Source organism: Eleutherodactylus coqui, chromosome 4, assembly GCF_035609145.1.
Source record: "Eleutherodactylus coqui strain aEleCoq1 chromosome 4, aEleCoq1.hap1, whole genome shotgun sequence".
Lineage (NCBI taxonomy): Eukaryota > Metazoa > Chordata > Amphibia > Anura > Eleutherodactylidae > Eleutherodactylus > Eleutherodactylus coqui.
The window spans coordinates 18,725,900-18,797,988 of record NC_089840.1 but is presented as its reverse complement, the minus strand read 5'-3'; the positions used below and the strand labels follow the sequence as shown (position 1 = coordinate 18,797,988).

The 72,089-nt window shown below is 46.9% G+C and overlaps 1 pseudogene; it reads left to right on the top strand.

Annotated features, from left to right (window-relative positions):
- The first annotated feature begins 19,735 nt into the window (after positions 1-19,735).
- LOC136626444 (high mobility group protein B2 pseudogene) lies at positions 19,736-32,818 on the top strand (annotated as a pseudogene).
- Positions 32,819-72,089: the final 39,271 nt, after the last annotated feature.

Sequence of the window (72,089 nt, the reverse complement as noted above, 5' to 3'; positions counted from 1 at the left end):
CAAAGGTGGACGAAAGTTCCCTGTTCGCAGAGACATCTCCAGCAAAGATCCGGATACTGGGGGTAAATTCTGGCTAGTCCCACTGATGTCCTGTACCATCGGGTCAGGATCTTGTAATTAGGCTCCTGAAATCTACTGGACACGTTTAGATTGTGTGTTAGGGTATACGCCTTCTCCTACGCCTCGGCTGTTAATTCTATCCCTAACTCTTTTTCCCAATTCGTTTCCAGAGATCTGTTTCCACCTGCTGTGTCTGATTCTAGTAGTAGTTTGTACATTGAGGAGATAGTTATTGGGGGGGGCAGGGTTTGATATGCATATCTTTTCGAAGGCCGTGATTGTCCCTCCTAATTGTTGTAGACTGCCTATAGATCTGATATAGTGGCAAATCTGCAGGTACTAGTACCACGCTCCGGTCGGGGGGGGGGGGGGTCTCTTCCTTCTAGCATCTCTTGTAGGGTCTTCAACCTCGTGTCTGTCATAATGTCCCTAATTCTGGGGACCAGCTCCATTGACCTGGTTAGTAGTGTGGTGCCTCTTGGAAAGTCCGGGAGTAAGTGGACTCGGGGACGTGATCTGTCCCGACTTTACAGCAGGACCAATCCAAGCGCCGAGCAGATTTTCTATAAAGGGGGACAGTCCCATATCTCTATATCTATCCCTTCCTGGGATCCAGATGCAGCCCTGACCTCTGTATGGTGTTAACTCCTGCTCTGTCTCTACCCATCTTTTGCGGGTCCTACTGTGAAGCATGTTAAGCACGCACTTAGTCAGGGAGGCTCTGTGGTACAAAGCAAAGTTAGGAACTCCCATTCCTCCATTTGCTTTAGGGCTCTCCAGTTCTGTCTGGGTCTGTGGTTGCCCCAGATGAATCTCATTACTAAGAGTCGAATTTGTAAAAGGAATGCGCCGGTTAGTTTTATAGGGACTGTTTGGAAGATGTACAGGAACCTGGGGAGGGAATTCATTTTAATCGTGTTTATCCTCCCAAACCATGACAATGGAAGGGTTTTCCATCTAGTTAAGTCTTTTTCAAGGGCTGTGAGCAGTGGGGTATAATTTTTTTCGCTGTGATAACCGTCCCCAGGTACCTGATGCCATCTCCTCTCCAGGTAAAAGGGAACGCCATTTGCAGTGATTACATATCTTTCTCTGGTAGTTTAATATTTCTGATTTACTGAGATTGACTTTGAAGTTTGACACTCTGCTAAACGTCTCCAATTCCTTCATTATACATGGGAGAGCTACTCTAGGATTACAGACGTAGATTAGTAATTCATCCGCATATAAGGCAACTTTATGCTCTGTCTGGCCCATCTTGACCCCCTGTATATTACTGTTAGCTACCAGTATGTAGAGAAAGGGAGACAGGGGACAACCCTATCTAGTGCCATTGTTGATCTTTATTGGCTGGGATGATTCTCCATTAACCCGCACCCTGGCCACCGGGCCACTATATAGAGCCATTATTTTACTCAGGAAACGCGGACCCAAGCCCACCATCTGCAGGGTAGCCTCAAGAAACCTCCAATTCACCCTATCAAATGCTTTTTCTGCATCTACGGATAGCAGGCAGAGCGGATCCCCTGAGCGTCGTGCCCTTGACACAATGGCCAGCGTTCTGATCGTATTGTCCCCTGCCTCCCTTCCGGGGACGAATCCCACCTGATCTCTGTCCATTAACGAGGGTATTAGTGGTCTCAGATGGGCCGCTAGTATACCTGAATAGATTTTGGTTTCGACATTCAATAGTGAAATAGGCCTATAACTGCCACATGCCGAGGGATCCTTTCCGGACTGTTATAGTGGCCTGAAGGGCCTGAGGGGGGTATGGGCGCTCATGTGAGATGGCGTTTAAGGCGTCTAGCATTATAGGGGCCAGTGCTTCCCCACATACTTTGAAGAAACATGGAGTGAAGCCATCCGACCCAGGACTTTTACCCGCCCTGAGGGCCTGGATTATATCAGATATCTCTGTCAGGGAGAAGTCCTCTTCCAGGGCCCACCGATCAGCTACAGGGATGCGTTTAGGGCTATTTTGTCGCAGATAAGCGCCCTGTGCTGCGTCTGCTTCCTCCAGTGTCCCTGTGTAATCCTTCTGTAGATTATAGAGGCTGTGGTAGTAGGAGTGGAAACAGTCTAGGATCTCTGTTAGTGTGAATTTGTACCCCCTTTTCGTGACTTGATGGAGAAGACATATGCTGATGGGGACCTTGGGTTAAGGGCCCTTGTCAGCCCCCTGCTGCATTTGTTCCCGTACTCATAAAAGCTCCCCTTCGCTCTGTCTCTCTGACATAGTGAGGCTTGGTCTAGAAGGTGCAAGATCTGGCCACGAATCTCAGAAATATCTGCCGTTCTCTGGTCAGAGGGTGAAACTTTATTGGATGACTCTAGGAGACCCAGTTTAGAGACCAGTCCCTCCAAGGCCCTGCTTCTACCTTTTTTTAGACGTGTCCCGTGGGAGATGAAGATACCCCTTAGAACACACTTAAGCACTTCCCATTTAATCGGGGCCGGGGTTTCATCTGTCATATGATTAACCTTGAACTGTTCTATTGCCTGTTGGATCTCCTGCATACAAGCCCCATCATTTAGTAGATTGTCGTTTAGCCTCCAGCTTTTATTTGTATTATTTCTCTGACCCCATTCTAATGATCCCCAGACCGGAGCATGGTCCGACCATAAGAAGGTCTCGATAGAGCACTTAGGATTTCTATCTAGGAGTCTGTGTGAAATAAGTAATCTAATCGGTGGTAACTATTATGTACTGGGCAATGGTAGCTATAGTCCCTTTCCTGGGGGTGAAGTACCCGCCACATGTCCACTAACCATAAGCTAGTCAGTTCCTTTATTAGTCTTCGTGTTGCTGTGTGTGAGATATTGGACTTACCCCCCGATGAGTCGAGACCAGGATTCATACCCAAGTTGAAATCGCCCCCCAGAATTATGGCAGAGTCATCCGCGAAGGACGCCAGGGCCCCCAGTATCCGGATCCCGAAGCGGACCTGTGTCTGATTAGGGAAATAAATGTTAGCGATAGTAAGTACTTCCGTGCCCAGTTGAATTTTCACAAACAAATAGCGTCCTTCGGCATCAACCTCTGACGATAGAAATTTGTGTGGGAATTGCTTGTGAATGGCAATAGATGTGCTTCCGACTTTTTTCTGTGGATGTGGGCCATGGTACCAGGTTGCCTAATGGCGGTGCCTGCAGCTAGGGATATTTCCTATTTGAAAATGAGTCTCCTGGAATAGAGCAATCATTACATGTTGTCTGTGTAGGTGATCTAATATCTGTCCCCTGTTGGCTGGCTTGTTTAGGCCCCTCACATTGAAGGTGCCAAATGTGAGGTTAGCCATCATCTGGTAGCTATGGGGGTTTTTCTAGACATTGGACGGACGTGGATTGAAGAGTAAAAGATAAAAGGAAAGTAGGAAAAAAAATGAGATATGAGGGAAAAATGAGAGTGATAGACGGTGTAAAACGACCGTGTCGTGGTGAAACTGAGACTCTAGCGAATCGCCAGATGTCGCACTCCTTTGGGCGACTTATCACCCAATAGGGAGAGTGGAAGCACATCAAGGGTACAGAGGCTCCCTCCCACTGCACCCACCCAAAAATAACATGTAACTAGATGACCTCGCTGAGGTCTCCAGTGATAATAACAATAATAGTAACAGTAAACCCCGTGCACCAGCAGCCCGGCAAAATTGGGGAACTTCAAGGCAATAGGTCCCCACAAGGCTGAACCTCCTTTGTGGATAAGCAGTAGAGGACCATTATGTCCTCGGGAGAGGCCCGCCCCCCCCCCCGACTATGGCGGATGGAGGGGGTCGGCTAGGAACAGACCCCGCCAAGCAGTATGCGCAGGCATCTGACAAAAGTACTGCTCTCCTTGACCCCCGCTCCTCGGGGCGCACACCACCTGCCCGTTAAGGCCTAAGAGTCACTCTTTAGATGGCGTGATCCCTTCCTTTGCGGTTCTCTCGCTGTCTCCGTGGTTGGGCTGTCTACCATTGCTCTCTGGTGGTTTGCGCAAGCAAGCTGGGGGGGCATAGGCCAATCTGGGAGCGCTATTAAAGGCAGTTCAAATGTTCCCAAAAATTTGGGCAGGTCTCCCAGGGAGCGAAAAACGGCAGATCTGCCGTTTTTCCTGGCTGACAGCGAGAACGGGAATCCCCATCGGTATTGAATTCCTTCTTCTTTGAGAGCTGACAGGAGGGGTTGCAGGGCCTTTCGTAGTTGCAATGTGTGGCGGGCCAAGTCCTGCAATATGGTGATGGTTTTCCCTCATGTATCAGGAGGTCTGGTTGCTCTCTAGCTTTGCGTATTATAGCATCCTTGTCACGGAAAAAGTGGATCCTGCATATAATGTCCCGGGGGCGGTTGGGATTGACTGCTCTAGGGCCCAGCGCTCTATGGATCCTGTCTATTTCAACAGAGCGCTCATGTGGTCTGTCCAATTAACGCATAAAAAGCGATTGTGCCCACGGTTCTAGTTGGTCCCCTTCCACTTCCTCAGGGAGGCCTCTGATACGCAAATTATTTCTCCTGTTTCTATTTTCTAGATGCCTAGTAAGATTAGCGATCTGATCCGCCTGAGCTTGTATGGCTTGTTTGTGTGACTCCAAAATGGCTGCCGTTTCACTTTGAACTTCCTCCACTTGATGCAGCCTGTGGCCAATCTGGTGTACCTTAGTGTGGATAGACTCCAGGACTTGTTTTTTAGAGGCTTCAAACTTAGTGAACAGGGCACCTAATTCTTCTCTAGTGGGTATAGCCATTATGTGGGTCTTCCACGTATCATCCCCTGTATCATATGGGGACACGGTTGGCAGCATCCGCCTTGTCTTTTTAGAGGTCTCAGCATAATCCGGGGGAGATTGTGAAATGTCCCAGGGAGAACTACTACCCCCAGCATGTTTTTGCCCCTGTTGCTTAGTAGAGGGGGGGGATGTGTGAGGCTGCTGTGCTGCAGGGCTGCTGCCCATAGTACTCACTGGAGCCCTGGCATGGGCGCTGAAAAGGTCCTTTGGGCTGCTGCTGCCGCTGTAGTTGGAGGTGGAGGGTCTCTGTGGCGAGGATCCCTCTTCTTCTGTAGTGTCTCCGGTCATTGCAGCGGCACCAGCTGCAATGGTGTGAGAGCCGCTGGAGTCTCCCGCACGTGGTTCTCCGGCGCCATCTTTGGTCTGCTGGAGGCTGAGGGTGGTGTATGAAAGAAGCGCTCCATCGGCCCGTAGCTGCCTTCCTCCGCTGTAGCCTCAGACCTTTCGGTCCTGCGCCTTCCCATCTCCGTGGCCGGTGGTTTTTGGAGTGTTCCGCTGGATTCTGTCGGTGCTCGGGGTCTTTTAGCAGGTAGGTGCATCGGGAGCTCTCAGAGCGGCGTCCTAATCCTCCATTATCACAGCGATCATAAGTGCTGTGCTGCAAGTCCCTCAGAGGGACCCAAATGGTGTAAGAAAAGGATTAAAAAAATGAATAAAAAATAAAAATGTAAAAAAAAACCCCTTTTTTATGCTTTTTCTTATATTAGCATAAAAAAGGTTAAAAAAATTAAAACCCCACATATTTGGTATTGTCGCGTCCGTAACGACGCGTACAATACGTTGCACATGCCTTTGACTGTGCACGGAAAAAAAGCGTATAAAAAAACGCTAAAAAACTGAGGCAAAATGCTAATTTTTAGCATTTTGCCTCCCTAAGGCCTTAGTCAGACGGGCGTTTTTAGCCGCGATTTGCGCATGCGCATGCGTCCGGCGATTTTTTAAAACCATTGCTTTGCAATGGTATCGGACACATGAGCGCTTTTTATGCGCTCGTCCGATAAATTATAGAACAAAAAATCGCAGATCGCACCTATCTGCGATCTGCGATTCCTGTTCTCTTCTGTATATGCGCTCAATGGGGCCGGTGGCAGCAGCGCCGACCCCATTGAGAACATATAGAAGACAAATCATTCTTCTCTGCCACAGCTGTAACAGCTGTGGGAGAGAAGAACGATGTTTGCCCATTGAATTCAATGGAGCGGCAATACAGCCGCTCCATTGAAAGCAATGGGCTGCCGGCGTGCGCGGGGTGAATTGTCGGGAAGGGGTTAAATATATAAACCCTTCCCTGCAATTCATCCTAAAATGTGTTAAAATAAAAAAAAATTGTATACTCACCTTTCCGCTGCAGCCGGAGTCCAGCCGCGGCCGCTGTCAGTTCTCCTGAACTGCTTCTCGGCACTATTCAGCCGGCGGGGCTTTAAAATCCCCGCCTGCTGAGTGATCTGCCTCTGATTGGTCACAGCCTGACCAATCAGAGGCCGGTTTCACTCACACACCCGTTCATGAATTCATGAATGGGTGAGTGACTGCTGCCTCTCAGCGCTGAGCCAATCAGGGGCAGGTCTGACTCACATCCATTCATGAATTCATGAATGGGTGTGAGTGAGGCATGCCTCTGATTGGCTCAGCGCTGAGCCAATCAGGGGGCAGGTCTGACTCACACCCCCTTCACACCCACTGCAGGACGGCCGTGCGGAGCTCCGGCTGCCGGGAGAAGGTGAGTATACAATTTTTTTTTATTTTAACACATTTTAGGATGAATTGCCTGGAAGGGCTTATATATTTAAGCCCTTCCCGACACTTCATCCCGGGCTCGCCCGCAGCGCATTGCTTTCAATGGAGATGGCTGTATTGCCGGCTCCATTGAATGCAATGCGCTGGACAGCTCCGGCCCGTTTCTAATGAAACGCGGCTAGGAGCAGATTTTCGGGCGATTTGCGGGCGACTTGCGCGCACCGGTCACGCGATTTGCGGATGCGCATCCGTCATGCGATCCGCAAATCGCGCGAAAAATCGCCCGTCTGACTAAGGCCTAAAAACGCAATAAAAGTGATAAAAAAGCCGTATGTACCCCAAAATGGTACCAATAAAAACTACAGCTCGTCTCGCAAAAAATAAGCCCTCACAGAGCTCCTTGCATAAAAAAATTAAAAAGTTGCAGGGCTTTGAATGCAGCGATTTAGAAGAAAAAAAAATATTTCCAAAAAAGGGTTTTTATTGCAGAAAAGTGGAAAAACCTAAAATAAATGGAAGAATTTTGGTATCGTTGTAACCGTACCGACCCGCAGAAAAAATGGATTGTGTCATTTATGCTGCATGATTAACGCTGTAAAAAAAAAAAAAATCTATGGCAGAATTAATGCGTTTTCTCTCCCTGCTATCATAAAAAAAATAAAAGTTTTATAATATAGTCAAATGTACCCAAAAGTGGCACCCATTAAAACTACAGTTTGCCACGCAAAAAACAAGCCCTTATATGGCCGCGTAGACGAAAAAAATAAAAAAAATATGACTTTTGAAAAATGGAAAAGAAAATCCGCCAAAAATCGTTGCGTCCTTAAGCCCAAAATAGGCCGTGTCATTAAGGGGTTAAAAACACAGTAACGCAAGACAGTAAGGGTCTAGTAAGTTAGCAGTTAAACTTTGTCCGTCCAATAACTCAATGCCAGCTATGGATAACTAAAGCCTTGGAATGATGTTACTTGGTGTACAACACAAAATTACCATAATCCCTTTAAGAACAATATCAATAACGTTTTGCAAAGATCAGTTCCATCTCCAAGAAATGCAGAGTGCGGAATATAATGCGCTGTCTCTCTTTAAAAGATGAACACTCCTGATCTCTCTTTAAACCTCGCTCGATACCCCTGTCAACATTTGACTCAGTCTGGGAATGGAAGTTCGAGCGCTGGATCCTTAGCAGCGGTCCAATTTCTCCTTGTGGTTTCTGTCTCTCTCTGCAGCAGGCCTACTGACAATTTGTAGCCTTTTGTTGGTGGGGACGGCCTCACTTACAGTTCTGTTTCGTGAGAGTCACTGTTACTACCAATCCAAGATTGTCCTGGATCAGGAGTACGACCCTACCATGGCTTTTCTCGGTCCCGTGTCATGATTCAGTTGGCTGACCAAGTTAGGACAGCTAACAGTTGAAAAAGTCAACTGCATAAATTAAAATCAAAAAGCAGATTTGTACGTTTCAGTAGGGCGAAGTTCACTTTTTTCCTAGGGTTCCATTTTTCTGCTTTGTTATGGGAATAGGAAAACTGAATTTCCTGGATGAATGGATCCGACTCATAACAGATCCAAACTGTGCCGTGCAGACCCTATTGATTATAATGGGGTCCGTTCAGTTCTTGCACATTTTTACCAGATTGAAAAGTCCTGCATGCGCGACTTTCGTCCAGCATTTCATACCGGATCTGCGCCAGAGGCTCTGAACACAGATGTGAATAGAGACTAATACTTTTCTGGCTAGTTGTATCCATTAATGTAAGATGGCATAATGACTGGAGTCTGGCATATAATCTATACTCTCTGCTGATTCATTAAGGCAAGGTTCGTCATCGCAGTGAAGTTGGGTGCCGTCCATGTGCAGGGAGGTCTGCTTTGACACTCTTGTTCCTGAATACATTGTTCTAAGGAGACTCTGAAAAAGCTGCAATTTAGGCTTCAAATATATTTGAATTTGTTTGGTGTAACAGCTACAATTAGATGTGACAGGCAGTATTTCTGTAGTCCTGGTAGATGGGAGGACGGTCGGAGTCACCTCACTATATAATCAACTGTTATTACAATCAATAGACTCAGACCTTACATAAAAGGGGCTGCATCGGCACACTGGGGAGCAAACTTTAGGTTCCTGCTAGAAAGTAATTATCCACCATATAAACACATTTTATACTCTTGTTCCCCTGGGTGTAACGACACAAGAACTAGACTTCACCTGTAGCAGCTGCCTTTCCGACAGTTCTAAGACACCCCCAGGGCTTACAGTAGGGCTTATGTAACAACTGGATAATCGAATGAGCAATAATATGATTCACGTATTAACACTAGTAGGTAACAGAAATGCAAGAACAGTAACCCACCAAGAGATGGCAGGAATGGAATGGTGATCAGATGATGGCACAAACAGATGATTGTGATGGTAGTCACATGTTGCAGTAGATGAGTGATGAATGATTGTGACCGGATACTAACGCACTTACAATATCTGACCCTAACTCTATGTTTCCATATGTGTTCTCCCTGACAATGACTCTAACATCAGACACCACTGTAACTCTCAGTTATCCCTAAAGGAAACCCTATATAAAATCACTGATTCTGAGAAACAATGAATGAGCACTAAGACTCTGAGCCAAGAAAATCAAACTGAGCAGAACTGACGTGAGAAGAAAGAAGACTGAAGAAACTGGAAGAGTAACAACAAAGGCTGGGAAGCAAGAACTAGACTAGAAATAACTGAAGGGACAACACTGCATCCAGATACTAGAATTAAATGCACATAGGTTGCGCTATAACCAGCAACAAGTTGCAGAAGCCAAGAATGTTGAAAGAGAGGCTAACCAGTCAGGCATTCCATTACAAATGAGGCTGGGCTGCATCAGTATGGTCAGCTGACCCACTGTAATGGATCAGCTGTGGGACAGTTACATAGCAACAAAAATGTGCATGGATTTTAGGGTACGCCCTATATATATATAATACAAAGTGCCATAGTCTCCACTCATTGTGTGGACATGTATGTAATCTCAGCGTGTATGTCTATATGGTAATACAGATTTTGCAGAGCTCCTCTGCAGTATGTGAACCCTCTTTTAGGCCTCATGAAAAGGCCATATTATAACTCTGCACAAGTGTATGGAGAACTAATATGTCACACATAGATATTTTTTGTAGGCCACTACTATACCTCTGTATGCCTCCGATATCACATTGGGGAACAAATCATGGTATTAGATGCTGTATTATGGACATATACTTCAATAATATGATACTGTGCAGAAACACCATGCAGTACATTGATTGGCTATGGCTCAGTAATACAGAACCTCAGTGACTAGAGTCATATACTATTATATAGACACCAATATGCAATGTGCTAGGGCAGTGGCTTGTGGATGGAACCTTAGTCTGAAGACTTTTGGGCTTGTTTAGATGATAAGGACTACTGCTAATTTTCAAATAACAAAAAGAAGGACAACTGCAGCAACTGTTAAAGGCGAGTGACTTTAATGTTAAAGGGGTTATCCGGTTACCAAACAGCATCCCTTTAATAGGGATGACTGAAGAAATATTATAAACCGAGATAGCTGACGTCACGAGAAGTCAGGTGACCTCTGCAACCAATCACAGGTTGCAGTGTCATGTACACGAACTCCTGGCATCATGGCACTCAGAATGTGAGCACCAATACCAGGAGAACAAGCAGTGATGCTACAGCCTCTGATTGGCTGCAGTGGTCACTTAACTTCTGGCGAAGGTAGCTGTCGCAACAATCATCGGGCCCAGTGGTGGAGGGGTAAGTGCTGCTCAGTTTATTATTTTACGACAGGCAGCTCTATTAATGGGATGTTGTCCGAAAACTGGACAACCCCTTTAACCCACACCTTTTGTACTCCCAAATAGTAATAGTGCCTGTTAGTGACCCCGTTACAGTAATAGTGCAACTTAGGGACCGCCCTCACAGTAATTGTGCTCCTTAGTAACTGTTTTACAGTATAGATACCCCTGGCTTTACCCTTCTGCTACGGCGCCTCCCCCTCCCCTCCCTGCACCTCTTACTTACCTATCTTCTTAGTCAGTTTGGTGGTGGTGGCTGGTGGCTGCCATCTGAGTTGAGGGGCATGCCGGGCCAGGGGTTGCGTCATCCTGTTCTGGTGGTGACTAAATCAGGAGCAGATTGACCCTTTCCAATCCAATTTGTATTCTGGTTTTTCTAGGGGGCTTACTCTTTTTCTGCCGTTATACAACGGCGCTATCTGCTGGCTAAAGCCAGTACTGCATGAGGTGACACATTGGATAGGCTCCGACAGCAGAGAGGCTGGCAATATACAGTAAGAGAACCCCGACGGATGTCTTCCAACATCAGAGCTGTACAGCCTTAAATTATAATGTCTTTAGAAGTCAGACAGTGAAGTGGAAAGGGTTAATTTTGTCCAGTGGACCTAATGGTGCTCCTGAGTTCCTTGCTATTAAAATATAACTTTGTTTCATATTTATTAAAGCCACAGCTCACACGCCTATGTATATATATATATTAGTAAATGTCCATCTGACTATATCCTAATGATATAGACCACTACTGCAGGTCAGTCTATACTAGGCACAACTACTGCTGTTTAAAACATTGTCCACAAAGACTCCCTGACATGTTTCATCATTATTGTCAGAGGGTTGGGCTTTTAGGGCTATTAGGTCCATTAGACATAATTAATTTGTAAATAGTTTGGTACCAGTTTTCCTAAGAGGGGCAGGACCACACTGTGGATTACAGGTTTGAAAATGAATGGTGGAACAGGCAGCTGGTGGCTCTGTGCTCCACCATTGTATTCAACTGTATCTGTGTCCTGAGGACTACTGAAATTGGGACTTATGCATGTCTCCCAGGACAGTATGCAAATAAGGGAGATGGAACAATACCTCTGCAGCGCCATCTATTGGATAGCAGCATTCCTTCAAATCAATGCTTAACTCTTTATACAGGTCTGTAGAACAATGATTTGGGAATTGAAAACCAAGGCAGAATCCATACACAGACAGCCGTTTCGGAGTTTTTGCCCCTCATTCAATAGGTGGCGCTGCAGAGATATTGTTCCATCTACCTTATTTGCATATTACCCAGAGAACATTCATGGGCTTATAAGTCTCCTTACTCATCTTCTTGGTGCTATCCCTAAGGAGTGATGTTACCCCTCCCATCCCAGGACAGTGGGACAGTGCCTGAAATTCATGATTGTCCTGCAGTATCTGGCATAGTTAGGCAGCTCAGTACCCTTCAATGAAAGTGAAGTCGGCTATGGCACTACCGCCCCCTTTCCTGATGACGACGTCCAGCTCCGCTGCACTTACAGCTGATCACCAAGGATCCCGAGTGGCAGGTCTTCAGTGATTAACTATTGATGACCTATCTGGAGGAGGACAAGCCATTAAAGGAGATGTCCCGCGCCGAAACGGGGTTTTTTTTTTTTAAACCCCCCCCCCGTTCGGCGCGAGACAACCCCGATGCAGGGGTTAAAAAAACCACCCGCACAGCGCTTACCTGAATCCCGGCGGTCCGGTGACTTCAATACTTACCGCTGAAGATGGCCGCCGGGATCCTCTATCTTCGTGGACCGCAGCTCTTCTGTGCGGTCCACTGCCGATTCCAGCCTCCTGATTGGCTGGAATCGGCACGTGACGGGGCGGAGCTACACGGAGCTACACGGAGCCCCATAGAGAACAGCAGAAGACCCGGACTGCGCAAGCGCGGCTAATTTGGCCATCGGAGGCCAAAAATTAGTCGGCACCATGGAGACGAGGACGCTAGCAACGGAGCAGGTAAGTAAAAAACTTTTTATAACTTCTGTATGGCTCATAATTAATGCACAATGTATATTACAAAGTGCATTATTATGGCCATACAGAAGTGTATAACCCCACTTGCTGCCTCGGGACATCTCCTTTAATAATTTTTGCCCAGGAAACCCCTTTAATATTTGTTTCTGTGTAATTATTAGATTTGCCATATAATCACAAATAGCAGTTGAGACTGACACAGATAAAATCTTGGAACATCAAAGAAGTCATTGCATGATCTACATTTTATCTAGCCTGAGAGAAAAATGAACTTGATAGTTACCCAACCTAATATGGGTGTAGCAATCCACCTGAAAAACCGTATCTTACCCAATAGTGATGGAGCAGTGCCCAGGTTAGAGTTAATAAAGCACTGCCAAACTTCCTCTTCATAAAGGAAATGCTGTGCCATAGTATATTGAAGGGCCAAGTTCACACTTTCAGGTGGTGGTGTGTGGTAGGAAACTGCTCCATTACTGTAGTGCTAGGAAAAAGGCTTATTACATGCTGCTTTTCCTTGCTGCTTCCCCTCCCCTCCACCACCATTGAAGCATTAAAGTCAGAGGGTGGCAGCTATTACAGAAATGTCTAGGTCTAGGCATAAAAAAGCATCATTAATCATAATCACAACTTTTGTTTCTTGTCATGCTAAAGATTACATTCCATTGCTAACACTTGCTGGGATTTCCTGCTGTGAGAGTGTTACAGAATGCTACTGCTGTTTCGTCAACTCCTGTCTTCTACTGTGTTGTTGGGGCAGTTGTTATGTAACTGTCTCACAGCTGATCCATTAGAGTTGGTTTGCTGACCACAGTGCTACAGCACAGGCTCATTTGGAGAAGAGTTACTGATTAGTTAGCCTCTCATTTTATATTCCTGGCTTCTGCAATGTGGCGCTGGTTATAGTGCATGCTTTGTAGAGTTAAACTCTAGTATCCCTTGTAGAATCTTGTTCCTAGTCTAGCTTGTTGCTTGTTTCTAAGCAACAGCACATGTGAAAAAGACTTGGGTATACTAATAGATCATAGATTGAACATGAGTCAACAATGTGATGCAGCAGCCAAAAAGGCAAACACAATTCTGGGATGTATTAAGAGAAGCATAGAGTCTAGATCACCTGAGGTAATTATCCCCCTTTACTCTTCCTTAGTCAGACCTCATCTGGAATACTATGTCCAGTTCTGGGCACCCAAATTTAAAAAAGACATAGACAAACTGGAGCAAGTTCAGAGAAGAGTTACCAAGATGGTGAGCGGTCTGCAAATCATGTCCTATGAGGAACGGTTAAAGGATCTGGGAATGTTTAGCTTTCAGAAGAGAAGGCTGAGAGGAGACTTAATAGCTGTCTACAAATATCTGACGGGCTGTCACAGTGCAGAGGGATCAACCCTCTTCTCATTTGCACAAGGAAAGACTAGAAGCAATGGGATGAAACTGAAAGGGATGAGACACAGATTAGATATTAGGCATTGAGGGGGATCAATGAGTGGAACAGGTTGCCACGGGAGGTGGTGATTTCTCCTTCAATGGAAGTGTTCAAACAAAGGCTGGACAAATATCGGTCTGGGATGACTTGGTGATCCTGCATTGAGCAGGGGGTCAGACCCGATGACCATGGAGGTCCCTTCCAACTCTACCATTGTATGACTCTATGAAATGGCATCACGTGACATACAAGCCCCAAAAGTCGATGTTTTGGGGTTTTTACCAAAACTGCGACTTTTGGATGCAAGAGTTCTGGCATCCAGGGGTTTGTTAAATAGGCCCCAGTGACTATAATAAATACCCCTGTTTTTGAAATAGGATAGTAATCACCAGTTCACCATTTTCTACACCTCTGTAAAAACGAAATACATTTAAAATGCTAACAAACTTCCCATCGATGCTGCTATACGCCAAACTAAATGATTTGTACAATCTGCTACATTTTGGGGGTAACCATGGAAACATGAATTTAAACGGCAATGTTTTGCTTAAAATTTGGCGAGATGATAAAAGCTCTGTTTTTGTGACATTTGCCCCTTAATCGTTACCCTAAATTAATGATTAATCAAACAAATGAGAAGAAACAGACTGTAATTAAGACTGGCAGCCGAACTAAGACCGACCATTATTACTCGGAGAGACCGCCGTGCTCCCACTGTGTTTATGAATGTAGCCTGTTTACTGGGGCTTTAGTCATATTAGTTGAGCTCCAGAGATTTCTGCAGAAAGAATGTGGGCATTAAATCTCCAAACAGTTCCCTGGAGCTTCAGCGAGCGCCTGCTGTGTAATAACCACGTCCGTGCGCCTTGTTACAGAACGCTATCACATAGAGCAGCTCCGGCCTTTTGGCAAGTACTAGTCACCAGATCAATGCTCATCCAATCTGACAGACGAGTAATAGAATAGAAATGATTGCGAAGGTCATTAAAGCAGTTGTCTGCCTTTTAATACAAATGGGAAGATAGAGCAATGCCTCTACAGCGCCACCTATTAGAAAGTAGCATTCCTGCAAATCAGGCTTTGTTCCATGAACGGGCGCACAAATCTAACGTTGTCCCTTCCCCGCCATGCCATTGCCCCTTCCCTCCCCCTTGCTGGCTCACCTCCTCCCCTCCGGCTTATTGCAATTGGAAGGGGTGGGAACTAAGCGCTGCCCTGTCCCGCCTCCTCCCATTGCTGCCTGCAGGGAGGTGGTGGGAACTTAGCTCCGCAACTGTCCCGCCCCTTGTCCGAAACCAGCAATGAGAGGAGGCGGAACGGGCGGCACTTAGCTCCTCCAATGTCCCGCCCTCTCCCATTGCAATTAGACAGAGGGGAGGACAGAAGAGGGAGGGAGTTTAGCAGTCACGCCGCTAAACTCCCTCCCACCTCCTTGCTCCGCCCGCTGCCATTAGCTCCCAAAGGAACCCATGCAGCGGCAGACGTATTACAGCCCAAAAGATAGTTCCAGGACTATCTTTTGGGCCCGATGTAAAAAAGCCCGGCGCTATATTGGCCGGCTGCGTGCTTTTATGTCGCAGGAATACAGGCATGTGATCTGATACATTGGAATCCAATGCACTAGATCACAGCGTATATCAGCCGGCCTTGAAAACGTCGGGCCGATATACACTCGTGTGAAAGGGCCCTCAATGTCAGACTTTTTAACAAGTCCTGTAACAATGAGAGGGAACATAAACCAAAGCCAGAGACTTGTCCAGAAGGAAAAGATTACCATGTACTGAGTGTTTTGGGCTTTGCCTCTCATTAATGTACAGTATGTTTCTTGCTTGGCTGGGGAGAGGCCTAAAGATGTAGGTTAGGAAGGGTATCATTTCTCCTTAGGGAGAGCACCTAAAAGGTGGGAGGAGACGTATTAGACCATGCATGCTCCTCTGGGAAATATGCAAATAGAGAGATGGAACAATGCCTCTACAGCACCACCTATTGGAAGGCAGCATTCCTGCAAGTCAATGTCAGACCTTTTAACAGAACTGGACAGGAGACTCATAAACCCTTTAATGTTTCCACTCCCCTGCCAACTTTGCTTTCATCAGCCCTGGAATGACACCCTGCCCTTCCATCACATGTACCTATTATGTAGTTCATCTACTGGAGGGATATCAACCGGGGTGATGTCCTCATCCATAAGTATGGGAGTCAGGGAACAAGATGTAGCTCTTGATGCTCAAACTGTCATTTTTACTTTGGAACCGAGTCCATAAACTCAAGGAGGCTTTCTGACCACCAAATGGGAAGGAACAGGTTCCAGGCACAGCGGACTGGCAGCAGGCCCAAGTAGACCGTAGGACCAGGCGACTCACAGTAGGCATCGGCAGCGGTGACATTTGCCCAGGCCCATAGTGCTTTTCATGCACCAAAATCTTCCATTAAAGTAAAAGGGCACGTGAAAAAAGTGGAATGCACTTGCATCACACATTGACTTTAATGCGTTACAACTTTTTAAAACATTTTTCGTCTTTTCCCCTTCAAAACATCATAACTTTTTCTTTTCCTGTCCACATTGCTACATGAGGGCTTGTTTTTTGTGGGACAAGTTGTATTTTTCAATGGGATCATTTAATGTAACATAAGTTACTGGAAAAATTGGAGTGGAGTGAAATGGAAAAAAAAAACGCAACCCTGCTGTCTTTTAGGGGGTCTTGTTTTTACGGCATACACATTTTGGAAAAAAATGAGCCGATAACTTTATTTTGTGGGTCCGTGCGATTACGAAAATACAGAATTTATTTAGTTTTACTTTTGCTTTATTACTTTTAACAAATGTAATGTCTTTTGGAAAAACATTAAATTTTTTCTGCCGCCATGACATTTTTATTTTTCCATCGATATTTCTTGTAGAACGTCCTGGAGTTTCTATTGGTGGCATTTGGGAGTCATGTGACTTTTTGATGCCCTTTTTAGAATTTTTTTTTTATTTCTTGGAGACATCATGACCAAAAAAAGCGCAGTCCTGACATTTGTGTGACATTTGTGTATTTTTTCTCTCTGACGACGCTCACCGTGCAGAATAAATAATGTGTTGATTTGATTGGACTTTTATGGGCTCGGCGATACCAAATATGCATTTATTTTTTAATTTATTTCTTTTTTATTATTAATATGGGAAAGTGGTGAGTGGGTTTAACTTTTACTTTTACCAATAATTAAAAAACCTTTTTTTTTATAAATTATTTTTACATTTTCTTTTAGTCCTCACAGGGGACTTGAACTCATGATTGTTTGATCACTCCTGCAGTGTAACGTAATACCACTGTATTGCATTAGACAACATTTTTACAAGTAGTCCATGAAGGCGTGCCACAGGCGTCTATAAAAGCGTGCCTTCACAGGAATTTATTCAGGACAGCCCTGAGGGCCTTCAGAACGCCCCTGGCTGCCATGACAACTGAAAGGCATCCGGTGATCGCATTATAAGGGGGGCATTCGGGACCCCCGAACAACGATCCGGGCGTTTAAATGCCGCTGTCGGAAATGACAGTGGTATTTAGAGGGTTACCAGCTGCGACCAGCCAGCATCCAACATGTATGGAGTAGGATTGGCTCATGATCCTGCTCTATATAAACAAGACACACCTATGATGTAAATGTACAACCTGTGGTGTTAAGGGGTCAAAGAGGAGAACCAGTTGTAAAGTATTGATGGCTTATCCCATCAATCAGCTATGATAAGTTGTTCACCAGATAGGAAGCAGACAGCTCCGTTCTTACTGCAGTGGCCAGACTTGGTATTACAGGCAAAGTTCCCATTGCCTTCAATGCCTGTAAAACCACGCCTGGCCACTGCACTGGGAACAGAGCTATCTGCTTTGGACAGAACCCAGCTCAGTGCACATGCCCACTTGCCTGGCAAACAGCTGAGTGACAGGTGGGCAGGGTGTCTCAGGCAACAGACCCCGATGATCTACTATTGATGGCCTGTCCTGCAGATAAGCCATCAATTGTTTACCATTTAGATGACACACGCCTGCTAAAAACACAATAAAAGCTACTAAAACTGATGTAAAACGCACATACACTCAAGGGAAATTGGTCAGTCTTTCTCTCATGTGAAACCGTCTTTAAGCTAATTCCACACAGCTGAGCGCGACATTGGGCCGTTAATTCGGCCCCATATTGCGCTCGCCAATGTGCGACTTCCCCACATATACGAGGTGCAATGCTTTTGCCAGCCTATTTAAAACAAAGGGCGATACATTCCAAGGGGACGCCCAAAGATGGGACATGCCGTGATTTTTTCCCGCTCCACAATGCGATGCAGGTTAAAAAAAAAAAATCGCTGATGTGTATGACCCCTTCAAAAGAATAGGGTCCATATTTGTGCGACTCGCAACGCTGAAATGTTGCGCGATTTTCTTGGCCGCGTGGAAGCGGCTTAACAGTTGATTTTCCAACCACGTCTGCAGCAAGTCTGTTCCAAGCATCTACTACTCCTTCAGTGCAAGAAGATCTTGTAAAGAAATGAAATGTAACGAATGCGTTTCTTCACAGCGAGCAGCAGGTGGCGGCTGGTGTCAACCTCTTAATCCTTGTAATGAAAAACAGATCTCCTGTCAGCCGTAATGGATGGCGGATGTCAGCAAGGCTTGATTAAAATTTAAATTAGCTACAAGGGTAGAACAAGGAGAAGGGAAGAAACACGGAATTATCTATTTGTGATGTCGCCTTTTAAGAAAAACCGTAGATCACTGAGAACACCAGAGCAGATTGTCTAATTATTACTTCTAGATCAGAGGTGTCAAACTCATGTTCCCCGAGGGCCACTTCAGCCTTCAAAGGGCCGATTGTAATTGTAAGACTGTATAGTAATAAGGACCTTCATAGTGGACCCAGTAATTCTAGTCACTCCCATAATGGTCCCAGTAGTAATAGTCTCCCATAGTAGCCCCAGTAGTAATAGTGCCCCCCACAATAACCCCAGTAATAATAGTGACCATCACAGTGGTATCAGTAGTAATGGGGGGACCCCCATAAAGACCCCAGTAATAATAGTGACCCCCATAGTGGTATCAGTAATAATGGGGGACCCCCATAAAGACCCCAGTAATAATAGTGAGCCCCATAGTGGCCCCAGTAGTAATAGTATTCCCCATAGTGACCCCAATAGTAATAGCGCTCCCATAGTGACCCCTGTAGGAATAATGTCCCCGATAGTGACCCTAATAATAGTAGTGACCTCCAATATGGTCCCAGTAGAGATGGGTCCCCCATAGTGGCTCCAGGAATAATAGTGACTCCTATAGTGACCGCAGTAGTAATAGTGTCCCCAAATTGTGGCCCTGAAATAGTAGTGAACCCCAAAGTGACCCTAGTAATAATAGTGACTCCCATACTGGTTCCATTAGTAATAGGGTCCTCTATAGTGGCCCCAGTAGTGAATGACCCCCATAGTAACCTCAGTAATAATGGTGACCAACATGGTGGCTCCAGTAGTAATAGTGTTCCCCATAGTGGGCCAGAAATAATAGTGAACCACTGAACCCCAAAGTGACCCTAGCAATAATAGTGACCTCTATATTAGCCCCAGTAGTATTAGGGTGCCCCATAGTGGCCCCAGCAGTAATAGGGTCCTCTATAGTGGCCCCAGTAGTACTAGTGTCCACTTATATTGGCCCCAGTAGTAATAATTGACCCCCATGGTAAGTACAGAAGTGATAGCGACCTCCTATTGCCCTCTGGACAGCCAGCATCCCAACAGGAATTCCAATTACCTAGCCTTCAGCCCCGACCTGGCAGCGGCGGCAGCCACTGCTGAGTCAGTGACCGCTGACCTCTCCCCTCGGCGTCTGCCCTGTGTACAGGATGGAGCATGCAGACACCGGGAGGAGAGGTCAGCGGTCACAGAGTCTGCAGTGCCGCCATGACACCCGAACTGAAGGCTAGGTAAGTGGAATGCAGCAAGCCACATAAAAGAGCAGGCAATCTGGGATCAACATAAAGGCCTTATGTTTGACATGTGTGACCAAGATGAAGCTATAGTGTGTATTAACCCCTTAAGTACCAAGCGGGGTAAATATACGGCACTTGGTCCTGGGCTTTAATCTCCGCCGATAGCAAAAAATACGGCGCAGGATTAAAGCCTCTGCTGCTACAAACAAGCAGAAGCAGGTAGAGTTCTCTGCTGTTAGTGACAGCTGAGAACCCGGAGGAGAAGCGGCTTTTAACCACTTCTGCCGTCTCATTTCTCAATTACATAGCACTCAATGAGCGCCATGTACTAAGAAGTAAAAGTGGAAGTGTTTCTTCTACTATAGGAGCCAGCGACCATGTGACACAAGAGATTACAAGCTACGAGGAAATAGCAGGACACAAGAGCTTACAATCTATGAGGAAATAGGGGGACACAAGAGCTTACAATCTATGAGGAAATAGGGGGACACAAGAGCTTACAGTCTATGAGGAAGTGGGGGGACACAAGAGCTTACAGTCTATGAGGAAATAGGGGGGCACAAGAGCTTACAGTCTATGAGGAAATAGGGGAACACAAGAGCTTACAATCTATGAGGAAATAGGGGGACACAAGAGCTTACAGTCTATGTGGAAATAGGGGGACACAAGAGCTTACAGTCTATGGGGAAACAGGCGAGGCACAAGAGCTTACAGTCTATGAGGGAATAGGGGGGGGGGCACAAGAGCTTACAGTCTATGAGGAAATAGGGGGACACGAGATCTTACAGTCTATGTGGAAATAGGGGACACAAGAGCTTACAGTCTATGAGGAAATGGGGGGGGGGCACAAGAGCTTACAGTCTATGAGGAAATAGGGGGACACAAGAGCTTACAGTCTATGGGGAAACAGGCGAGGCACAAGAGCTTACAGTCTATGAGGAAATAGGGGGGTGCACAAGAGCTTACAGTCTATGAGGAAATAGGGGGACACAAGAGCTTACAGTCTATGGGGAAACAGGCGAGGCACAAGAGCTTACAGTCTATGAGGAAATAGGGGGGTGCACAAGAGCTTACAGTCTATGAGGAAATAGGGGGACACGAGAGCTTACAGTCTATGAGGAAATAGGGGTGCACAAGAGCTTACAGTCTATGGGAAACAGGCGAGGCACAAGAGCTTACAGTCTATGAGGGAATAGGGGAACACAAGAGCTTACAGTCTATGAGGGAATAGGGGGACACAAGAGCTTACAATCTATGAGGAAATAGGGGGACACAAGAGCTTACAGTCTATGGGGAAACAGGGTGACACAAGAGCTTAAAGTCTATGAGGAAATAGGGGGGGGGCACAAGAGCTTACAGTCTATGAGGAAATAGGGGGACACAAGAGCTTACAGTCTATGAGGAAATAGGGGGACACAAGAGCTTACAGTCTATGAGGAAATAGGGGACACAAGAGCTTACAGTCTATGAGGATATAGGGGGGACACAAGAGCTTACAGTCTATGAGGAAATAGGGGGACACAAGAGCTTACAGTCTATGAGGAAATAGGAAACACAAGAGCTTACAGTCTATGAGGGAATAGAGGGGACACAAGAACTTACAGTCTATGAGAAAATAGGGGGGCACAAGAGCTTACAGTCTATGAGGGAATAGGGGGGGGCACAAGAGCTTACAGTCTATGAGGAAATAGGGGGGCACAAGAGCTTACAGTCTATGAGGAAATAGGGGGGCACAAGAGCTTACAGTCTATGAGGAAATAGGGGGGCACAAGAGCTTACAGTCTATGAGGAAATAGGGGGACACAAGAGCTTACAATCTATGAGGAAATAGGGGGGACACAAGAGCTTACAGTCTATGAGGGAATAGGGGGACACAAGAGCTTACAGTCTATGAGGATATAGGGGGGACACAAGAGCTTACAGTCTATGAGGAAATAGGGGGGACACAAGAGCTTACAGTCTATGAGGAAATAGGGGGGACACAAGAGCTTACAGTCTATGAGGAAATAGGGGGGACACAAGAGCTTACAGTCTATGAGGAAATAGGTGGGACACAAGAGCTTACAGTCTATGAGGAAATAGGGGGGACACAAGAGCTTACAGTCTATGAGGAAATAGGGGGGACACAAGAGCTTACAGTCTATGAGGAAATAGGGGGACACAAGAGCTTACAGTCTATGAGGAAATAGGGGGGACACAAGAGCTTACAGTCTATGGGAAGATAGGTGGACACAAAGGCTTACAAGATTTTTTAAACTTCTTTTGACTTTATTTTTTAGCCCCTCAAGGTGACTTGAAGATAGTACACTGCAATAACAATGCAATCCCATTCAGGCCCAATGTCCACGGGTGGATTTCATTTATGGAATCCGGCGGGTGATCCGCAGGCCTAGTCAGGCCATAGAGAAGCATTGGGCAGCCGCACTTCATTTAAGTCCTGCAGATTTGATTTTAAATGATTTGCGGATGCCACACGTGGATAATAAATCGCAGCATGCTCCCTGTTACCACGGATCACGCACGGATCTGGCTCCATTCATCGCTATGGGAGCTTAGGATCCGCTGCGGATTAGAAGGTAAAAAGCAATTAGGGAGGTGGGGAAAAGGTGCGGATGATCCACAGTGCATCCACATACACCCACGCAGACAAAATCCGCAATCCACGATCTCCCACAAGGAAAAAAAATCCATTGCATCCGCTGCGGAAATCCACTTGAAATATCCGTGGGTCCCGTGGACAAGAGGCCTAAGTGCATTCTACTAAGCGTATGACAGCAGCCTATTAGACTCTGCCAGAGGGGGGGGGGTCTAATAGGTTGAGTTACATGACAGACATGAAGGCCTTTATCAAGCTTCTGGCTGCCATGGGAACCCATTGATACTTTATCATCACACTGCAGGGTGCTAATGGCTGACAGGAGGAGCTCCTCCACTAGCCATCAGCTTACATGCAGCATTTGCCATTGATTGTGGCATGTAATCGGTTATATGCCAGGATCTGAGGTTTCCCCTCTCCTGTTGGTTAGAGCAGGAGCCTGGCTGTCAGTAATCAGCTAAGCCACCGCCTTAAAAAAATATGTGTAGGTTTAAAACCCATTAGTGGGGTTAGTGGAACTGCGCATTGGATGTCACTAAGGGGTTAATTGTCTAATAGTTTGGAGGTGGCGCCCCATTCATTACAGCGACCGCTCCGTCTGCCGCTCCTCACTCAGCTTATTCTGGTGCTAAATATTTCATGTAATTCTCCCCTGAACTTTCATATTTATGGAGTTTGGGTACAACTCCTCTGCCGGCGGAGCGCAGCGAGCCCCACGCGCTTTATTTCCTAAACTTTTTCCAATAAAGCACCTGAATATTTATGGCTCTGGACGGAAACTCATTTTCCCTCAGAGAGATAAAGACGGTGGAGGTCACGACCTTCCGATTTTTATGCAAATGTCATGGCGGCTGAGGGGAATAATGAAATTGATGTCCCAAGTCTGCGGCTTGTGTCTCCGGCCGTCGTACGCGGCGCATCATTTATTGCTTTAGCCGAAGACAAAGCTGCCATACGATAAATTGTGGCACAAACAGTCGCGTTACGTCGGAGCAAAACAGATTAGTGGATAGATGTGTTTTCTCTCTATTTTGTGGTTGACATAACAGATGTAACACCGCTGCGTGGAGTAATGATGGCCGAGATTAACTGTTGGTGTACCAGTACCCTGTATGCTGAATGACCACGTTATTAGAAACACTGTCCCTCTCATGATTGGCGCTTCCCTGTATGGTAATTCTCCCCGTGACACCGGAGCATAAAATCACGTGGCCTCGCTGCCAACCGCAGGGGGTTTCTTGTATAACGGTGTGGAGAGTATACTGAGAATGGCGTGATCGAGTAAAAACATCCAGTGAAAGGAGATCCTGTAGATGGGAACAGCTTGTTACCAAAAGGGGTCAGAGGAGGATGTCAAGAATCAGGATGTGCCGGGAGCTGCTTCTGGTTGCTGCACGATTTCCTCATTCAGTTGACTGACAGTGCCTAAAGATCTCTTCACCTCGTGATTTTGTGCACCCCTGAGGTTTCCTCTGGAAGGAGCCATGATGGAAAACCTGGACATATACGTATGTTTAACGGATGCCGCTTAGTGATATCCATCAACCATCGCCTGCATTGGAAAAAAACTATACAGCACAGAATATGTTTTTTTACTGGATTCCTCTGTGCAGTAAAAAATGTGAACCTTAATGGAAACCATCAGAATGAAGGCCAAATTAGCCTCTGCCTGGTGGATCCAAGGAACTGGTGGTCAATGGATCTGTATACGGTAAATATACACTGCAGATATGGTGTGAAAGAAGCCATGGGGTGCATTCACACAGGCAGGTTTTGTGCACAAAACTTGCACTGAAATAGACCCCATTGTTCTAGTTCAAGCAATTGAGTCAGGAATAGAGATGAGCGAACGTACTCGGATAGGCACTACTCGTCCGAGTAATGTGCCTTATCCGAGTACCGCTGTACTCGTGCTGAAAGATTCGGGACGCGCTGCGGAGCGGGGAGCTGCAGGGGAGAGCGGGGAGGAACGGAGGGGAGATCTTTCTCTCCCTCTCTCCCGCCTGCTCTGCCCCGCTCCCCGCTGCGACTCACCTGTCAGCAGCGGAGCGCCCCGAATCTTTCAGGACGAGTACAGCGGTACTCGGATAAGGCACATTACTCGGACGAGTAGTGTTTATCCGAGTACGTTCGCTCATCTCTAGTCAGGAACTTACCCGGAGTGGTCAGGGTCTACTGCCTCACAGCTCAGGTACAACATGGGGAAGGAGATCCTAATAAACCTCAGTGGAAGATGTTGTTCCATGCCTACTTCGTGCTGACCTGTAGGGATGTCGAGGGTTAATTTGTTCAAACAGACTGATCAGTTATGTTGTCGGTTCCGAATTGACCTAAGCAGGAGGAGCGCTCCTTTTGAGAGACCATGCACAGACCTATACACACAGTATATGGTTTGAAACAAGTGACTCTATTTTATTATCTGCATCTCTTGGTATTTATAGAAGATCGCCCACGCAGGGATGCGACCTCTGGTAATACAAGGAGTAACCTCATGATACATACATTCATCTGATAAAAACACATGACTTAATGACATTAAAGAAAATAGCTGATTTCACATGTAAGAGCTAGCAACTTCTTTGCGGTTAGGCTATGTCTTCCGAGACATCTGGCCTTAGAACTTCCTGATTCCACTTCGGTCAGACGTAGACCTTCAGTGTAGGCAGAAACCACAGGTTACTTCCTCAAAATCAGTCATGACTTCTGTTACACATACAATATATTGCTAAAATATTCTTTTTGCTAAAATAGAGTGATAAGCATATATACGGTACTTATTTATGATAAGCGACATTTATTAATTTCTTTACAGCCCCTATTGGCCCTTATCATTCCCCCATTTTGGACATCAGGAAGTCACACACAGGAATGACAATTATGGGGAATTCTGAGGCTGAGTTGATCCAGAGGAAGGCGAAAACCCTTTTAGGAAAAAGCCAATTATCCTTGTATAAAAGGGAAAAATTCCTTCCTGACCCCAAATATGGCGATCGGAACAAGTCCCAAGATCACAGCCGACATCTGACTTTTTAAAATGTATTATTGTTTTCATGAATCTAAACAAATCTCTTATCATTTATGTGAAACATAAAGTGTATGTTTGACCGCATCACAATAGAACAATATTCATATACATTAAGAAAGGTATTCTCCTGAATGACATTGCTCTCCTCCACATCACTATCGTTATGCACTATTGAATATATATCGCGAAGTGTCTTTATTGGAGTGGGGATAGACAGTAAGCAAGTCCGTAAAATATCTTCCCCACTCCGCAGGTTGGGCATGCACATGTGGGAAATATTCAGTACGTCCTTTGCAAAGTATTCCCACATGTTGGGGTGTCCTTCCGCCCAAACAGTCCATCTTCTTCTTACATCGACAGTTGATGAAGAATTGTCCCGAAAAGAGAGTAGTCCAAGAAAACAAAGGGTAAATAATACACCTATCCAGACTATCAATGCTGGTGTCCAGGTTGCCATCCTCCTCCCCCACCCTGGGTTGGGCTTACTCTCCACCCCCCTCGTGGTGCTGAGGCGTTGGAACTTTCTTGCAGTGTGAGGCATGGATCCAAGTGGGTTTGCCTTCTAGCTTGACCGAGGTGGGAGTGGTTAACAGCACTTCGTATGGTCCGTCAAAGCGAGGTTCCAAAGTCTTTCTGACGTGTCTCTTTACCACCACCCAATCTCCGGGATTCAGAGAGTGGGATCCTTCCAAACTATCAGGGTCTGGAATAGAAGAGAAGACTAGGTCGTGTGTTATTTTTAGCTTTTGGCATAAATCCTGCACAAAGGAAGTAACTTTATCATGACCCAGGGATAGAGCTTGGGGGTGATACAGTCCTAACCTGGGCACGGAGCCAAAGAGAATCTCATAAGGAGACAGTCCTGTTTTCCTATTTGGCGTGGTTCGTACTGAGTAGAGGGCCAGAGGTAGGCACTCGGGCCAAGGTTTTCCTGTTTCAACCATGGCTTTCTGTATCTTAAGTTTGAGGGTGCCATTGAGTCTTTCTACTTTTCCGGAGCTCTGCGGATGATAGGGGGTGTGAAAGGCCTGTTCTACTCCTAAGGCGGACATGACTTCCTTCATCACCTCACCAGTGAAGTGAGTACCACGGTCGCTCTCAATGGTCTCTGGTACCCCAAATCTGCACACTAACTCTGACACAAGTTTTTTTGCAGTGGCCTGGGCAGTGGCCTTCGTGACCGGGTAGGCCTCGGGCCACGCGGAAAAGAGGTCAATGCATACCAGGACATACTCATACCTTCCTGATCTGGGCAGCTGGATGTAATCTATCTGTAGTCTCTGGAAGGGGTACAAAGGTCGCGGAGTGCACTTCCGAGGGGTCTTTACTACTTGACCGGGGTTGTGTAGTGCACAGATTTCACAAGCCTTGACGTATGCCTTTGCCATCCTGTCAAATCCCGGAGCGTACCACATTTTCTCCACCAGGGCTACCATGGCATTACGAGAAGCGTGCACCTTTCCATGAGCCAAAAGGGCCATACTAGGATAGGCAGCCGCAGGTAAACACATACGGAAACCCATCATCCAACCTTCATTTCCTTTTACTGCCCCTGCACTTGCCCAGCGCTCCTGCTCTTGCCCTGAGGGGAGTAGGTCCACCTCCTTCTGTGGTGGGACAGAGAGGGTCTGGTCCTTGGCAGGGGGATCAGGATCCTCCTCCGCTGGGCAGGACCTGGTCTGAACTCTGCACACGGGTGCCCTCCAGTCCAGCAGGGCTGCAGCCTTTGCTGCTCCGTCTGCCTTCTCGTTGCCTCTGCTTTCCAAGGAGTCCCCTCGGGTGTGTGCCTTTACCTTTATTATGGCTACCTGCTTCGGGAGCATGATAGCTGACATTAAATTACTTACTGCCTCACCATTCTTTATCGGTCTGCCTTGAGCTGTTAGGAAGCTCCGCGCGCGCCAAATCGGCCCATAGTCATGCGCAACGCCAAACGCGTACCTGGAGTCCGTGTAGATATTAGCAGTGACTCCCCGGGCTAACTTGCAGGCCTCGGTCAGAGCGCACAGCTCCGCTTCCTGTGCTGACATATGTGGGGGCAAGGCGCGGCCTATCAGTACTTCATTCATTGATACTACAGCAAACCCTGTCACAAATCTGCCCATCTCATTCTGGTATCGTGATCCATCCACAAACATTTCAAGGTGGGGGTTCAGGAGAGGCTTATCTGTGACATGAGCAAATCCAGCTGTCTCCTGCTCCATCAGAGCAGCACAGTCATGCTGGTGCTCGGTGTCAAAAGCTTCCTCTTCGCCTAGGGAATTGACAAAAAGTTGATCCCCTGTGCTTACTCCCCCTTTTGAATCACTGTCACCTAATGGCAGTAAGGTGGCCGGATTCAAAGTTGTGCAACGTTGAAATGAGACATTGGATGAAGAGTGTACTGCAAGTTCCATTTCGACCTGTCTAGCAAGAGAAAGATGTCTACGGCTCACCTGTGTCAGAATTCCATGTACGTCATGGGGCGTGAGGACCACAAGAGGGTAGTCTAGGACCACCTCAGAAGCTTTCTCAAGTAGTGCTTGTACAGCCAGAACTGCTCTTACACAGGAGGGTGAACCCCTGGCTACTGCATCAAGATGTGCACTGTAGTATGCTACAGGGCGCTTTTTGTCACCATGCTCTTGTGTGAGGACGGCAGTAGCATGTCCCGCCATCTCAGTCACGAACATCTGGAAGGGTTTATCATAGTCTGGCAGACCCAGTGCTGGAGCACTGGTAATCTGTATTTTCAGCTGATGGAAAGCTGACTCGGCTTCCGGAGACAAAGCAAATGGCTTGGAACTCAGGCAGTCGTACAGAGGCTGCATGGTCATGGAGGCAGAGCGAATCCACGGCCGACAATATGAAACTAACCCCAGAAATGTCCGCAACTGAGCATGGGAGGTAGGGAGTGGCATGTCCTCCACCACCTTGGTACGTTCTGGCGTGAGGTGTTTTGTACCAGGACCTAGGCAGTGACCAAGAAACACAACATGAGATTTGCAAAACTGTAATTTGTCTTTACTGGCTTTACACCCACTGTCTGCAAGAAAACAAAGAAGGCTGAGTGAGGCCGCAACGCAGGTGGGTCTGTCCGGTGCACACAGTAGGAGGTCATCAACATACTGAAGCAGGGCCACACCTGGTGGGACCGTCCATGCATCAAGTACAAGCCTCATACATCGGGTGAATTGATTTGGGCTGTTTTGTGCCCCTTGTGGTAGGACAGTCCAGCAGTACTGTTTTCCTCGGAACGTGAAGGCGAACAGGTACTGGCAATCGGGGTGGATCGGGACGGACATAAATACATTGGCTAAATCGATCAGAGTGTACCAACAGGTTCCGGATGGTATGGTGGACAACAGAGTGTAAGGGTTGGGGACCAAAGGTGTTTCTAGGATGGTCACCTTATTGATTTCTCTTAGATCGTGAACCATCCGGTAGGTATCAGGTTCACCTTTCTTCCCTTTCTTTTTAACCGGGAAGAGTGGCGTGTTAGCGGGTGAGACGCAAGGTTTTAAAGCATTCAAGGCACATAACTCTGTAATAGTGGAGGCTATTGCGTCTTCCTGTGCCATGGCTAGGGGATATTGGCGGATCATGGGGGCTTTTTCCCCATCTTTGAGATATACCATGACTGGGGGTACGTGGAGATGGCCCAAGTCTGTCTTCCCTTTTGCCCAAAGGGTCTCTGGCACTGCTGAGAGAACCTGTGTATCTTCTGGGGTCAACACATATACAGTACAAGAAGGAGGCGGAGTGACCAAGTCTGCTGCCATGAGACAGAATACTTGGTGGTCGGCCGCAGAGGTACTGACATGAGCCTCACCGGAAGGATGGAGCTGAATACAGCACCCCAGGGGTCCCATCACATCGGTTCCCATGATGCAATCCCCAGCGGGTGACACCAGGAAGCGAGTGAGGACTCGTGACCCTTGAAAGGAGACTTCTATGGGCTCGGTCTCACGCATGGGTGTTGGTTCCCCGGACACTCCAACGGCTATGGCTATGGAGTCTGAGAGGGGAATACTAAGGTCATTGACTTGTGAGGTACTGACACATGATTTAGTAGCCCCTGTGTCAATTAAAAAGGGCACCTCCTTCCCCTGGATTTTTAGAGGCTGAAAAATTTGTGGCCCACGTGCGTCAGTAACTATAAGGGACACGGGGGAAGGAGTGCCAGACCTTCATTGGTAATTGGTATACCCGTTATTTCCCTGTGGGCGGGATGAGGTGGTATTGGCCGTACTTCCCTGTTGCCCCCTTTCGTCTGACATGTTCTGTCTAGGGCGTTTAGGGGCTCTACAATTACGGGCCAAGTGTCCAGTCTTCCCGCAGTTATAACACTTACGGGTCTCCCGCCTGGGGTCGTTAAGTCGGACTGTGTCCCCCTCCATGGTGTAATGTTTAACCATAACACCCTTTGCGTGGTCTTCTGTATCCATGACAAATCCTACAGCTTTCTTATATAGATCACGCGGTTTGGCCTGTCGCCAATCGGGGGTACATGCTTTAACGCGTTCAGACAGGCGCTTATCTATTCCTTGCATAAAGGCTTCACAAAAAGCAGCATTACGTATTGCTTTTGGACAATCATATAAACCCAGATCTCTGCCAACTTCCTCTAAACGGCCAAAGTAACATTCAATAGACTCGCCCTTGTTCTGTCTACACTGGGTTAGGGCTGTACGTCTCTCTTGGGCTTTATCCTTAAACCAGGTCTTAACCTTGTCCACATATTGAGTACCACTAAGTAATGTCTGGGGGTCATCTGGGCGATCTTCAAGACCACAAAATTGGGCAATGCTATTGTAAAGGCCCAGAGGACATTTTACATTCATAAGACATTCCATGTCTGTCCAAGTGGCAGAGTAGTTTTTCTGTATGACTTCCAACTTTCTATGGAAAGCTGCTGGCTCTGTCTGGGGATCGGGCAGTTGCTGACACAGTGCCATCTGGTCTGTGGCGCTCCAGGGTCGCCATGTAGTGACTGTAGACCCGGGAGTTGGTCTATGTGCGTCCGTAGGTCTGTCATTAGAAGACGATGGTCTGTCAGTGTCCTCTTGTCTGACCGTGCCCAATGGTGGACTCGGTCTGTTTGGTTCTCTATAATGGGTAGTGGAGGTTGTAACTGGGAATAAGGGAATCGGTTGTCTACACTGATCCCTGGGACGTGGAGTCCCACATACTGTACAGAGTTCTTTAAAACAGGCATTCTGTTGACCACAACGTGGACAGTCCCAAGCCGGACCTCTATTTACTTCAGGGCTCGGGGATCCTGATTGAGGGCTGTATGGAGGTGTATCCATCTGGGCAGTAGCCTGTGGATACGTAGGAGGCAGGGGTGGCAAATTGGGATACAGAGAATTAAAGGGATTATTAGGAGACATTGGTGGAACGGCCGGGACGACAGGAGAGACTAATGGAACCGTAGGGGTTTCCATGGGAACGTCTATTGGTGGCCGGGGCATAGGACAATAAACTAAAATGCCCTCGCCTCGGGACTCGGAGTCCCAGTGTTCGTCTTCTGCTGTTTTAGAGCAGTCCAGAATAGCCTTCATGCCTTTTTCCAAACCCTTATTTCTTATTTCCTTTCTATGCTTATCCTCATATTGTGACCAAAATTCATAATTGAATGTTCCCGCCTTCTTAAGGCCTATACGTTTGTAAACTTTATAGGCTTGTCTGCAAATGTCCTCCCCTTCTCTATCTTTAATTATCTCAATAGGAGTCTGATATATCTTAGATTGTTCAGACCCCATCTTGACCACTTCCAACTATTCTTCACTAAGTATACAGGACGTATATTTCACACAGTAAACTAAGATAATCACTGAGATTATCTGGGAACACACAGTTCCCTGTCCCGGAATAGATTTACAGAACTAAAACGTGGTCAACTTCAAACACTAGGATTCAGGGGAGACCAGACTTCGCCTCTTAGGGAACTTTTAGTAATATTATAACAGATCCAGAGTAAGAATATGACTGCCAGAAATGAGACTATAACAATAACAATTATTTCAATCTCCAATACAGACAACATGACTCTTTAAGTCCCAATGAGTGAGTTCTTCCGTCTAGGACAGTTAAATGAACTTATTCACTCTAAAATATGGACGGGGCAGAAAATATAGGAAACAGGCAACAACATACCTCTAGTCCGTTAGAGACACACAGATCAAAAGAATCCAGACTGTATAATAGTAAGATAAGCTCTTACCTGTTACACCGGTGTTTTAGTCTGGGGTCTCCGAATCCAGTATCCACGTCAACGGGCCAGGAGTTTGTTTCAGTCTACTGGTTGCGATGTCCCGTAAAGGTAAGCCCCGCCCCCTAGTTGGACGCCAAGAACTGTCGAGGGTTAATTTGTTCAAACAGACTGATCAGTTATGTTGTCGGTTCCGAATTGACCTAAGCAGGAGGAGCGCTCCTTTTGAGAGACCATGCACAGACCTATACACACAGTATATGGTTTGAAACAAGTGACTCTATTTTATTATCTGCATCTCTTGGTATTTATAGAAGATCGCCCACGCAGGGATGCGACCTCTGGTAATACAAGGAGTAACCTCATGATACATACATTCATCTGATAAAAACACATGACTTAATGACATTAAAGAAAATAGCTGATTTCACATGTAAGAGCTAGCAACTTCTTTGCGGTTAGGCTATGTCTTCCGAGACATCTGGCCTTAGAACTTCCTGATTCCACTTCGGTCAGACGTAGACCTTCAGTGTAGGCAGAAACCACAGGTTACTTCCTCAAAATCAGTCATGACTTCTGTTACACATACAATATATTGCTAAAATATTCTTTTTGCTAAAATAGAGTGATAAGCATATATACGGTACTTATTTATGATAAGCGACATTTATTAATTTCTTTACAGCCCCTATTGGCCCTTATCAGGGAGGAGCACAAGAAGAAACACCCGGACTCTTCTGTTCACTTTGCAGAGTTTTCTAAGAAGTGCTCAGAGGGGTGGAAGACCATGTCTGCCAAGGAAAAGGCCAAGATATGGGCAAAGCAACAAAGCCTGATACGAGAGGGAAATGAAGAACTACGTCCCACCAAAGAACGAGAGGGGAAAGAAGAAGTATCCAAATGCACCCAAACAACCGTCCTCTGCCTTCTTCCTCTTCTGTTCGGAGCATTGACCCCAAATGAAGAGTGAAAATCACGGTCTTGTCAATTGGTGATACCGCGAAGAAACTGGGAGAGATGCGGGCTGATCACAAGAAACATGAGAAGGATGTTGCTGCATATCGGGCAACAGTGATGCGGCAAAGTTCATGGCGGGCCAGCAGGATCCAAAAAGAAGCCAGATCCTGAAGATGAGGAGGAGGAAGTAGAAGATGAAGACAAAGATGAGCAGGAAGATGATGACAACGATAAGTTGTCATCAGTTTGTGTTGAGGCTTTTTCTTTTTTTTTTGTTGGCTAAGAATGTGAACTGAAGTGTGGCTCATTTTGTTAGTTTGGTAGAAACAAATAGATGGTGGCAGCATGTATGGTGCTATAAAAGTATTTCCTTTAGGCCGCCTGCAGACGGGCGGGTCGGATCCGGCGGCAAGAATTCTCGCCGCGGGATCCGACCCGAGCGCCTGCAGGGACAGCGCATACTCACCCGCACCCGCGGCTCCAGCTGTTTGATGTGCTGGCTTGCGGCCAAATCGCGTCCGTCTGCATAGGATCGCGTTTGTCGATGCGATCCTATGCAGGCTTCCAGCAGCGGAAATTCCGCTCGTGTGCAGGAGGCCTTATTCCTCCAAACGAAAAAGATACAATGTTTCGACAAGAAGTCTTTTTCAAGTATAAAAACAATCAGTGCATGAACATATATATGCACATTATACATAATCAGACAACAAATCAGAACCCAGATTTCGAACAATCCCCCCTCCATATTTACCAGCGCCAGTGTAAGGGCTTGTCATGGCGCGTCTCCACTCCGTCCCAGCGTCCAGGCAACGTTGCTGCGCACACGCAAGTCCCAGGATGCACAGCGCGATCACCTGATCTGTGCTCTCGCGATGTTACAGCCCCATTGTTCAATAGCGCATGCGCTACGCGTGGACTGCATAATGTGTTCCACCATAATTACATACAATGTATCAATCATTCTAGAGCATGCGCAGAGCAAAAAGTAGCGCCCGGTGAGTGCAACAGAGCTCGCAGTTTCATCACCGCAATGCAGAATAAGTTGATATATAATTTTTTTAGCAACATGCTATAATTAAATTGATGCCCCAGAACTATTAATACCGTGTGAGTGTGTAAATTAATATCTGTATAAAGTGCATCACTATTTATACACGCGAAGAATAGTTACATTGGGTCCTATGGCTTCACAAACGCAATGCGCAGTATACTTAATCTATAATTATGCAATCAAATGATACACTTTAATTAAATTTTAGCACTAAAGCCATCAGGAACATATAAGTATGTTGGAGTGTAGGATGGGAAAGCGCCGCAAGGTTTTTCAAAAAAACTCCACTTCACAGGGGTTCCGTGAGTACCCAATCCGCGTATTAACCGAAGAGCTGCAGGACATTCATAAGGGTTCCCTAGTGCAGGGTAACCCTCACAAAGAAATATATAATACAACAATGTTAGAAAAATAAATGTCACCGCGCTACAAGGTACTTAGTAATAATTGAAGAACACTATTCCTTTAGCGATGAGCGTAAAGGCCAGCGATAAAGTAAGAGAGACACTTACTGGGGAGGGGGGGGGGGTGGGAACATAAACCCCCTCCTTGAAGTGTAGACTCCAATCACAGAAGATGGTACACGCCGGTGTACTGGATAAATCCAAGGTATTTAATAATAATATTCCATCCACCGATTGTGGATGAGAAAGGTGTCATTGAGACACCGAAACGCGTTGCCTTTATAACACGTTTATCCACAATCGGTGGATGGAATATTATTATTAAATACCTTGGATTTATCCAGTACACCGGCGTGTACCATCTTCTGTGATTGGAGTCTACACTTCAAGGAGGGGGTTTATGTTCCCACACACCCCCCTCCTCCCCAGTAAGTGTCTCTCTTACTTTATCGCTGGCCTTTACGCTCATCGCTAAAGGAATAGTGTTCTTCAATTATTACTAAGTACCTTGTAGCGCGGTGACATTTATTTTTCTAACATTGTTGTATTATATAAGTATGTTAGTTGGTACGTATACATAATGCTTCGCTCCTTACATGTGTTATTCATAGTCAATGTTGCCAGAAATATGACGCAATAAACGGACGTAGGGATCATCGTCACGACAAGACCAAATTGTATCTGAAATGTAAGAATTAGAATATATTAAAAAACTGTATAACAATCTCTCGTATATACAGTAACCATAAAAAAGAAATAGAAGATGCTGATACATCAAATACAAGTGACTACAAGAACTGGCTGGAATTGTACTCATGATTTAAACCTTTGGGACTTAACGTATCTAATGTATGAATCCAACGAAGCTCCTTCTTTTTAAGTATTTTAATTCTATCTTGTGTGGGAAGATGACAACCCCTTCTAAAGAGGCTGGCGCAAACCCAGCTGACCTTACCCCTCCGCAGGATAGCGGGGTAAATGTGGACATTGAACCAGGAAATGTAACCTTTCCTTTACAGGTCTTGGCTGTAGATGATGTTGAAATCAGAAGTTTACCCCTCGGTTCAGGATGTGTCCTAGCTGGAGGATGCGCCTGGGAACTTTGGGACAGCCCAACTAAGGGACCCCACTCTGGTTAATGCAAAAGAAAATGTTGTGGTAATAAATGGTGTGTTACAGGAACCGGGTTCTGACCAACGGTTGCCCCATTTTGCCATGAATAATAACTTGTTGTCTAGAGTAACAGAAATAGGCGAGAAAGTGGTGGAACAGTTGGTCGTGCCAAAGCCGTACAGGCGCAAGGTGCTAGACTTAGCACAATATGATGTATTGGGGGGACATTTAGGAACTGATAAAACACAGGATAGAATTCTTCAAAGGTTCTTCTGGCCAGGAATATACAAGGACATAAAGGAGTACTGTGAGTCAGATCACCGCTCCTGTGTCGCACTGCAGCAGTCCCTTAGTGCCTCTCCCGATCATCGAGGTTCCCTTTGAGAGAATTGGAATGGATTTAGTGGGTCCCATAGTCAAGTCAGCAAGAGCAGTGGTCCCCAACCTTTTTGGACCAGCTTCCAGGAAGACCATTTTTACAAGGCCCGGCAGGGTTGGGTGGGACATGGGCGGGGCTTTGGTTATATAGGGCGGGGTTATGATGGGGGTTGGAGTTTAGTCCATTCCTATTTAATTATGACATTTAGAATGTCCTGGCAGTACACACATAGGGCAGTATATAATCTATCCCCTCCCCCCAGCACACACATAGGGCAGCATATAATTTATCTCCCCCTCCAGTAATAGACAGCCCCTACCCCTCAGTAATAGACAGCCCCCACCTCTCAGTAATTAGCAGCCCCTCCCCCTGTAATAAGTAGCTCCCCCCCAGTAATAAGTAGCCCCCCAGTAATAACCATCCCCCCCAGTAATAAGCAGGTCCCCCCCCTGTAATAAGCAGGTCCCCCCCGTAATAAGCAGGTCCACCCCCCCCGTAATAGGCAGGTCCCCCCCAGTAATAGGCAGCTCCCCCAGCAATAAGCAGCCCCTTCCCCTGTAATAAGTAGCCCCCCCAGTAATAAGCAGCCCCCACAGTAAGCAACCCCCCCAGTAATAAGCAGGTGCCCCCAGTAATAGGCAGCCCCCCCAGTAATAAGCAGCCCCCCCAGTAGTAAGTAGCCCCCACCCCACCCAGTAATAGGCAGCCCCGCGTAATAGGCAGCCCCTTCCCCTGTAATAAGTAGTCCCCCCCAGTAATAACCCCCCCAGCAATAGGCAGCCCCCGCAGTAATAGGCAGCCCCCCCAGTATTAGGCAGCCCCTTCCCCTGCAATAAGTAGCCCCCCCCAGTAATAACCAGCCCCCCCAGTAATTAGCAGCCCCTTACCCAGTAATAAGCAGCCCCCCGTAAGCAACCCCCCCAGTAATAAGCAGGTCCCCCCAGTAATAGGCAGCCCCCCCAGTAATAAGTAGCCCCCCCCAGTAATAACCAGCCCCCCCAGTAATAGGCAGCCCCCCCCCAGTAATAGGCAGCCCCCCTAGTAGTAAGCAGCCCCCCCAACCCATATACTTACCTCCTCCCTGCTGTTGCTCTCTGTCTGCTTGCCCTGACGTCAGCCCGGAACGCTTCCTCCCCGAGTCCTCTCCTGCGGAACTAATGAGCAGGGGACTCGGGGAGGAGAATCCTGGCTGCACAGACGTCAGTGTGCGCCGGGATCAGCGCAATTACCAGCGGGGAGCTGTGGCGCCCCCGCTGGTAATCGCTTCAGTGGTGAGCGGCGTCCGCATGCCACGGGCCACAAAGCACAAGGCAGCGGGCCTTGTGTTTAGAGCAAAATTTCCCGGTGGTGCCGTGGACCGGCGCTAAACATCCAACGGCCCGGCCCCGGTCCGCGGCCCGGTGGTTGGGGACCCCTGAGCTAGAGGACATAAATATATTTTGGTCGTGTTAGATTATGCCACTCAGTACCCTGAGGCAATTCCTTTATGAAGCCCTACTGCCAAAAACATTGCACGAGAGTTGTCCCTTATGTTCTCCAGAATAGGTCTTCCCAAGGAAATCCTCACAGATCAAGGGACCCCGTTCATGTCCAATGTAACAAAAGAATTGTGTCACCTCTTGAAAATTGATCACATCCGAACCTCAGTGTACCACCCTCAGACGGATGGGTTGGTGGAGAGGTTCAATAAGACCCTGAAGCAAATGCTAAAGCGGGTAGTAGAGAAAGATGGTCGGGACTGGGACCGTCTGTTACCTTATCTCATGTTCTTCATAAGGGAGGTACCACAGGCTTCCACAGGCTTCTTGCCATTCGAGTTGCTATATGGTCGGCACCCCAGAGGGTTGTTGGATATAGCCAGAGAAACCTGGGAGACCGAGTCTACTCCCAATAGGAGTGTCATAGAGCATGTGGCTCAGATGCAGGATCGCATTAATACTGTAATGCCCATTGTCAGGGAACACTTGCAGAGGGCACAGGAGGCCCAAAGCAGAGTGTAGAATTGTTCTGCCAGGGTGAGAACTTTTAGTCCCAGTGATCGAGTTCTCATCCTGGTACCTACTGTAGAGAGTAAATTCCTCACTAGGTGGCAGGGTCCCTACGAAATCGTTGAGAAGGTGTGTGACGTAAGCTATAGAGTGCATCAGCCGGGGAAAAGGAAGCCGTATCAGGTGTACCATAATAATTTTATTAAAACTCTGGAAGGATAGAGAAGCTTTGGCTACCTCAAGCATCAGGAGGGGTGGACCGCAGCCCTCCCTGCCCGATGTTAGAGTAGGTGAGACCCTCTCGGTGCGCCAACAGCAGGAGGCAAAAGAGTTCCTGCAAAGAAACAGAGACAAGTTCTCTGACCTGCCAGGTTGTACGCACGTCATAAAACATGATATCATAACTGAACCCGGGTTGAAGGTTAACTTAAAACCGTATAGGATTCCAGAAGCCCGTAGGGAAGCAGTTTCTGCCGAGGTTAAGCGCATGCTGGAGCTAGGGGTGATAGAGGAATCAAAAAATGAGTGGTCAAGTCCCATTGTGTTAGCCCCCAAACCGGATGGTACTTAGAGGTTCTGTAATGATTTCAGGAAATTAAATGAAATCTCTAAATTTGATGCATATCCCATGCCCAGGGTTGATGAATTAATTAAGAGACTGGGTAATGCCAGATATATCACCACACTTGACCTTGCTAAAGAGTACTGGCAAATACCTCTGACTGACCAGCTCAAAGAGGGCTTGTTCCAGTACAAAGCCTGCTACCTTTCAAAGGTTAATGGATCGGATTTTGAGGTCTTACCGTAACTATTCTGCCGCATACCTAGACGATGTCGTAGTCTATAGTACCGATTAGGAGAGTCACCTTGGGAAGGTACAAGCGGTCATGGATGCCATAAAAGGGGCAGGTTTAACCTTAAACCCTGGGAAATGTGCAGTAGCCCTGTAGGAAGCCAAGTACCTTGGCTATGTTATTGGCCATGGCCTCATTAAACCCCAGGTCAACAAGGTAGAGGCCATACAGGCATGGCATAGATCTTTGATATTAAAAACAGCTCAGAGCCTTTTTAGGAATGACCGGGTATTTCCGTAGGTTCGTGCCTAACTTTGCCTCCATTGCAGCACCACTTACGGACTTGCCGAAAGGGGGCAAGTTGGTAATGGCGGCGTGGACAGCCGAGGCCGAGCAGGCCTTTCAAAATTTAAAGTCTGCCCTTTGCCAAAAGCCAGTATTGATAACGGTCGACTTCTCATGGGAGTTTATTGTGCAGACAGATGCTTCTAGTCTAGGGTTGGGTGCAGTGTTGTCCCAGTCCATAAATGCGAAAGAACATCCAGTACTGTAACGGAGAAGAATTATGCTATTGATGAACGTGAATGTTTAGCAGTAAAATGGGCACTAGAAACGTTAAGGTATTATCTATTGGGGAGAGAGTTCAAATTGGTGTCAGACCATGCCCTCTTGACCTGGATGAAGCAAAATAAGGAAAAGAATGTGAGGGTGACGAGGTGGTTTCTTTCGCTTTAGAACTTCAAGTTCACCCTCGAATATAGGCCTGGCAACTCACAAGGTAATGCTGACGCCCTGTCTAGGGTGCATTGTCTGGTCAGCAAAAAGGCCCAGCCCTCCGGTCTGGAGAAGAGGGGGGGGGGGGGTATGTAGGCATCTAAAGGGTGAAGTTGTGGATGGAGTATATCTCCCTCCCAGGCTCTTAGTCTGGACAGGGTGGCGGTCCAGTCCACAACTTCACCCTAGCCCAGAGGAAACTCAGCTGTACGCACTGACCCCTTTACTGGGGCATAAAAGGCTGCAGCTCCCAAGGAGTCAGTGCCTGACAGCCTGAGGAGAGACATACAGTCTAACAGCCTGAGGAGGAATTTATCTGAGCACCCTGCGTGGTGCAGCGTTGCATTTTGTTTCCTGCATGGCCTTTTTGTGTTGCATTTCCTTTGTTGCCTGGAGCATAATAAAAACTGAAGTAAGTTTTTGCACGTTTGGAGTCCTGAGTGTCTTTGCCGACCCACCCCCTGGAGGACTTTGTTACTATATATATATATATATATATATATATATATATGCACATTATGGCAACTTGGGGGTTACTCACTCACAGGGATCGCCATCATAAGACGGTTGGCGCGACTCTCACATAGACTTTGCAGAACTGGATTCATTGAGATCCCTGGCGCCTGCCAGCTTTATTGCGCACAGCAAAGGTTTACAGAATCACACACTGCATGTACACCGGAACACAAAACAACTTTTGGGTTTCCAACCTGCAGCGTCCTTGTTGCTATACCCTACCCGGGCGTCTAGGGGGCGTCCTTCCCTGTCAGACTCACGGCAGACCTCAGGCTTGCAGCTCCTGTAGCTTCCTCCCTAGCCTCTTTCCCCTGAGCAGGAGTGTGTCTGTAGGTTTTATCCACTCCAACCATACCCCTACAGCTGTCCCAGCTAATGTAGCACACAGAATTCCTGATTTCATGCCCCCTAAAGGCCATCCTGTGAACTGCACTTCTACAATATAGTTATATACACCCCATTATTTTCAGTGGGCCTAACACTTGCTAATTTTTCAAAGCCGCAAGATAGAAAGATCGCAGCATATTCTATTTTTCTGCGATTCCGCAGAAATCTTGCCCATTGTTTCCAATGAGAAAAAAAAAAATCACTCTTGTATGTACATGCGAGTTTCATGCTGGAGCGATGTGATTTTTACTTTTTCCTATTGGATATATATGTGATTTTCGCATGTTCCTCTTGCAGTGAACCTCACGGTTTTACAAGCACGATATTACTTGGAGTTTCTCGGACCGATATCGCGCTCGCCTGTGTGGAGGCATCCTCGTAGGCGCTAGACAAGTGATGGAAGTGAGACGTTGAGTGCCGCAGCAGTACGAGGGGGTTTATTTATGTCACTGCGGTGGAAGTTCAGTCATTTAGTTTTATCATGATCCATTTGGTGCTTAACAGTTTCTACTTAGTGAATAATCTGCTTTGGATTTATTTAAATGGCTTAATGAAATGCGCTCCATTAGAATAAATGCAGAATACCACCTGCCAATCTAGTCTGAAATATTACGCATCACCACGAAAACTATAAATTAATCCATCTAGAAAAATTAGGTCGTCGCTCTAAAGTAGTCAGCTGTGATTTGATGTTCTTTACAGATAATGGGGAGCGTCTGGCGCTCTGCGGGGGGTTATTTGGATTATTTGTTTAACCTTTAATTAAAAAAAAGTTTTTAAACAGAGACTTTTTAATGGATTTTAATGTGAGAGTCTGAGAAATGTGATAAGTAAGACACTCGGTAGGAGACGGGTGTTACAGTCTGTATACAGGGTGTAGGCACGAAGCTGGTACTGGCGCTATATCTCACTACTGCTGTCCTATAGAGACATAACAATAGCGGACTTGAATAGGAAGGCATGGATGCGCTACATGATGGGATGGCGCACAGACCCCTGGGGGCCCCGGAACATGGATTTCAATTTTGTGTTGTGGCCCTGTAAGTGATAGAAAACAGTAAGACCAGCTTCTTAGGGGTGCAACTGCAATTGTGCACGCCCTAGCACAACTTTTTGGGGTCATGTCGAGGTTTTTTTTGCACGTGTGTCGGCGTACTTTACTGTACTGATTCTGTCCGCAGGACGCAAACACTGATTGAAATGGCTAATTTGTCTAATGAGTTCCAAATTTTCCAGTGGAATTACATGGTGTTTCACGCATCTCCTTATTACATGCACATTTGTTCACCCCCCCCATTGACTTCTATGGGGACCCATGTGAAGAGTAGCTTGTGAGAAGCGGAAATCCGCTTTCCGCATCCCGTAGAACCGCTGCTATGGCTGGGGTAAGGAGAGCATACTGGAAGTGTCCTTCTTGTACTACGATAGAAACAGATCATCCAGTAGGTCATCCACCGTCGTCTGCAGGAGATGCTGGTACTGAACCATGTTGGTCATCCTTCGAGTACGCTTTTGTGTAGAACATACTACCAGAACTTATGTTTCCTTACCCCAGTCATAGCAGCGGTCCAACTGGACTTAAAGAGACGCGGGAAGGGGATTTCTGCTTCTCACATCCTACTCTTCAGGCTTTTAGGGATCAACAAGCTCTACACAAGTGGAAGAAGAGGTCACTACACACAAGGAGCCTCCGAGAGCCTTTTTACAAGCTTTAACCCCTTCCCGCCCCAGGACGTACCGGTACGTCCTGGGGATAGTGCGAGATCACATATGATCCCGCGCTATCCCGCAGCGGGAGCCGGCTGTCAGTCACAGCCGGCGTCCCGCTGAAACAGTGGGGGGGGGGGGGGGGGGGCATCAGAGATGCGCCCCCCGCTGTTAACCCCTTCCCTGCCGCAGGGAAAGAGTTTACAGAGGGACCGCACTCTCTCTGTGTCTCCGGCCGGCACTCGCGATGTCATCGCGAGAGCCCAGCCTGTCACCATGGCAACAGTGCCTATGCTCGCTGTATAAGCGATAAGGCATGGCAGAGCAGTAGCTCTACCATGCCTTATCACAGCGATCATAGGCACAGTGCTGCAAGTCCCTCAGAGGGACTCAAATAGTGTAAAAAAAAAGAAAAATGTAAAAAAAAATGTAAACAAAACCCCTTTTTTATGCTTTTCATAATATTAGCATAAAAAAAGGTAAAAAAAATTTAAACCCCCGCATATTGGGTATTGACGCGTCTGTAACGATGTGTACAAAAAGTTGAACATGCTTTTTATTTTGTACGGCAAAAAGTGTAACAAAAAACGCTAAAAAACAGAGGCAAAATGCTAATTTTTAGCATTTTGCCTCCCAAAAAATACAATAAACGTGATCAAAAAAGCCGTACATTCCCCAAAATGGTTCCAGTAAAAGCTTCAGCTTGTCTCACAAAAAATAAGATCTTATAGAGCTCCGTACATAGAAAAATAAAAAAGTTACAGGACTTGGAATGCAGCTATAGAGAAAAAAAAAGATTTCCAAAAAAAAAAGGGTTTTTATTGCAAAAAAGTAGAAAACCTAAAAAAAAAAATATAAGAATTTTGGTATCGTTGTAACCGTACTGACCCGCAGAAAAAAGTTAGTGTGTCATTTATGCTGCATGATTAACACTGTAAAAAAAAAAATCTATGGCACAATTGATGCGTTTTCTCTCCCTGTTATCATAAAAAAAAATAATAAAAGTTTTACGATATAGCCTATGTACCCAAAAGTGGCACCGATAAAAAACTACAGCTCGCCACGCAAAAAAAACGACGGAAAAATAAAAAAGTTATGGCTTTTGAAAAATGGAGATGGAAAAATACCCAAAATCGCTTGGTCCTCAATGCCATGTCATTAAGGGGTAAATATTTACTGCCACGTGTGACACATTGCAGCGGAGCCTACTGATTCTTTGTCACCCAAGGGCCCACTTAAACCTGGAGATGGCCCTGATTGGGAATCGTCCATACACTGAAAGACCACTTTATTAGAGTCTCTGACCCTCTTATGATTGAAGTGTTCTTGCAGGATGTTTCATATTCCCTCCATTTACTGCAAAACCTTATACATCGAATGACCCCTTTATTACGGCCCCCGGCCCTTTCATGATTGGAACTTCCCTGCATGGAAAATCTCCCCGTGACACCGGAGTGCAGCGTAGAATCAAGTGACAAGTTTTCTGTGGATCAGTTTCAGTGTGAATGCACATTAGACGGGAAAATCCAGCGGTCTGAGCAACTTCCAACAAGGCCGGTCATTGGGGCTAGACTAGCTGGGGTCAGGATCTCACAGCCACCCGCATGGGGTTTTCTTATGTAACGTTTTAGGTCGGCTACCCAGGTCACCCGCCCTCTTGCTATTCTAGGCAGTCGCGGGCATCACTCAGCTCCTCATGTATGAATTATTTTTAGCCGTTTACTTTCCATTAGCACTGTAGGAGTTAATCAGCCCAGCTGCAGGGTAATTAGCTATTACCCTCTTATTTAGCTGAGCTGTGGATCTGCCTCCTTGCTTGAGTATTGGTGTGTGTTTGTCTATCACCCAGCAAAGGCCTCCTGCTCCTGACTTCAGCGTCTGCCTGATTCCTGGACTTTTACCCTGTTTGCACTCTGCCTGTCCCGACACCAGACCAAATTCTGTTTCCAGGACAGACTGTTCACGGTGCTTTGCATCAGTGTCTCTGACCCCTGTGGGTCAGCTGCCAACCACACTGGGACTACTCCTGGAGGTAGCGGCCTAATTGGTTCCTCATTGCGAAGTCCAAATCCCTGTACAGGGGTTAAAGAGTGAATACCAGGGAACCGTCGGGGCAACACCCTTAGGTTTAACCCAAATTCAAACCGGTTGTTTGGCACAGTAGGCCCACACTCACTGTCTGTAACAGTATACTCGGGCCATGGACTCATTCCTCCTGTAGATGACTCTCAGAATTGTTCCAAGAGAGGGCTCCACAGGGTGAATGCTAGGAGCAAATACTGTTGCACCCATACAATGTGAACACTCGCCTGAATATTATGACAACTCTTGCAGCGGCATCGCGGCCTTCCACAGCAGCCATAACTCTCGCATGATCCCCACAGGCAGCCTCTGTGGTAGGATCTGGTCCTCGATTATCTGCCCCTTCACGTTTCGAAGGAGATCCTAAGCAATGCTGTGAGTTCATTAAGCAGTACTCTTTACATTTTGAACTGCTCTCCCACCTGTTCTCTGCTGACCGCTCTAAGGTGGTATTCATGATGTCCACCTTTCCGGACAGGTGCTGCCCTGAATAAACCCTCACTGGGAGAAAAACTATCCTGCAGTCAACAGCCTGAGCATGTTTGTGGAGTCTTTCCAGATGGTTTTTGATGAGCCTTGTCGTACAACTTCGGCTGTCTCCTCCCTATTGCGTCTACATCAGGGTAGCCTCACTGTGGGCCAATATGCCATTCAATTCCAAACCCTGGCCTTGCAGTTAGGCTGGAATAATGAGGCCTTGGTGGCAGTGTTTTGGGATGGTCTGGCAAGTTGCATGAAGGATGAATTGGTGGGTCGTGAGATTCTGTCTTTCCTGGACACCTTGATCTCTCTGGCTACTAGGATAGATCTTTGATTCCAGGAGAGGATCAAAGAGGCAGCCCAGGAGAAAAGATCTTTCTGACTTGCACCCTAGTTCCAGAGGCCGCTTTTCTACTTCTCCGACTACCCCCTTGGCTACTGTTCCAGAGCCCAAGCAGGTCGATAGGCTGAAGCTAATAGAGGAGGAGCACATGCTCAGACATTCCAATAATCTGTTCATGTACTGTTGAGCCCAGGGACATTACGTTCCAACCTGTCCTCTTAAGCCAGGAAACTCCCGAACCTAGGGTCTGTAGGAGAGGATACTCTAGGTGAAGATCAGTCCTCTCAAAGAGTTAGTTTACCTATGACTTTTTCCATCTCCACTACTCAGTTCACTGTGTTGGTCTTCCTGGATTCAGGTTTGGCATGGGACTTCTTCCAGCAGGACGTGGTGGACTGCTACCAAATTCCCATCTGTCAGCTTGAGTGACCTTATGTGGTGACAATGGTGGATGGAAGATCCCTTTCCGAGACCAGTTTGTCATGGAGCCTCTGGACCTGAAAATAGGCATTCTCCACTCAGAGAAGATTTCCTTATTGGTCCTTCCGAGGTCCACCAGTGCCCTATTGTTGGGTCTGCCTTGGATTCATCTGCATAGTCGCACCTTGGATTGGAGGTCTGGGGAGGTTCTATGTTGGAGGTCATTGCTATTCCAAGTGCCTGCTTCCAATACAGCCTGTTCGACGCCCCGGGTGCCCCAGAACTTCCAGGGCCTGCCGGAGGCCTACTATGGTTTTGCTGATGTCTTCAATAAAAGGGAGGCAGAATGTCTGCCACCAAATTATGCTTATGACTGCCCGATCTATCTGTTGCCAGGTACCCTACCTCCTCGAGTTGGGTTATACCTTCTGTCACCCTCTGAGACTCAAACTACAGCAGAATACAGCAAGGATAACCTTGACAGGGGATTCATTCACAAGTCTTCTTCTCCTGCTGCGTCCGGATTCTTTTTTGTCTGTCCCTGCATAGGCTATTGGGGCTTGAATGCCATCACTATTAAGAACATATAGCCATTACCCTTAATGCTTGAGCTGTTTGACTGATTGCGCTGTGCATGTATTTTCACTAAGCTTGACCTACAAGAAGCCTACAATCTAATCCGCATTGGCAAGGGTGACCAGTGGAAGACCGCCGTTAACACTCGGGACGGACACTATGAGTATTTGGCAATGTCTTTTGGACTGTGTAATGCTCCAGCTGTCTTTCAGTAATTTGTCAAATGATATCTTCGTTGACCTCCTCTTCAAGTGTGTTGTGTATCTTATTGATATTCTGATCTTCTCACTGGATATACACTTACATTGCAAACAAGTCCGTACAGTACTTCAGCAGTTAAGGGAGAACCGACTCCATGCCAATATGAAAAATGTCTCTTTGAAAGAAGCTCTCTTCCCTTTCTAGGGTATATCGTTTTTAGTCTGGACCTGCAGATGGATCCAGACAAAGTGTCCGCTATGCTGGACTGGTCTTGTCCTTCTGGTCTTCATACTATTCAGTGATTTTTTAGGCTTCGCAAACTATTACCGGCAGTTTTTCCCTTACTTCTCAGACCTTAATGGCGTTGGTATTAGTGTATCTTGACGCCACCAGAAGCTAGGGGTTTGACAGGAGGATCGCCCCTGTGACACCCCTAGCTTCTGATAGGGTCAAGGCTGCAAGGTCCTAGCAGCACACTGTGGATCTATTTCTGCTGGCCCTGCTGCCTTACGCTGACGGTTAGTTATCTTCTTTGCCTTACATTATTATCTGAAAATGCTGCCATGTTACCACAGTAACACGGCACCATTGACATGTAATAATGTAAGGCAAAGAAGATAACTAACCGTCAGCGTAAGGCAGCAGGGCCAGCAGAAATGTTTGGAGACACAGCAGCATCTCACCTGTGTCTCGGCCGGCATTTATGGCATGTATCCCACCCAGTTGCCGGCCTGACACCTCCGTCCCTGCCGTTGCTGTGAGGTCCATCTCTGCCGCCGGCTGTATCTTTCAGGACCTTGTGCCCAAGAAGCAGTGCAGCCAATCAGCTACAGGGGGCGCCACCCCCTGTCATTCTTGACTGTACCAGCTATTGCTGGTGGCGTTAAGATACACTAATACCAATGGCGTCTACCTCTGTGTGTTTGTCTGTGGCCCAGCAAAGGCCTTCTGCTCCTCACTTCAGCATCCGCCTGATTCCTGGACTCTTACTTGACTTCTGTTTGCACTCTGCCTGTCCCAACACCAGACCAAATTCTCTTCACAGCTCAGACTGTTCACGGTGCTTTGCACCGGTGTCTCTGACCCCTGTGAGCCAGCTGCCAACCACACTGGGACTACGGGAGGTAGTGGCCTGCTCGGTTCCTCATGGCAAAGTCCAGATCCCTGTACAGGGCTTAAAGGGTGAATACCAGAAAACCATAGGGACAATTCCCTTAGGTTTAATCCAAAGCAAAACCGGTTGGTTGGCAAAGTGGGTCCACGCCCGCTGTCCATAAGATAACGGTGTGTAGAGTATACAGAGAATGTTGTGACTGAGGGAAAACATCCAGCAAAAGAAGATCCTGTATACAGAAACAACTCGAAAGGATCAGAGGAGGTTATCAGTAATTGTTGTGATGAACAGGTGCTTCACAGTCAAGAACAGCTGAATACAACACTGGTGCTCCAGCTAACATGTCCGAATGCACAACTCGACATTCCTTAGCGCCGATGGGCCATAACAGCAGATGACCAATTCCAGCACCATTGTGTCTAAGAGAAACAGAAAGGAGAGACTCCAGCGGGCAAAAATGCTGAAAAATGATATTACTGAGCAGCAGAAAAACATCTCCTGGTCAGATGGATCCAGAGTTCTGTAGTTCCACGCAGATGGGAGGTCAGAATTTGGCACAAGCAGCATGAATCGATGACCCCTTTCTGTAGGCTGGTTAGAACATGTCAGCACCTGCATGTAATTTGCAGAAACCACAAGAAGCTTCCTGTCCGCAGGGGCCGATATTCCTGTAGAACGATTACAACATCTAGTGGAATCTATGCCACTAGGAATTGCTGCAGTTCTGAAGGTTAAAGGAGTCCAACGTGTTACTAGATGGGGGTCTTTAATGAGGGTCCTTTTAATGTATATAAAATAACAGTATACTCTGAAGTTCTAGTGACCAGCGATGGGGGCCGGAGTGTTTATCACTTCTTCAGGGGGACAGAACTGTTTAGGTTTCCTCATCTCATACTGCTTGCAGTACACAACACTAATCTGGCTGTGCAGAAAACATCTATTTCTATATATGCTGATGACGAAGTAATGAATATCCATGGAAATAAATCATGTTACTGAAATGTGAGTTAATGATGCATGTCGCTGGAAGCCTCAGTACAATATGACCCAAATGACTGGTGATTAGATTCATACAAGGAGCAGAAAGAGTCATTTGTGAGATGCTGTTCAAAATGTAGTTAATAACCTGTCTGTGCATCTCCTAGGAAGACCACCTAATGCTCAGCATCTATGGAGGATGGGGTAATTAGAAAGTAATAAGAGGCGCAGTTTATATCGCCATACAGTAGGGTAGTTGAGCTATTGAAGAGATGTTCTTTGGTAAAGTGTACATTTCCTTAAAGGGGTTTTCCAGGACATTAAAAAAAAAGTTATAAGGGCTTTCAAATGAAGAAAAATTCAATACTCTTCTATCCCGTCCAGCGCTGTAGCGCCAATACCCACCGCACGGAACCTGGAAGAAGCGGCTGGTGGTCACGTGACATTCATTGTGCGCGTAACCACTCAGCCACTCAGAGACTTCAGTGGGGATTCTTTGGTGGGCACTGGAGCCTGTGAGTGGCTAAGCGGTTACACCCCCAATGAATGTCACGTGACCGTCTGCTACTTCTTCCACTGGGGCTGCAGTGCTAGATGGGGAGCTGGATGGGATAGGTAAGTATTACATTTCTTTCATTTTAAGCCCTTAAAACTTTTTCTAATGGTGTCGCGGTAGGGGCAGGCAACACAGGAATTTAAAAATTCTGTTTAAGTCACTACCCTCATGTACACGTCAGGCATTTTCCTGAGGGCCTACCACACTTACGTATCTCCAGCGTCTTCAGTACTGTAATGTAGGGGGCGCATCTTTGGACGTCTGTTGGGGACATCCTGATTCACAGAGGTTTAGGACAATGTGAATCTTTTGTAGCAGTCTCTCTATAATCCCTGCAGCTTTGTTCTCTCAGCGATGTCAGTTTAGGAGCATTATGGAACTGAGCTTCTCGAATACCTGCTGTGTCCTTTCTTGTCCCTCTCTAACAGGCACAGATTCTTCAGGACTCATCTCAAATGTCAACTCCTGCGGTTTCTCTTAAGGCTCTGTACCGCTGGAATTACTCTCTAGCTTACAGCTCTTTATGATCTCAAGTCCTTCAGGCGACCCACCTGACCTCTACAGCCAATTGGAAGTTACATACAACATTTCATAAAGAAATACACAAACGGCAGTAATGAAGGCCAGTAGAGGTTGCTCTTATATAATCCAGATTACATTCTATACTCATTACTTTCTATATACACCTAAATAACCACACACCATGAGTATACAGTCAGGAGGATGAGCTGTAACATAATATGCAAGGCTGAAAAAAACCAAATGTCCATCCAGTTCAGCCTATTTCCACCCCTCATGTTGATCCAGAGGAAGGCAAAAAAAACCAATGAGACAGAAGCCAAATTACCCAATTTTGGGGGAAAAATTCCTTCCCAACTCCATAATGATAGTCAGAATAATCCCTGGATCAACGTTTGAAAGTTCCTATCTGACTCCAAGACCCGGATCACCAACCCCTCTGTTTTTTTAATGGCTATATCCTGCAATGCCGTATCATTCTTGAAAGATGTCTAGTCCCATATAAAACTCCTCTATGGATTTTGCCATCACCATGTCCTCAGGCAGAGAGTTCAACAGTCTCACTGCTCTTACAGTAAAGAACCCCCTTCTGTGCTGGTGATGAAACCTGCTTTCTTCTAGATGTAGAGGATGCCCTCTTGTTACCGTCGCAGTCCTGGGTGTAAACAGATCATGGGAGAGATCCTTGTATTGTCCCCTCATGTATTTATACATAGTTATTTGATCACCACTTAAACTCCTTTTTTCCAGGATGAATAATCCCAATTTTGATAGCCTCTCTGGGTATACCAGTCCTTTCATTCTGTTTATTAATTCGGTGTCCAGAACTGTATGCAGTATTCCATGTGAGGCCTGACAAGTGCCTTATATAGTGGAAGAATAATATTCTTGTCCCTCACCCCTGTACCTCTTTTAATGCACACCAGCTGTGATGTTCTCTATTATTTCTGTGTGACAGGATCTGTGTGATCATAATCAGTAACTGTAATATAAATGTCTGTGCCCCCCTGTAGGCCATTTCTGTGGTAGGTTCATATAATAGCAATGCACAGACTGAGAAACTGACTGGGAACTGAGCAGATGACCCCAAGTAGATCTGAGCTAGTCAGAATTGAGATCACATAACCATCTGTGGAAAAAGAGTCCAAGAGTTTCACATATAGTGAAAAATAACTAACTTAAAGGTGTTATGTCATAAAAAAATCTATACTTATCTGATCTTCACCTCCCCTATCATTCCCTGTCTCCTGAAGTCAGGGGGGGGGGGGGGGGGGTGTCACTTCACCTTGAGCTGCCTGATTCTTCTCCTTCCTGTGAGGTTACGTACATTGGTTGGCAGTCTTCTGCCTGCCAGCCAATGTACGTTACGTCACAGCTCACAGGCCAGCAGGGAGAATGCTGACCTTCTTCTGAGATTGCTCATGCTAGCAGTCTCTGAAATAGATTACAATTAGAGATGAGCGAGCACACTCGCCCGAGCTTGATGCTCGTTCGAGTATTAGGGTGCTCGAGATGCTCGTTACTCAAGACGAGCACCACGCGGTACTCGTCTCAATTAAATGAGCACTGACCATTGAATTCAATGGAGCCGGCAATACAGCCGGCTCCATTGAAAGCAATGGGCTGCCGGCGAGCGCGGGATGAATTTTCGGGAAGGGCTTAAAAATATAAGCCCTTACCTGAAAATCATCGTAAAATGTGTAAAAATAAAAAAAAAATTATACTCACCTTTCCGCTGCAGCCGGAGTTCAGCCGCGTCTGGCCGGCAGTTCTCCTGAACTGCTTTCTGTAGTATTCAGCAGGTGGGGATTTAAAATCCCCGCCTGCTGAATGGGCTACCTCTGATTGGTCACAGCTCTCACCAATCAGAGGCAGCTCTCACTCACCCATTCATGAATTATTTTGTTATGTACTTGTTAGAAGAATGCAAAAAGACTCTTTGCAGGTTCCGGTATATTTTTTTTACAGCAGATATAGCAATTGTTACCCTGGACCCTAGAGCCCAAAGGCCGATCTATCACATAAGAAAGCACTGTTGCTTGTCTTGATTGGCCGGACGATAAAATCATCCCGATTTTCACAAAATAAAATTGGATAATAATTAATCGCATCAGCACCACCACCGGTGACAAGAGGCATCTAACAGAGGTGTGGCACAGTTTTTTTTAGCCCAATGCAGCTGACAGCAAAAGCACAGGGTAAGATTGACAGTCACAGGCGGCAATTATCCACGATGGCCCAAGAGTATGTCAGCTCCCACGTGGATGAACTCAGACATGGTGCTGGTGCAATGCCCAAAACTAGCGCGCCAAAGTGAGGGAAACTGTGAGGTTTGCAGAAGGGTTGTCACAGGTGGCTCTGTGGTCCCTCCTGACAGTGGCACCAAAAGTGCTCTGCTCAGGGGCTGTGCAGCGACCCAGAAAACGTACCATGGTATGCTTAACAGGAAGGCCTATTTTGTCACTCATGACGCCAGTACTCCAACAGAACCCTCGAGATGGAATGCCAAAGAAATAACTGAGACGAGTCCAGTAGCTTGTGGTAGTAATCTGGGATGATGCAGATTAACTAAACTGATATTTTGCAAAACAGTTAAATATACAATCTCTATAAAGGTACATGGAAATGGTACGAGAAGATGTATGCAGTGAATTGAACACCATGAAGAATACAGCAATATTGACTTGATTAAGAACTGACTTTAATGCTCTCCTTTCCTTTCTCTGAAACTGATTTGTAAGACAATCTCCCCGACTAGTTACTTTCGCTGAAGGGATAAGTGAATTTAGCAAAGTGTAGATGAGTCATTAGACTAGTCCTGGCTTTGATTTCACCGGGTAGGTTTAGACTTACTGTTCAGTAGAAGACCCACCTCAGAAAGGTTCTCCTCTAGAGATGAGCGAGCATACTTGCTAAGGGCAATGACTCGATTGAGCATTGCCCTTAGCGAGTACCTGCCCGCGCGGAAGAAAAGGTTCGGCTGCCGGCGGCGGGCGGGCAGCGGCAGGGGGAGAGCGGGGAGGAACCGAGGGGAGATCTCTCTCTCCCCCCCGCTCCCCCCTGCTCACTGCCGCAACTCACCTCTCACCCGCGCCGGCAGCCGAACCTTTTCTTCCGAGCGGGCAGGTACTCGCTAAGGGCAATGCTCAATCGAGTAATTGTCCTTAGCGAGTATGCTCGCTCATCTCTATTCTCCTCCTATCTACTGCGAGTCACCAGGGGAGTGGAATGAGACCTCGCTCGACCCTGGGAAGAACGTGCTGATACCGCTTGCTTTCTCCTGTACGAGTACCTCCTCCTCCGACACGACCTGACTACAATCTTCCTCTCTCACTCCTGGTTGCATCTCCATAACTGCTCACTGCCTCCTCCTTTTATCTCCTCTTCTCCTATCTGCACTTTCTCAACTCCTCCCACTCTGCATAGGAATTGTATTATTGTTTTCCCACCCTTGGACTCTGCTCCAATGAGTGCAGATTATTGCTGTGGATTTCACGGTCAGTCACTTGCAGCAATATCCGTCTATAGACATGCTGTGGTAAACGATTCTCCCATACCCACAAGCGGAAATCAACTGCGATTTTTCCGCTTGCGGGGGGAGAAACACTTCCTGTTCTATTCTATGTGGAAAATCACGTGGATGGCTTCCATTCCATTTCCACAGCGGAAATACAGTGAGAATCCACGTCACCGCCCATCATCGGTACATCATGCTCTGCACTGCGGCTTACCGGGTGAGACACTCGCAGCGGATCCGGAGAGGTGAGTATAGGGTCTCTGGAGGGTGCTGGGTCTGATTCTGCTGCGATATTTCACTGGCGGAATGAAACTCGGCCATGGGCATGAGCCCTAAATCTTTATTTATACCAGTTAAAGCATATTCATAAATCACCTATTATACCTCTCGTGTCCATACTGCCTACTCGTAGCACCCGCCCTGATAAGAGTGACCCCGTTTTCATACCTTTCCCTGTTGTTCCCTAGAATAGGACAACCAGAAGAAATAATCTTCAATCGATTGATAGTCCAAAGGGCTCTATAGTGTTATATCCCCATACAAGATAGGATTTGGTTTTCCACAAACTTTTAGGGAGTGACTATTCAGACAGTATAACCAATAAGTCCTAAACATAAACAACGACCATAAGATTCAAAGTCAGTTTGAAATCACCAATCATATTTCTGACAATAGGTCACAAAACCATATAATATTGTAACTAATCCATTTCCGACGTGTTTCCTCTACAATGTTGTAGGGTCATCAGTACTCCAATAGTAAAGATGCTAATTAGAGATGAGTGAACGTACTCGTCCGAGGTTGATGCTCGTTCGAGTATTAGCGTGTTCGAGATGCTCGTTACTTGTAACTAGTACCACGCAATGTTCGAGTTACTTTCACTTTCATCTCTGAGACGTTAGCGCGCTTTTCTGGCCAATAGAAAGACAGGGAAGGCATTACAACTTCCCCCTGCGACGTTTAAGCCCTATACCACCCCCCTGCTGTGAGTGGCTGGCGAGATCAGGTGTCACCCGAGTATAAAAATCGGCCCCTCCCGCAGCTCGCCACAGATGCGTTCTGACAGAGATCAGGGACAGTGCTGCTGGTGCCGGAGCTGCTATAGGGAGAGTGTTAGGAGTATTTTAGGCTTCAAGAACCCCAACGGTCCTTCTTAGGGCCACATCTAACAGTGTGCAGTACTGTGGAGGCTGCTTTTTGCAGTGTTGCACATTTTTTTTTTTGGTATATCGGCCGTGCAGAGCATTGCGCCCTGCAGTAATACTCCAGGGCCAGAAGTGGTGGTTAGGCAGGGACAGAAGACATATATTGTGAGGCAGGGACAGAAGACATATTGATTGAATATAGGCAGTGGGCCTTTGCAAAAACATTTGGGGAAAAAAATCTATTTGGGCTGCCTGTGACTGTCCTCAGTGTTCTGGGTCTCTGCTGGGTGTAGTAGTCCTCCTAATTCATACGCAGCCAGCTAAGTGTTACAGCAGGCTTGCGCAAAATTATTTCCTGGCGTTCCGTAAGCAAAGTCAGCCTCCAACCACAGGCCAATAAGCGGCACATTTAATTACAGCGTTCTGTTTCTGCACTACTGGTAATACACCATGCTGAGGGGTAGGGGTAGGCCTATAGGACGTGGACGCAGGCGAGGACGCGGAGGCCCAAGTCAGGGTGTGGGCACAGGCCGAGCCAGTGCGGTGGCCAGGGGTAGAGGCAGGGCCAGACCGAATAATCCACCAAATGTTTCCCAAAGCGCCCCCTCGCGCCATGCCACCCTGCAGAGGTCAAGGTGCTCAACGGTGTGGCAGTTTTTCACAGAGACGCCTGACGACCGACGAACAGTGGTGTGCAACCTTTGTCGCGCCAAGATCAGCTGGGGAGCCACCACCACCAGCATGCGCAGGCATATGATGGCCAAGCACCCCACAAGGTGGGACGAAGGCCGTTCACCGCCTCCGGTTTGCACCACTGCCTCTCCCCCTGTGCCCCAACCTGCCACTGAGATCCAACCCCCCTCTGAGGACACAGGCACTACCGTCTCCTGGCCTGCACCCACACCCTCACCTCCGCTGTCCTCGGCCCCATCCAGCAATGTCTCTCAGGGCAGCAATGTCTTGAGCGCGAGCGCAAGTACGTCGCCATGCACTCGCACGCTCAAGCGTTAAACGTGCACATTGCCAAATTGATTAGCCTGGAGATGCTGCCGTATAGGCTTGTGGAAACGGAGGCTTTCAAAAGCATGATGGCGGCGGCGGCCCCGCACTACTCGGTGCCCAGTCGCCACTACTTTTCCCGATGTGCCGTCCCAGCCCTGCACGACCACGTCTCCCGCAACATTGTACGCGCCCTCACCAACGCGGTTACTGCCAAGGTCCACTTAACAACAGACACGTGGACAAGCACAGGCGGGCAGGGCCACTGTATCTCCCGGACGGCACATTGGGTGAATTTAGTGGAGGCTGGGACAGAGTCAGAGCCTGGGACCGCTCACGTCCTACCCACCCCCCGAATTGCGTGCCCCAGCTCGGTGGTGGTATCTGCGGCGGTGTATGCTTCCTCCACTAAACCACCCTCCTCCTCCTCCTACGCAACCTCTGTCTCGCAATCAAGATGTGTCAGCAGCAGCACGTCGCCAGCAGTCGGTGTCGCGCGGCATGGCAGCACAGCGGTGGGCAAGCGTCAGCAGGCCGTGCTGAAACTACTCAGCTTAGGAGAGAAGAGGCACACGGCCCACGAACTGCTGCAGGGTCTGACAGAGCAGACCGACCGCTGGCTTGCGCCGCTGAGCCTCCAAGCGGGCATGGTCTTGTGTGACAACGGCCGTAACCTGGTGGCGGCTCTGCAGCTCGGCAGCCTCACGCACGTGCCATGCCTGGCCCATGTCTTTAATTTGGTGGTTCAGCGCTTTCTGAAAAGCTACCCACACTTGTCAAACCTGCTCGGAAAGGTGCGCCGGGTCAGCGCACATTTCCGCAACTCCAAGACGGACGCTGCCACCCTGCGGACCCTGCAACATCGGTTTCATCTGCCAGTGCACCGATTGCTGTGCGACGTGCCCACACAGTGGAACTCTACGCTCCACATGTTGGCCAGGCTCTATGAGCAGCGTACAGCTATTGCGGAATACCAACTCTAACATGGGCGGCGTAGTGGGAGTCAGCCTCCTCAATTATTTACAGAAGAGTGGGCCTGGTTGCCAGGTCCTTGAAACTTTGAGGAGTCTACCCAGATGCTGAGCGGGGATGCTGCAATCATTAGCGTCACCATTCCTCTGCTATGCCTCTTGAGAAGTTCCCTGCAAAGCATAAAGGCAGACGCTTTGCACTCGAAAACGGAGGCGGGGGAAGACAGTATGTCAGTGGATAGTCAGAGCACCCACATGTCTATATCTCAGTGCGTTGAGGAGGAGGAGGAGGAGGGGGAGGAGCATGAGGAGGAAGGGGAAGAGACAGCTTGGCCCACTGCTGAGGGTACACATGCTGCTTGCCTGTCATCCTTTCAGCGTGTATGGCCAGAGGAGGAGGAGGAGGATCCTGAAAGTGATCTTCCTAGTGAGGACAGCCATGTGTTGCGTACAGGTACCCTGGCACACATGGCTGACTTCATGTTAGGATGCCTTTCTCGTGACCCTCGCGTTACACGCATTCTGGCCACTACGGATTACTGGGTGTACACACTGCTCGACCCACGGTATAAGGAGAACCTTTCCACTCTCATTCCCAAAGAGGAAAGGGGTTCGAGAATGATGCTATACCACAGGGCGCTGGTGGACAAACTGATGGTAAACTTCCCATCCGACAGCGCTAGTGGCCGAAGGCGCAGTTCCGAGGGCCAGGTAGCAGGGGAGGCGCAGAGATCAGGCAGCATGTACAGCGCAGGCAGGGGACCATTCTCCAAGGCCTTTGCCAGCTTTCTGGCTCCCCAGCAAGACTGTGTCACCGGTCCCAAGTCAAGGCTGAGTTGGCGGGAGCACTGTAAAAGGATGGTGAGGGAGTACGTAGCTGATCGCACGACCGTCCTCCGTGACGCCTCTGTCCCCTACAACTACTGGGTGTCGAAGCTGGACACGTGGCCTGAACTCGCGCTGTATGCCCTGGAGGTGCTTGCTTGTCCTGCGGCTAGCGTCTTGTCAGAGAGTGTTTTTAGTGCGGCTGGAGAAATCATCACGGATAAGCGTACCCACCTGTCAACCGACAGTGCCGACAGGCTTACACTCATCAAGATGAACAAAGCCTGGATTTCCCCAGACTTCTCTTCTTCACCAGCGGACAGCAGCGATACCTAAGCAATACGTAGGCTGCACCCGCGGATGGAAGCATCGTTCTCTATCACCATCAAAAACGGGGACCTTTTTGCTTCATCAAGCTGTGTATAATATTCATCCTCCTCCTCCTGCTCCTCCTCCTGAAACCTCACATAATCACGCTGAACGGGCAATTTTTCTTAGGGCCACAAGGCTCACTCAAATAATTTTTCTAAACAATTTTTATACGTTTCAATGCTCATTAAAGCGTTGAAACTTTCACCTCAACCAATTTTTATTTTTAACTGGGCTGCCTCCAGGCCTAGTTACCAATTAAGCCACATTAACCATAGCGATTAATGGGTTTCACCTGCCCTCTTGGTTGGGCATGGCCAATTTTTCTGAGGTACATTAGTACTGTTGGTACACCAATTTTTGTGGGCCCTCGCCTACAGTGTAATCAAATTAATTTTTTGCCCACCTGCATTACAGCTGACGTTACATCAGCTGTGTTGGGCACTGCAATGGGATATATTTATGTACCGCCGGTGGCTTCCTGGCACCCACCCATGCTGTGGGTCCACAGGGAGTTGTAACTGCATGTGTCCACTTCTAAAGAACCCCAGTCTGACTGGGGCATGCAGTGTGGGCCGAAGCCCACCTGCATTAAGCACGACATTACTACCTCAGCTGTGTTGGGCACTGCAATGGGATATATTTATGTACCACCGGTGGGTTCCAGGGAGTTGTAACTGCATGTGTCCACTTCTAAAGAACCCCAGTCTGACTGGGGCATGCAGTGTGGGCCGAAGCCCACCTGCATTAAGCACGACATTACTACCTCAGCTGTGTTGGGCACTGCAATGGGATATATTTATGTACCGCCGGTGGGTTCCAGGGAGCCACCCATGCCGTGGGTCCACAGGGAGTTGTAACTGCATGTGTCCACTTCTAAAGAACCCCAGTCTGACTGGGGCATGCAGTGTGGGCCGAAGCCCACGTGCATTAAGCACGACATTACCTCAGCTGTGTTGGGCACTGCAATGGGATATATTTATGTACCGCCGGTGGGTTCCAGGAAGCCACCCATGCTGTTCGTCCACACGGAATTCCCATTGTGGAGTTGTACCTGCCTGTTACTATTTATAAAAAACCCCGGTCTGACTGGGGCGTGCAGACACCTTGACAGAATGAATAGTGTGTGGCACATAGGTTCCCCATTGCTATGCCCACGTGTGCAGCTCCAGATGGAGGTGGCACAGGATTGGATTTCTCATTGCTTCTGTACAGCATTGTGGACTATCGCCCCACTCCTTTTAAAGAGGGTCGCTGCCTAGCCGTGCCAACCCTCTGCAGTGTGTGCCTGCGGTTCCTCCTCATGGCAGACGCACTTATAAATAGACATGAGGGTGGCGTGGCATGAGGGCAGCTGAAGGCTGGGCAGGGACAGTTTGGTGTGCGCTGTGGACACTGGGTCGTGCGCGGGGGAGGGGTGGTTGGTCAGCATGTAACCGAGGAGAAGTGGCAGCGGAGTGTCATGCAGGCAGTGATTGTGCTTTGTTGGAGGTAGTGTGGTGCTTAGCTAAGGTATGCCTTGCTAATGAGGGCTTTTCAGAAGTAAAAGTTGTTGTTGGGGGGGGGTACTCTTGCCGCTATTGTGGCTTAATAGAGGGACCTGGGAACTTGAGATGCAGCCCAACATGTAGCCCCTCGCCTGCCCCATCCGTTGCTGTGTCGTTCCCATCACTTTCTTGAATTGCCCCGATTTTCACAAATGAAAACCTTAGCGAGCATCGGCGATATACAAAAATGCTCGGGTCGCCCATTGACTTCAATGGGGTTCGTTACTCGAAACGAACCCTCGAGCATCGCGATAATTTCGTCCCGAGTAACGAGCACCCAAGCATTTTGGTGCTCGCTCATCTCTAGAGATGAGCGAGCATACTCGCTGAGGACAATTACTCGATCGAGCATTGTCCTTAGCAAGTACCTGCCCGCTCGGAAGAAAAGGTTCGGCTGCTGGCGCGAGGTGAGTTGCGGCAGTGAGCAGGGGGGAGCGGGGGAAGAGAGGGATAGAGAGATCTCCCCTCTGTTCCTCCCCGCTCTCCCCTGCCGCTCCCCGCCCACCACCGGCAGTCGAACCTTTTCTTCCGAACGGGCAGGTACTCGCTAAGGGCAATGCTTGATCAAGTACTTGCCCTTAGCGAGTATGCTCGCTCATCTCTAATGCTAATATATCAGACATATAGTGACTCAGAGTTGTCACTACTTTGTGTTAATCTTTCTCCGGGATATTATAAATATATGTTTTAAGTGTTTTTACATGTTCTGATGGTTTAACCCTTTACAATCCAATTTTGGATTCAGGATTTCCCTGGGTGCTTTCTCTTTCTGCCATTACACAATGGCACCATCTGCTGGCTAGAGCCAGTACTGCGGTACGTGACAAGCTGGAGAGGCCCCCGACAACAGAGCGGCCAGTAATCTACAGTAAGAATACCCTGCCGGATGTCTTCTGACATTGGAGCTGTACAGACTTCAATCAGAATGTCTTTAGACATCAGACAGTGGATTGGAAAGGGTTAATATATTTTAACCCCTTAACACCACAGGACATAAACCTATGTCATGTGGATGGCGCAGGATCATAAGCTGAGCCCGCACTATCCTGCAGTGCACCGATAGCTGTCCTCCCGCTGCAACAGCAGGGATGCATAAGGACAGGGGTCCCTTCTGTGATGTCATCAGACCCATACAATGTAAGTGCGGAGGGCCGATGGGTTGCCATGGCAACAGGATTGCAGATATTGGTGTCCCGGCTAGCCATTGCCTATGATTGCTATTGTAAGCGATAAGAAATTGAAAGTCCTGCAATGCATTATCATAGCGATCATAGCTGTTATGGTTCATACAGGAATATAAAAAATGTTTTAAAAAAAGTATAATAAAACAACAAAAAAAAACCCTTTTTGCGCATTTTCCCCTAATTGTGTTAAAATATATATTTGGTATCATATGTATAATGACCTGTACAATAAATTGAACATGCTTTTTTTCGCATAAGCAGCAAACACGTGAACTGGCAAAGTTGGCGCAGCGTTGTCCTTCACTGGAGCAGCTATGCATGTAGAAGCACAGCTGCTCCATGAAGGTCCCCTCATCACTGAACACTGTGACAGCACTGTCACAGTGTTCAGTGATGAAGGGACTCCCCGCAGGGATGAAAGAATCCCCTGCCACAGCTGTCACAGAAGAGCCCCATGCTATCTCATTGCTTTCAATAGGGCCGGCGCTGCTGCCCCATTAAAAGCAATAGAGTGAAGGCAACCCCTGCAGCGATAATTTTAAGAGGGGGACTTGAAATATAGGCCCTACCCCAAAAATCATCCCTAGCTGCAGAAAAAAAATCATAACTCACCTAGAAGCGCTGGCCGGCTCTTCTCTGTGGTCTTCTGTATTTCTTCTGTGCTGGGAGTGAAAACTTCCCGTCTCCTTAAAGCACTGCCTCTGATTGGCTGAGCACTGTAACCAATCTGAGGCAGCGCTCAGCTGTCATTCAATGAATGGCTGAGCGCTGCCTCTGATTGGTCACAGCTTAGGAAAATCAGAGGCAGTGCTTTCAGGAGGAGGGGATTTTCCAATCCCTGGCCACCAGAAAAACAGAAGAAGACTGCCAGGGATGGGAAGAAGAGCCAGACAGCGCTTCTAGGTGAGTTATGATTTTTTTTTCTGCAGCTAGAGATGATTTTCGGGGTAGGGCTTATATTTCAGCCCCCCCCCCAAAAAAGAAAACTGTCAATGAGGTGGCAGCATCACCAGCCCCATTGAAAGCAATGGGATAGCATTGCACTCCTCTGCCACAGCTGTGATAGCTGTGGCAGGGGATTCTTTCATCTCCGCGGGGAGTCCCCTCATCAGTGCAGTCATAGTGTTCAGTGATGAGGGGACTTCCTGCGGGGATTAACGGAACCCTCGGAGAGTCCCCTCATCCCTGCAGGGACTAAGCAGATAACAGCGGGACATTTAAAAGGTGCGTCTGGCCAGAAGCACCTTTTAAATGTCCTGCTGTAAGCAACAGGGAAGCTATTGGCAGAGCAGGAGTTTTCATTAACTCTTAGCTCCCATAGGAGTCAATGGAAACTCCTGCAGAATGGGCACCAAAGATAGTGCATGTCCTATCTTTTTTAGGTGCGCGCTGTTTTGCGCTTCAAATTTCATGCATATGAACCCTTCTACAGGAACCCATTGGTTCTTTTAGCAGCGTGAATTATGAGCTTGCAAAACACACGTCCGTCTGACCGAGCCCTAAGGAGAGCACCTAGAAGGTGGAGGAGTCTTGTAAGGCTATGCATGCACTACTGGTAAATGTGCAAATAGACATTGACCTGCCTTCCAATAGGTGGCGCTGTACAGGTATCGTTCCATATTTTTTCTTTGCATAATGTATACAGTGATGTTACACTACAGAGATAATGTGCATAGTGATGTCACAGTACAGAGATAATATAAACAGTGATGTCATATTACAGGGATAATGCACACAGTGATGTCATAGTACAGGGATTATATAAGCAGGGATGTCACAGTACAGGGATAATAGAATCATAGGATGGTAGAGTTGGAAGGGATCTCCAGGGTCATCGGGTCCAACCCCCTGCTGAGTGTAGGATTCACTAAATCATCCCAGACAGATATCTGTCCAGCCTTTGTTTGAACACTTCCATTGAAGGAGAACTCACCACCTCCTGTGGTAACCTGTTCCACTCATTGATCCCCCTCACTGTCTAATATCTAATCTGTGTCTCCTCCCTTTCAGTTTATCCCATTCCTTCTAGTCTTTCCTTGTGCAGATGAGAATAGGGCTGATCCCTCTGCACTGTGGCAGCCCTTCAGATATTTGTAGGCAGCTATTAAGTCTCCTCAGCCTTCTCTTCTGCAAGCTAAACATTCCCAGATCCTTTAACCGTTCCTCATAGGACATGATTTGCAGACCGCTCACCATCTTGGTAACTCTTCTCTGAACTTGCTCCAGTTTGTCTGTCTTTTTTAAATTGGGGTTCCCAGAACTGGACACACTATGTCAGATGAGGTCTGACTAAGGAAGAGTAGAGGGGATAATGACCTCACATGATCTAGGCTCTATGCTTCTCTTAATACATCCTAGAATTGGGTTTGCCTTTTTAATGCACACAGTGATGTCACAGTACAGGGATAATGCACACAGTGATGTCACAGTACAGGGGTAATGCACACAGTGATGTCACAGTACAGGGATAATGTACACAGTGATGTCACAGTACAGGGATAATGTACACAGTGATGAAACCGTACAGGGATAATATAAGCAGTGATGTCACAGTACAGGGATAATGTACACAGTGATGTCACCATACAGGGATAATGTAAGCAGTGATGTCACAGTACAGGGATAATGTATACAGTGATGTCACAATACAGGAATAATGCACATAGTGATGTCACAGTACAGGGATAATATACACAGTGATGTTGCAGTACAGGAATAATGCACACAGTGAGGTCACAGTAAAGGATAATATACACAGTGATGTCAGAGTACAGAGATAATATACACAGTGATGTCACAGTACAGGGTTAACATATATAGTGATGCCACATTAATAATTGTGATGCTACAAGGATAATAAATATAGTGATATGACACCTAAAGGTCATGGACTACAGTGACATCACAACACAGAGGTAGTACACACATCATCCTTGTACAATGTTAATGCACACAGTGATGTCACAGCAGGGAGAATGTTTACTGTGAAGCCATAGAAGTATACAGTGATACTGCAGTATGTAAATGATGTGTGCAATGATGTCACAGCTAACGACCATAGGCCATTAATCATTTATAACTTGTCAACCCCTCTGAGGTCCTTTTGCACTGGCCAAATTCTTAGCCTGATGTAGCGAGTGCCAACTGTCATGCATCTCGATTAGAACTCCTTTCATTCTCATGGGCTGAGATTTGGCTTACGGCAGTTTCGGATGGCCATATGCAAAACTATGCTCGCCGGTACGAAGTGTAGTTGCGAATGTATGAGGTTTTTTCCTCCTCACCGGCCATTGAAACTCTGCGCCATAGCACAGCTGTTTGAAAAGAATATAGGTCCTGCCCTATCTTACCTGCACAACGATTATACTATGTATAAGGCAGGTCCTATCTCTTCTCACCTCCATAATTAACGAGCGAGAATACGGATAGTGAAAACAAAACCATTGAAATCAGTGGTTTGGTTCCGTCCCGTTATGCGGCCGTGATTATCACAAACTACCATTCGCTTGTTCATCGGCCGATCGCTTGCCCTTTAAACAGATTGATTGTCCTGCAAACAATTGCTCAGAGGGACACTGTGAGGCCGTATACACGGACCTTTATTCATCAGCCTCACATAACGCCCCGCGCTCAGGGAGGAGCCTCTTAAATATCTCAAGACAGTTCAAAGGATGCATAAAGACGTCTGAGGTCCCCGACAGAAGATGAAAGTGTTTTATTTCACTGCCTCCTCCTGTTTTATTTCCAAACTTTTGCATGCTTTAGTCCTATTAATCTCTGCTGCCCCCTGGTGGCGCCTTCGTCAAGTGCGATTATCCTTCAGAAAACCTTTTAACACAAAAATAAACCCTAAGCCTGCAGTCCTGCGTGTGATTGGTCCTCACTGACCACCGCTTATGACGCAAATGTTATCCTTAATGGCTCCTTCACACGGGCGTATCTGCAAAACTTGTGCACGCAATATGCAAAGACTGTTTTCAAAGGGTCCATATTCACAGTTCTCTTTTGTGCGTACATTCCGCAGATGCGAAAAACACCCGATATGCTCTATTTTTGTGCGCATTTGTGCCCCAAAGGTCCCTAGAAGAGTCTATAGGGGTGTGCAAATGCGCACATATGTACACGGGGGTACGAGCAAAACACTGCGCGAACCTGCGAACAACGGAACCTCATTTAGCTTAACCCTTTCCAATCCAATTTGTATTCTCGTTTTCCTAGGGGGCTTACTCTTTTTCTGTAGTTATACAACAGCGCTATATGCTGGCTAAAGCCAGTACTACATGAGGTGACACGTTGGATGGGCGGAGAGGGGGCAGGAGCTCATCCCCCCCCTGCAGACAAGGACACCGTATATCGGGTCGGCGTGAAAACCGAGCCGATATATGGTCGTCTGAATCCACCCTGACACGGGCAAAGATAGGGCAAGTCCTTACTTTTCTCATACGAAGAAATCAATGCCTTCGCTCCGACGTGTTATACAGACGAGATTTTCACGTACGGAAATGACTCCGCAAATCCGTTCCTCTGTTTAAGCCCTAACTGTGGATTTTGATGCAGAATTGCAGGCAGGATTTAACCCTTTGTAATCCAATTTTAGATTCAGGGTTTCCTAGAGGGCTTTCTCTTTCTTGAATTATACAATGGCGCCATCTGCTGGTTAGAGCCAGTACTGCAGTATGGGACATGCTGGAGAGGCCCCCGACAACAGAGTGGACAGTAATATACAGTAAGAATCAGTTCTCCCAAACTCGTGCACTGATCCACACAGCAGACACATCACTGTTCTCAGTGTGACCGGCGCCACCTTATGGCGCTCGCAGCGAGGGCAGCAAAAACATGGTGACAGATTCCCTTTAACTGCATCATATTTTGAGGTGTCCTGGACAGAAACATCCTCTGACACCCCCGCCAATGGCTTGGCTTGATCTTTCAGAAGGCCCCCGGCTGCCATGGCAACTGCACGGCAACCAACGATCTCATCGCGGGGAGTAGCGCGAGACCCCCAACATCAATTGGGGCATTTAAATGCCGCTGTCATAATTGACTGCAGCATTTAAAAGGTTAACAGCTCTGATCAATGGCGCTACCTATCGGAGTTATTGCGGGCACCCGAATTTTATGAAGCGGGATCGACCCGCGACCCCCCTCCATACATACCCCAACCTGCAGGGTGTAACTATTCTTCATGGAGCGTTAACGGGTTAAAGAAGTAATTTGAGACTGAAAAAATATATACAATGGGCAGAAAATGTACTAAAGTAGAAAAATAAGACACCTTCACCTCCATAAATGGCGCCCCAGGTCTAGCGCAGCTTCCCCGGACGTGTGCCGTTCATTGTGCATGTCACCCCTCAGCCAATCCCAAGCTTCAGCAGACGCTTACCGTTCATGACTTTATCACCATAGAGCCTGTGATTGGCACAGAATGGTCACATGCACAATGAATGGTACCGGACCACCTCTTCCAGGATCGGAGTAGTGGGGATGAAGACTCCTGCGCAGGGAGGGGGGAGAGGGAGGGGGCATTTAAGAAGAGAAGTATATAATATTTTTTACCTTTCCTTGTCCTTTAAATTTTTTGCAGTCCCTAAAAACCCCACTAGCAGAAACAACGGGGCGCATATTGGTTATGTTCAGCGGCGGAATCTGATCTGGAAAACCGCAGAGGGAACCAACCGCTGAGTTGGGGATTTCTGCCGCGGCGATGCAGATATTGGGATGCGGATTTAATCCTTTTCAATGGACAAATCAGAGTACGGAATTCCCAGTCATACGGAAAGTCATAGAATCTGAACTGATGCGGCAGTTTTTTTCTCCTCGTGGACTTGCAATTCTCGTGCGCAAGAAATCTACGCCGTCCAGACAATGACACTGATTCTTATTGAGTGTAATGGGATGCAGATTTGCCGCGGAATCAGCACAAATTCTGCAACAAAAATCCGCGATGTGAACATGCTGCTATTTCTGATGTCCGTCTTTCTGATGCGATTCTCTTTAGACAAATTAACTAATGATTTGCGCCAAAAAGGAGGTTCCGCCTCTCACTCTACTTTTCATAAGTGTCTAGCTAAAGGGGCGGGGTTTAAGTGGAGGGAGATTTTTAGACAGGTTTAAAAATTGCTACTTTTTAAAGAGGGCAACATTTGTGGCAATTTAATGGCAATAACTGGAGGGCGACTCCATGTAATTAACCCTTCCCTGCGGCAGCCCTTGTTCTTATCCCCCCTCCCCCCCACACACTTGTTTTTGGCGGTGCGAGTTGTATTTTTCAGTGATACCAATTAAAGTATGGAAAACTTTCAAAGATCGCTAAGTGGGGCAAAATGTAAATAAAAAAAATGCAATTGCACCATTTTCGGGGTGCTTTGCTTTTACAGCGTTCCCGCTGCCGTAAAAATGACGTTACCGTTATTCTATATACCAAATGAACGTAGCTTTTTTTAATCCGCCCCGTGTGAACCCAGCCTAAATGTTGCTGTCAGAAATGCCAGCAGCATTTAAAGGGTAAACAGCTGTGATCAGTGTTATCACCAGTTGTGGCTTTTTTGGGTGGGTGTCAAAGATGGCCGTGTATGGAACTGGCTTTGCCCCCAAGCCTACTCAATATCCAGACACAAAGGAGCTAAATATACAACATCATTTAATATTTGCTACACTTGTTGCATTCTAAATCGGAGAAAAGAAAAAAGCTGCCAGAAAAGTGGCGTCAAAATTTCCCACGTAATTTTTTTGGAGGGGTGAGATTCAAAGGGTTAAGTTTGACTTAAAATGCAAGACTCAGATCTGCATCTTGACCCTCCTTTTCTCAGTACGGAGCCCGATCATGCATCACCCCTTCTTCAATGACTTATGCACTTGGTACTTTTGTCACGTTACAACGTACAAGCGGCCACTAGGGGGCAGCAGTGCATTGTCCTTCTACAGCATTGCTACAAATTGCTACAAATGAAAGGTTGGCAGTCTATCTGGATCGCTACAAAAGGCTCCTATTGTTCCAGCTTTGTTTAGTTACAAACAAGAGTAACATTAATAAATAAAAGAGGGGCGAACAGGAACTGGGTTGTTTTCCATCTGCCTTCTACGGCTTGTACGGGCTTGTTGTCACTGGAAATGACTCCCGCAATGGCAGGGAGCGGATCTGCAGATATCTTTATTGCGATGGCAGAGTTAAATCCATCATGTCTAGGAGGGGGGGAACATTACAAAAGGGAACGGATACATCTCCTGTCAGATCATATCAGTGATTCACGTTGCATCTACCTGGACGGCTGATGTGAAAGGAGAGCCAGGCAATCAAAACATCAATGCGGAGCGGCAAATTACACCCCAAATTTCGCGTCCGCTGAGAAGGAAATGCGATGAAAAGGCCAAGAAATAAATAACAATAAAATATGCTTTTAGAGATCAATTTGGTTGAAGTTCGGACAAGCGTACAATGCGTCGTCTGTCACCGGGAACCTTCGCCGCAGCGTTTTTCGCCTTGATGCATCCTCCTTTTTTTGTGAATTTAGGAGGATTTTCAGTAATTCAGTAATGTGTATGCAGAATCTGAGCTTCTTCAGCGGGATTGTCAATACAAGATAATTGAAGTGAAGTGCTGGGGAGGATTGTGGACAATGGCGCAGTATATGAAATCGCTATTTTCTGTCTTACGACTTGGAATGTTTTTGTCCTGCAGACAATTTGGGAGGTTTGGAGGCATCGGGTCACAGATTTCTCTTATAATGACCGTGGGCAATAGAGTCTCAGTGTGCCCCCCTTCTGGTTGCCTTTAGATATAATGCCACGTTTTACCCACTTTTACATATAGATGTCACCGCTTGCTCCCTTTATATACAGATGCCACTTTTCTCCCCCTTTTACATATAGATGCCATCTCTTTCCCCCTTTACACATAGATGCCACCTTTTGCTCCTTCTAAGTATAGAAGCCATGCTCCCTTTTGCCCCCTTTTACATATAATGCCACTTATCTGTCCCTTTTAGATATAAAGCCACATTTTGTCCTCTATTACGATATTTTTTACCCCTTTTCCGTAAATATGTAACCTCTTGCCCCCTTCTTCACATAAGTGTCATATTTTGTGCCCTTTTACATATAGAAGTCACTTTTTGCCCCATTTTACATAAAGATGCCAACTCTTGCTCCCTTTACACAGAGATCCCACCTTTTGCCCCCTTTACATACAGATGCCACCATTTGGCCCTATGTACATCTAGAAGCCATGCCACTTTTTGCCCCTTTTTAATACAATGCCACCTATCTCTCCATTTTAGATATAATACCACCTTTTGCTTTTTTAGATATAACGCTACATCTTACTCTCTTTTAGATGTGCTACTTTTGCCCCCTTTTCCATCTATATGTAACTTTCTGCCCCCTTTTTTATATAGATGCCAGCTTTTGTGCCCTTTTACATATAAATGCCACCTCTTGCCATCTTTACATACAGATGCCACACTTTGCCCCCTTTTAAATTTGTGATGAAATAAAAATAAATAATACATGCTCACCTCCTCTGTCGCTACTCGGCACCTTTTGTCGGGCTACAGACGCAGTGGGCAGTGGCACCGACCCAGATTTGCCGAGCGCTAGCGCCAACTCTGGTAATGGCTATAATGGACTATATGCAGTGTGATTTTCAGAATCCTATAGGCCATCAATATCTGATATTTGAGGATCTGATCTTGCTTTTGGGAAAATTGGGGTGCCCTGACTCCTATTTGATACTGCAAAGCAGCCAGTAGTGCCCACAGCTAGGCGATGATGATGTGGACAACCGGTGACCATGTACTGTATATGTGGTCTGTGGAAGTTATGTATGTCTTCATCCATAAATCCCCTAAACTGAAAGCGTACCCACACTGCCAGGGGAAATCAGAGTAAGCCGTGTGTATATTATTTCTGGCCATTTCATAACTTGTATCCTGCATTTAGAAGCATTCCCCCCTCTTCAGGGCGTTTTCTTGGGTGATTGTGGAAACGAAACTATTAAAATCAATGGTTTCCTTTTGTCCCGTTATGCGGCTGTGGTTTTCATGGCCGAATAACGAGACAACATCACGTCCTTCTGTTTAAGCCCTCAGGCTCCATGAGTAATTCTCAGTTCTCTCTGAGCTGGTGGGTGTAGACTGCTGTCATGGTGACTCCATACACTGTACACACAGGAGAGTCTCTTCAAGACAAAATGAAACCACTGATCTCACTAGGAGTTCAGTGGTTTCGTTTTCACTGCTGTGATTTCTCGGTTGTGACTACTACGGCCGAGAAAATATAGGACATGCCCTATCCTCCCTGCATGGAGTGAGCAGATGGTGCAGAGAACATCGGGCAGCCGCTATCTTCCTGCCTCCTTTTTCAATTTCGTTCCCTCTGGCGCGGGGTTTGAACTGCTGGTGAGGGAGAGGAAATTTCAGAACTGCCGAGTGTAGTTCCACCCACCTCATTATGTTTTTACCCTGTCGGTTTAAACAGTTGGGGTTGATTTTGTGCCATTATGCGGCCGTGATAATATCGGCCCCATAATGGGACATAATATATCATTGATTTATTATCAGTGTTTTCAATTCCCCCTTCCAAAAAAACCCCAAATCCCGGTTCATGCGCAACTATGCTCCATAGCGGTGAGAATAGTTGCTCTCACACACATCTGTTTAAGCCCTTAGCTGTTGGTGAAGACTACTGCTGTGATGTTTCCATACACTGCACACATAGGAGAGCAGGATCTCTTCTCCCTCTGAGCTGATGGCTGTAGACTGCTGCTATGATATCTTCATATACTGTACATATAGGTGAGCAGGATCTCTTCTCTATCTCTGAGCTGGTTAGTGTAGACTGCTGCTATGATGTCTCCATACACTGTACACATAGGGGAGCAGGAACTCTTCTCTGTCTCTGAGCTGGTTAGTGTAGACTGCTGCTATGATGTCTCCATACACTGTACATATAGGTGAGCAGGATCTCTTCTCTATCTCTGAGCTGGTGGGTGTAGACTGCTGCTGTGATGTCTCCATACACTGTACACATAGGGGAGCAGGATCTCTTCTCTGTCTCTGAGCTGGTGGGTGTAGACCGCTGCTATGATGTCTCCATATACTGCATACATAGGTGAGCAGGATCTCTTTTTCTCTATCTCTGAGCTGGTGGGTGTAGACTGCTGCTATGATGTCTCCATACACTGTACACATAGGGGAGCAAGATCTCTTCTCTGTCTCTGAGCTGGTGGGTGTAGACTACTGCTATAATGTCTCCATACACTGTACATATAGGTGAGCAGGATGTCTTCTCTATCTCTGAGCTGGTGGGTGTAGACCGCTGCTGTGATGTCTCCATACACTGCACACATAGGAGAGCAGGATTTCTTCTCTGTTTCTGAGCTGGTAGGTGTAGACCGATGCTATGATGTTTCCATATACTGCATACATAGGTGAGCAGGATCTCTTTTCTCTATCTCTGAGCTGCTGGGCATAGACTCCTGCTATGATGTCTCCATACACTACACACATAGGAGAGCAGGATCTTTTCTCTATCTCTGAACTGGTGGATGTAGACTGCTGCTATGATGTCTCCATACACTGCACAGATAGGAGAGCAGGATCTCTTCTCTATATTTGGGCTTAAACAGATGACCACATGCACAAATACGCTCGGCGCTACAGAGCTTATTTATGACAGAACATGGTAAAAGTCTTCCTTGATGTGGCTGCTCAAACCCCACGCTATTGCGCGCGCAAAAGGAGCCCCAGGAGCAAATCTTCACAGGTGTGGAATAATTAAGCTGGCTAGGTGTAGACTTCCTCGTGCCAGCCAATCCCCACTGGTCTGCTGAATATATATATATATATATATATATATATATATATACATATATATATATATATATATATACCAGTTCCTCTTCAAGATGAAGCTGGTATCCCTTCCTTCTAGGGTTTGGTTGCCTGCATGCCTGTATATGTGTTATGTGTTTGAACAGTGTCTTGTCCAGTGTCTGCAGGTGACCAGACATCAGGTGTGGATAGTCCTGTTCTGTGTGTGTTCTGTCTTGCATGCTTGCCCTAGAGTGTTGTTGTGAACTGTGTCCTGTCCTGCTGCATCGTTTGTCATCTCTGGGATAGTGTGGCACTTAGGTTCCAGTGTGGGGCCGCCCTTATCACGCCGATCGCCCTGCTTGCAGGCAGGGTTCTGCTGGATGTTGTCTCGTTAGAGTAGGGACCCGCAAGACAACGAGGAGCCTTGAAGTGGCTTGCGGGCTTAAGTGACTTGGCCAATTCATGAACCAATACTTTGTTATGTCTGTCCGTGAGTCCAGTTCCCAGTATGCAGTTCCCTGTCCCTTTGGTGTTCCAATGCGTCCTGTGGGAACGAGATACAACTCCTGCATCCATGCTGCGGCGAGGTGCACCCAGCAGACGTAACATAGACTACTGCTATGAAGTCTCCATACACTGCACACATATAGAAGAGCAGAATTTTGTCTCTATCTCAGATCTGGTGAGTGTAGACAAGCTGCTATGACGTCTCCATACACTGCATATGAAGAAACAGTAGATTCTGCTTCCGAACCTTCTGTAGCACAGGCAAAAAATAACATCATCGTGGAGGATATTATATAACAGTACTGAGCAGTGTAGATGTGCTTTCAGTAGCTGTAAGACTGTAAATCACTTAGCATTAGCTATAGCGGCACAACTGTTTAATTCTCTGCCTATCGTCCTCCTCTCCCTCCCATTTCCTCTCCATAGACTTCTATGGGCAGCATAAGTCATCACCCTACCTGTTTTTCTGCTATCTCTTGGTGTCTCTGCTACTAGAGACAAGACTTCCCTTGATAACAATCAGGGGACAGAAAATTGGAAGGAAGGAATATCCCTAGTGGCCAGAACTTTAAAGGGACTTCTCAGCTCAAAACATAATTTTAGGTGATTTGCTCTATTGCTAGATATCCCATTGGTTATCAAATCAGCACAAATAGCCTCAAAGTGCAGTGAACATTTAATTAATTTCCTTCATCCATTTCCTCCTCTTCTCCCTTTTTATTTCCTTCTTTTCTGTACTTCCTCCTTTACTTCCCCTTGTTTTCCCTTTTCTTCACTTTTTTTCTGTCTTTCTTTTCTTACCCCCTTTTTCTCCCCTTCTTTTTTGTACGTGCTTCCTTCTTCCTTTCTTTGCTATCCTTCTGGCCTTCCTTTCTGCCTCCCCTTCTTTTCTGTACTTCCTTCCTTTCCATTTTCTCTGCTTTTGCATTTTTCCTCATTCCCTCTTTCCTTTCTTCCTTCCTCATTTGACTTGCTATTCTCTTATTTTTGTATTTCCTTCCTCCTTTCTTTTTCCTCTCCTTGTTTTTGCTCTTCCTTTCTTTGCCCTTCCTTCCTTCCTTCCTTCCTCCCTCCCTCCCTCCCTTCCTCCCTTTCTTCCTTCCTTCCTTCCTTCCTTCCTCCCTTCCTGTTGCTATTAGCTTATTGTGAACCAAGCCATATCTGGGGTACCGATGGAACCAGGAGGCACTATGGATAAGCTGTCGGAGGCTGTGTGATGCTGTGGGCATTGTTCTGCTGGGCACTTGGGTCCTGGCATTCATGTGGATGTGACAAGTACAACCAACCCAACATTGTA